The following is a 72,089-nucleotide window of genomic DNA, read 5'->3' on the forward strand; positions in this document are numbered from 1 at the left end:
GGAAAATCAAGTATGTTGAATTTACATCGAGATCGAGAGTCGCCATTTTTACATGTAAACAAAGTGGACCACATGAATTTACGGGACTAGTGATGGTGTTTAAAAGACTATCCGAGGCAAGTGAAGAAAGGATATCAGTAGTAAATTGCATGAAGAATTTAAAATTAAAAGCGGTGGGAGTCCTAAGGTACACAAGAATAGAATGTTGTAATTAGAGTGCATGTTTGCATGATGATGACTTTACCCAAATATTTAAATATAGCAGATCTTTACAATATCGCCTTCACTGAATTTATAAATTAAAAAACTCAGGCTTGTGTTTAATTAAATAAATATATTTGACAAAGTAAATATTCAATCTAATTAAAATTAGACCTTTTGTCTCGCTCTCTATATGGTTATTGCTTGTGTAACAGGCATGTAAAACAGAGTGCGAGATGAAGTCTCAAACTTCATATTATATCAAGCTCAGAATTTAGGTCAATGTTCCATGATATCTATTAAACAGTCTTCTCAAGATATAAGTATTTCACAGAATCATTGTAATTTGAGAGATTAGATTATCTTTTATACATATTGATTCATTTTAGGTAAGCTTTACATGCATATCACATCTACATAGTATGTAAATAATTTTTACTGCATGTGCCTCAGATCTCTCTTTGTCTCTCTCTCTCTCTCTCTCTCTCTCTCTCTCTCTCTCTCTCTCTCTCTCTCTCTCTCTCTCTCTCTCTTTTAATCTTGGCAAAGACTCATGAAACTGTCAGAGGGCATCTTAATTTTATGACAAAAATATCTCGATCTTGTAAAAGAAATCCAAAGTGCATTGAATTTTAAAATGAGCATGTATTATTAATCCCTCATTTTTATGCGCATTATACATAGTATTGTTTTTAAAACATGTAATTCGTAAAAAAAAAAACCCTCGCTAAATTTATTCGCAATAAACCCCAGTAGAATTGACAAAACATGGTATACACTTAGCAGAAGCTTATACTTTGACACTGTTTGGATTGGTAATATTCCTTTGTAGTTTATGAATTGAAATATTGCTGTCGCACTTCAAGTAAAACAAACTCTCTCGCTCACTCCTGCTCTCGCTCTCTCTCAATCTGATATGTCTGTACCCAAGAAATTATTTTAATGTTATGATATTATGACTTGATATGCACATTTTTGTTTTTGTACTGGCTAAATGTTAATGTCATATATTTGGATATGTCATACTTATAACACTGCATGGTCAGTGTATTTTTTCCAAAAATATTATGTATATGTTAATGTAAACACAGCTATTACAAGTACATGTATGTTAACACAGCTAATTTATTTTTTTTTATTTCAGCTTAAAGCAGACTCTTGTTACCACATGGCTTTTACCTGTTGATTCTTGTGGTTTCAGCTCTTGAGGTTAACCTGTCACCTCTACCCACATGCATATTCCTTGTGTTCTACAGACTAATTAAATCGGATAATGCATGAACAATAATGGAACTTTAAGAAAGCATCATGTCCTATAGTGGTTTGTTCATGTTTGATAAGAAATTATGAAAAACAAAATTAAGGCTGTTTAAAGAAATATAATTGTTGTGAAAATTTGTTTTTCAATAAAAGTATGCAATTATGTTTCCTTCATTTTTTATTTTATAAAGATATTTAGATGTGTTTACATAGTTGAAAAATCACCCAAACTCTTTCCAATTTTCTCCATCAGATTACATGTAGGATATGTAAATGTACATTTGACTTTTGAATAACACCAGCAATGATAATTACTTTTGAAATGAGCAAGAAACAATCTATTTTCATCCTTTTAAGGTATATATGCATAAAAAAGTAGAAAAAAACATGTCAAATTTGAACATTTTTAATGAAATTCTCCTCCGCCTCCAGCTACCCGGGTGTGTTTGAATTTAATTTTATTTAAGGCAGATGTTGAACTTGTTGATCTTACTGTTTTATCATGGTTAAAAAGAGACTAGAAACCAGAATAGATTAGATATTTAATAAATATGATTGTTAACTTACTTTTTTTCATCGAAAAAAGAAATCACATGCAGGAATACTTGTCTATTTAATTATTAAAATGCTACAAATCATTCAAGAAACATAAAAAGATCAAATTTTAGTATCATTGATGATTGTTTTCAAATATGTGTGAGAAATGACTCATAGAAATTGCCACAAGTTTCAGAAAATTAGGTAAAAGATTTCAAACCATGACTTTTTATGAAAATCAAAAGATAGGGGGTGGGTATACATGTAAGGGCATTTCTAAGTTATGTGATGCTTTATTCAAGATTATATCATGTAGATGTATGTTGTATTGAATAAGGTTTCTTATTAAAGGTGGTTGAACAACAATTGACCTCTAAAAGGTCAGGTAAAGATGTTTTACTAAGGAGAACCCTGTAAATCTGTGTTGAGTAAAAGAAATTGGAAATGGTGGGTTCACTTAAATGGCCATATGTTTATTAAACCTCAATGGAATTGTCAATATGTGGTATACTTTTTTCTCAGAATTGCATTAGCTTTCTTATTTTAAGACAAAGACATCTGTTCATAAAATGTACTAAATTAAAGGTAGCAAGGGACCATTCGGATAAAGTACCCGTTAATATTTTTGTAAAATTAAGGTACATCACTGCACCTAGACTTATACTTTTTAAGACACTACTTCACAAGATGGCGATTTAAATGTTTTGTTGAACTCTTAATATCGTTTGATTGGGTTGTATATTGTCATAGCTTAATGGTTAAAGTATTGGGTTTCTAAAGCGTTTGAGTTTTAGTCCGCCTGGAGCTTTTGTTACTGTTTATTGAATTAAATTTTTGAAAATGTAATTGTTCATCCAAATTTGCATATTTTTTGCCTATTTGACTTAAACACTTCTTATCAATTATGATATCTATCATAATCAAGTAATTTTCTGCTGATTTGAGAAAATATTTCAAGGTGTTTTGAGCCACCTTAAGAGATGCTGCACAATTGAAGGCTTATGAGTGTTGCTAAGATTCATAAAATGAATTTTAATGATCATCATTAGAGGGATCTCCCTTGTTGGAATTGGTATGCAATATGAAAACCCTTAATGTTTAATACGTACATGCGAATTGAATGGTGAAACTTGCGGCTAAGACTGTTGTGTTGACTTTACACTGTGAAATTGCAGGTTACAAATGGGAGGTTATATAACTCGAAATTTATGTGGATGGGACATTATATACCTATTCACTGGGTATGAGGATGATAGCAAGTTTATTGTCCTCCAAGACAGCCACTATTTCATGGGGCGAAGCCAAGTGAAATAGTTGCTGTTGAGGGGGACAATAAACTGTCTGTCATCCTCACACAACACAACAGTCTTAGTCTGTCTTTCTGTCAGTAAATAGCTATAGATATCTTAATTATTATCTTGAAGAAAACTTTATTTGTTGGCGATGCAGAATTTCTTGATGATAAACAAATTAGAATTATCGGACTTTGAATTTAATGCTGTGATCGGATTATACCAGAGGTGTTCCGAGTTTAAAAAAGGGAAATTGTATGCTGCTGGTGAATACTTTCGTTGACTATTCACCATGGACAGATAGCATAGAAACTATTTCACAGTTAGATGGAATAGCATGTTTATTCATTGTAATTTTACATAGGAAATATTCACAGAAATATAATAAATTTTACATTGCTAAGTTTCTGACATTTGATGGTGCAACAAGCACAGTTTGGAAGGTCAAAGGTGACATCTTTTGTATCTGACTCCTTTTCGGCTTTATAACTCAAAAAGTTTATAACCCATTGAGATGAAACTTTGAGAGATTATGTGCAACTATTATGCCTCTAAGATCCTAAAGTTTCTTTGAAAACGACTTTTCCGTTTTTACGTTACGTCATTTAAACAAAAAATTTTAGAAAGTCATTTTGTCCGCAGCGTTTCTAAAAACGCTTTAAGATAGAGGCTTGAAATTTTTAGTGGTTATGATTTTGTCGTTTTACCTCTGTAATAAGGCTCAAAATGAAAATCTGTCACTTCCGGTCAAAACCGGAAGTGAATCAAATTTTTCGAAAAATTGAATTTTTTGATCAAGTCAAAAATGAATATCTGTTTTGTAGAGCTTATTCAGCTTAATCTAACACTGAAAGCCATTTTAAAATCGGACGATGCATTAGAGATATTGAGGTTTAAAAATTGATATTTCCAGAAATTTTGATTCCGCGTCCTTGGTTTAAAAAATAGCGTAATGTTCAAAGTAGAATTAACTTGTACCAAAAATAATTGTTAAGTCGTACTTGAAATTAGTAAGGTTTTTGTTAAGTCGTACTTAAAATCATTCGGATTTTGTTAAGTCGTACCAGGAATAATTCGATTTTTTTCATCTTTTTATTTTAGTTACTCTTGTTATTGGTTTAAGAGCTCTGCTTCTTACATGAACTTCCAGCTTTACTTCCGACATTAACGGAAGACCCACTCGTTGCTTTGCAACGAGCTTTGCTCTAGTTATTATTATTATTCTTTTTCTTTATTTTTCTGACTTTTTTGAAGCTTCATATCTTAAAAAGTTTTCAACCGATTTCAATGAAACTTTCAGAGGTTACGTGACATTATCGTCCCTTTAAGATGTGTAAGTTTCCATTACAGCCTCACTTCCGTTTTTACGTTACGTCAATTTTAAAACTTTTAAAAAGTGATTTTGTCCAGGGCGTTTTTCAAAAACGCTTTAAGATAGAGACTTAAAATTTTCTGTGTTCATACATTGATCATTTTTATTGGGACATAAGGCTGGAATTCACCTTCCGTCACTTCCGGTCCAAACTGGGAGTATTTCAAAATTTTCGAAATTTTCAATTTTTTGTGTTAACTTAAAAAGTTGATGCTATTTATAGTGTTTTTCATGCTTAATACTAAACTGAAATCCGTTTTAAACTCGGATGACGCATTGCAGAGATATCAGGGTTCAAAAATTGATTTTTCCGGAAATTTTGATTCCGCGTTTTTTGGTTCAGAAAATAGTCTTAAGCTCAACGTCAAAATAACTCGTTCCAAACGAATTCGAAAATTGCCTGCTGATCATAAAACAGAAATCTGATTTGAAAAAAATTAAAGTTAATCAGCGTGGGCATTGAAATGATATCGTTAATTTGATTGATAAGTACGTTGAATATGTGATACCAGTTTAGAAAATAGCGACTTTTTTTTATCTGAATCATAATAAAAAAGAAGCAGGAGTAACACACTGTTCCCGATTTAAACAGCGAAAAGCTATTGAAAGTCATTACGGTAGTTAAGAAAGACTTTGCTGAGACTTGAAATAAGCGTAAGTGCAATATAAGCCATGCTCGTCAGACAGTTGTTGTATAATAGAACAACACGTACACATGTATAATTGAATGAAGAGTTTGTAAATATTTCAATTCACCTATTTATTATAATTTTACTCACAAAATAAATGCATAAATGCAAGTTATACAAGTTTATTTGTTCTCTGCATATCAAACACAAACATGTTTGTTTTGATCGAAATAAATATCGTACGATCACCACGTCCACGCGCCTTGTTTTGATTGCGAACAGCTGACAGTAAAGTGTCCACATTTTCATATGAAACATGGCTTGCAAAACTTCGATAGTGGAAAATGCATCTCAACTTTCCTTTGGGAGATTATAAAGGTATGTTTTAATATTGGTTATGTCCTGTTGACTTTTTCTTTTCAAAATAATTGCACTTTTTAGTCTAACCCGAGATTCCTCTGACTCCCAGTCTCGTAACCTCTGCTTTTATGTTGTGACGTGCGTCACGATGTAAAAGCGGGGATTAGAGTCAGTGAAATCTCATCTAGTTAAGTGTACTTGCACGTTTTTGTTTTACACATCGCTGATTGGAATTTTTATTTGTTATTTCACTATATATATGTATACCGGTATGTCTATGTGTATTGAATTACATACCATTACCTGTAAAACAGTGCTTTTGAAAGGGTTGGGGGCCCCAAGGTACACAAACGAAGAATGCTGTAATTAGTGTAGTTTATCTCTTATACATATTGTTTCATTCTTGAGTAATTTTTGATGCATATCACATCTACATTGTATGTAAACAATTTAAATTAAGACAGATAATAATTGATACTGTGCCCAGATCTCTCTCTCTCTCTCTCTCTCTCTCTCTCTCTCTCTCTCTCTCTCTCTCTCTTGTGCTTTGAATCTTGGCAAAGCGTCAGAGAGCAATTTAATTTTGTAACAGAAATATCTCTGTCAGGTAGAAAAAAAATGAACAGTTCATTGAATTTTGAAATAAGCGTATAATATCAATTGCACATTTTTTCCCCCTATGTTCAGCGGAATAACAAAGCTTTGTAAAAAAGTTCATGAAATTTTATGTGCATTATGCATAGAATTGATTTCTCGCTAAATTCATTCCCCCCAAAAAACAGTAGAATTGACAAAACTTGGTAGAGCAGAAGCTTATAATCTGATGCTGTTTGGATGTGTGATATTTATTTGTAGTTTTCGAATTGAAATATTGACTGTCGCAGTCGTACAATGAGTAAATCTCTCTCTCTTTGTGTCTCTGTCTGTCTCCTCACTTCTCTCTCTGTCTCTGCATATGTTAATGTAAACACAGCTTTTATTAGTATGTTAACACAGCTAATTGATTTTTTAAAATTTCAGCCCGAAACAGACTCTTGTTCCCACATGGCGACTACATGGCTTTTACTTGTTCATTCTTGTGGATTCAGCTCATGAGGTTACCCGTTCAACTTTACCCACATGCATGATTCCTTGTGTTTTACAGACTTTTTACCGGTAATTCAAATTCAATACGATAAAGCGTGAACAATAATGGAACTTTAAGATAGCATCATGCTTGTTGTGTTTGACAAGAAATTATGACAAACAAGATTAAGGCTGTTTAAAGAAATTTACAATTTTTATTTGTTAGTTGTGAAAATTGGTTTCTCAATAAAAGTATGCAATTATGTTTCCTTTATTTTGTATTTTATAATGATATTTAGATGTGTTTAATTGAAATATCATCTCTGTTTCTAATTTTCTCCTTTAAGATTACATGTAGGATATGTAAATGTACATTTGACCAGGATATAACATCTGCTATGATAATTACTTTTGAAATGAACAAGAAATAGCATATTTTTACATTTTAAATGTATATAATTATGCAAATGCAGAAAAACATGTCAAATTTGAACATTTATCATGGAGTTTTCATCCGTCTCCAGCTACCCAGGTTTGTTTAAATTTAATTTTAATGTAAGAAATTGTCAAACTTGTATACCTAAGGTCTTACTGTTCAGCATGAATGAAAGGAGACTAGAAACCAGAATTGATTAGATATTATCAAAATATGACTGTTAGCTTACTTTTTTTCATGGAAATAAGAAATGACATGCAGCACAATAATCATCCAGTAAACAAAAAAAGATCAATTCTTAGTATCATTGCAATTGATTGTTTTCAAATATGTGTGAGAAATAACTCAAAGAAATTGCCACAAGTTTTATAAAATTAGGTAAAAGATTTCAAACCATGATTTTTTATTAAAATCAAAAGATGGGGGAGGGTATACATGTAAGGGCATTTCTAAGTGATATAATGCTTTTTTCATGATAATATCTTGTAGATGTATGTAGTACTGAATAGATTACTTATTAAAATAGGTTGAACAACAATTGACCTCTAAAATGTTGGGTAAAGATTTTTTACTATGGATAACCCAATGAGTCTGTGTTAAATGAGGAAAGTGAAAATGGTGCACGGGTTCACTTAAATGGCCATATTTTTCTTAAACCTCAATGGAATTGGCAATATGTGGTATCCTTTTTCTAAGAATTGCATTAGCTTTCTTATTGTAAGCCAAAACATATTTTTATATAATGTTGTTGTACAAAATGTACTAAGTTAAAGGTAGCAAGGAACAGTTTCAGATAAACTACCTGTGAATATTTTTGTAAAATTGAGAGTTGTTGTACTTGAAGGCTTATGAGTGTTGCTAAGATTCATGAAATGAATTTTAATGATTAACATTAGTTAGTGGCATGAACGGTTCGAGGGGGGAGGGGGTCAGTAAGTCTCAGACATGTGATGCCTGTGCAACAAGCACACAGTACAGAAGGTCAACCCTTTAAAAAGCAGCTAGTGTAGAGGAAAAGTTGCTCAAAATAATATTTTAAACTAAATGCTACCTTTCTTTGTTAGTGGCCACGTTAATGAGTTTATGAGTCAGTCCCTAATACACAGTTGTTCAGATATGTCTAGAACAGTTAACAATGGTCTTGAACACTTGTAGAACAAAATGTGTTTATATTTACGAGACAGATTTCAATGAAACTTTCAAAATTGCTGCATGTACGTTAGCCACATTACAAAGAAATGTTTTTTACAGTGTACTATTATGTTATCTCGCATACAAATTGACAGTTGTCGATAATTAAAATTGATTTTATTGTTATTGTAAATATTAACATACAGAATTTTTAAATGGTATTGAAAATTAGAACTATATTTAATTGTTGAATTAAAACCCAGGCACGTAACATCGTGGGGGGGGGGGGGGGGGGGTGCCCCCTTTTTTTCTCTCAGCAAACATTTTTCTATAATTGTCTAAATTAAAAAAAAATGGAAATTAGAATTTTCACGTTTTATGAAAAGTTGTAGTTGTACCCCCCTCCCCCCTCTTTTTTTTTTTTATTAGTCTGCCCCCCCCCCCCCCCCACACACACACACAACTACACATTTTAAAAAAACAACGATGCTACATATACGTGTCTGTACAAACGTTACTTTTGAAAATCTGGGAGACTGAACATTAAATCGACATGTTTATCGTACGAGTTAACAAATGATGCAAAGGTGAAGGTCAAAAGAGAAGTTTTCTTGCTGTTGTTTACTTGTTAGATCGAATGTACTTATGTAGCTGATCCACCATTTACGAAAGAATGTAATGTGACGGGGAGAGAAGTTAAAAAACGGAAAGTAAAATTTTGCACCATAACATTTGGATGCCGCTTTGTTGTTTACCAGTGTTACAGGGCCATCCCCTTGGGCTAATTATCTTTAATAAGTGTCGGATGAAAAATGTCATATAAAAGGTTTGATAAGGTTGCAGGTGCGCGACGCAGGCGTTGTAGCCCTGTTTCCCAAGAGTATCATTTTAGCTCGTTAGGCAAGTGAGAGAGAGCGAACATGAGTCTATAATTTCTGAGTTAATATCTGTAGTTGTCATTTGTTTATTGTGCATGATAAAGTTCTGAGAGATGAAAGTGAGCAGTTGATTGAGTTATGGGTGAGTCTGAGGAGTGATAGATAATTGGTATGGCCATACCCAGGGAACACGTGGGAGACAGGAGAGAATGAGTTTGGATGTTAAAGAGTGAGGACGCATTTGTGATATAACCTGTGTTTCCTACATATTCTGTAATTCGTGTTTGTTGTAAATATGTAAATAAACTTGTAAATATAAACAATAGTTATCAATCAGTGCCGGTGACAGGGAGGACCCCCGTCACATATTATGGTGGCAGCGGTGGGATAACTAAAGGACAAAGGAACAAAATGCCAAAGAAAAAGAGGCAAGAGCCTGTCGAAGAAATAATTGTGAATGAAGTTACACCAGAGCCGAAGTCATCGACTCTAGTTAGGCCCGTTCCATTTTACGGAAAGTTAGACGAAGATGTTGATTCTTGGATTAAAGACTTTGACCGGATCGCCAGAGCAAATTTCTGGAGTGACGGCAGGAAGTGTGTCACAATACCGGCGTTCCTCCGAGACCAGGCAGCAGATTATTACGAATCGTTAGATGATGCTTTAAAAGATGATTATCGCTCTGTTTGTGACTCTCTCCGGGAAAGGTTCATCCCAAAAGAGCTACAGTCATTGTATTACTCAAACCTCTTTGGATACAGACAAGCAGAGATCCAAACTGTTGACGACTATGCCGCAAATATAACGAAGCTAGCCACACGTGCGTACATGGACATGCCAAGACGACAAAAAGAAACTCTTACCAAAGAACATTTCATTCAAGGGTTAAGACCTGAAATAAAAAGGTTTGTTCTACTTTCAAACCCAAAGACTTTTGAGGAAGCTTTTCGTCATGCGAAAAGAGAGGAATGTAACAACTCTCTTGTGGACAACTCGAGGACAAGAGTGGCAGCTATGTCACACGAACCTAAGAGAACAGAGGAGCTGGAAAAATCCATCGCAGACCTCTCAGCCCAGGTATCAGTGATGGCTACCGAGATAGGGCGCATTTCTTCCCAGCGACAATATACCTCAAATACCCGGGGACAGAACGTCCGAGGATCCTGGCGAGGAAGAGGCAGTGGACTGCAGCCCAGGTCTGACCGGAACCTTAGGACAACGGATGGAAGGCCAATCTGCAACAACTGTCAGCGGGTAGGACATATCGCAGTTCGATGTAAAGAGCAAAGAACCACCAATTCGGGAAACTAAAGTCCGCCCCTTTGTGTGGAGGTAAAGGATTAGCGGAAGTTAAACATCCTCCGAAAGAGAGCCGGTTGCGCGAAGTGAAAGAATTCGATTCCTCCGGGAATAGTGAAAATAATATAATTGTGAAATATGTATGTGAAAATATTGTATCATGTCAGTTGAATCCTAAATTTTGTACCGCCAAAATCTTAGGAGATGTGAATGATAAAAGTGCTTCAATGTTGATCGACACCGGATCCAGTGTCACAATTGTGAGTGAAGAATTCGCAGACCAGGGTACCATGGCGCCGGCTGGAGGGGTGAGCATTACATCGGCTACGGGCAACCGAGTCGATATAATTGGAAAGTGTGACTTTCGAATTAGAATTGGCGAAAAGACTGACATTGTTTACAATGCATTTGTTGCTAGGAATTTCCCATATAACTGTATTTTAGGACTAGATATTCTTAAAGATTGTGCATGTTACATTGATGTTGCAAATGATTCTTTGTATATAAATGGTGAGCGCGTCTCATTCAGCCCCGATGCGAATCTAGTCAGTGAGAGTTTGGAAGGTGCATGTCAGGGTGAAAGTTTAAACGGAATTGAAGTCAGTGAGTGTGTGAAGCCTGGCGAGAAAGATATTACAGTTAACGATCTCTATGTAACAGAAAATTTAGATCAAACGGAGCGTGAGTCAATTATGAAGGTGTTAAATAAGTTCCGAAAAGTTTTTGCATTTAATGACAACGAATTAGGCAGGACCAATTTAGTTGACCATTCGATAGATACGGGGGACAGCAAACCCATCCACTTGCGGCCGTACAGAATTCCCCACAGCCAGCGAAAATTACTGGAGTCTCAGATAGAAACAATGTGTGCTAACGGAATCGTACGACCGTCCAAGAGCCCGTATTCAGCTCCAATCGTCCTAGTGCCGAAGAAAGATGGCAAAGTTCGCATGTGCATCGACTTTCGTAAACTAAATGAGGTCACCAAAAAGGATGTATACCCTCTTCCGAGGATAGACGATATGTTAGATGCGCTTAATAATTCTAAGTACTTCAGTGTCTTAGATTTGTGTCAAGGATACCACCAAGTTCCAATTAAGGAGAGCGACAAAGAAAAGACAGCGTTTTCCTTTTTCGGAGGGCATTACGAATATAATTATATGCCATTCGGACTGTGCAACAGTGCTCCTACTTTCCAGAGACTTATGGACTCTGTGCTTTCAGGATTACTGTGGAACACGTGCCTTGTGTACATAGACGATGTAATCGTTTTCTCTGAAACCATCAGTGACCACGTCAAAAGACTCGAGGAAGTGCTAAAGAGATTTGAGGACTCGGGGTTAAAGCTTAAAGCCCAGAAATGCTCATTCGGGAAAACCGAAGTTGCGTTCCTTGGACATAAGATCTCAGCAACGGGAATATCGCCGGACACGGACAAGGTAAAATCAATTCACAACTTTCCCGAGCCTTCAAATGTTAGTGAACTCAGAAGCTTCCTTGGGCTTATTTCTTACTACCGGAAGTTTGTAAAAGACTTTGCTAGTAAGGCTGCGCCCTTACACAAACTTTTAAGAAAAGGAGTTGAATTTATATGGGATAGTAACTGTGAAAGTGCATTCAAAACATTCAAGGAGGCCTTGACCAGCTATCCTATATTAAGATACCCAGATTTCTCACTTCCGTTTGTTCTGTACACTGATGCGTGCGACACCGGTATTGGTGCAGTGCTAGCGCAAGATGGACCCGATGGCGAGAGGACTATAGCCTACGCAAGTAAGAGCTTAAAACCAAACGAGCAGAATTATGCAGTAATCGAAAAGGAGGCGCTTGCGATTGTGTGGGGTGTGAAATACTTTAGACACTATCTATTTGGCCGTAAATTCACTGTGATTACTGACCATAATCCATTACGGTGGCTTATGGACATCAAGAATCCCGCTGGTCGTCTCGCACGCTGGTCATTAACTCTTCAAGAGTATGACATAACCATTAAACACCGTCCAGGAAAAGCTCATCAAAACGCAGATGCTTTATCTCGAATTCCTGCAGAACCTTCAGTGGCGACCACCTGTGCTAAAGCTGAAACAGATATCATACCAAAGAGGTCGTATCAGGACATTCGCGACCGTCAGAAAAACGACCCTTCTCTTGCAGCTATCATCCAATACTTAGAGCTAGGGGAATTACCTGAACTGTCTTCGAAAGCTCGTGAAACAGTTATCTTATCTGGTGATTATGAACTTGGACATGATGGTCTGCTGTACCATCTTTGGCAGCCCGGATCTCACAGACGACGCCAAGCAATTAGACGCCAAATTGCCATTCCAAGGAGCCTTATTGATGAAGTGATGTATGCTTGTCATGACGATTTAACAGCAGGTCACCTTTCATTCCAGAAAACCTATGACAAAGTTCAAGAAAGATTCTATTGGAAGGGAATGTACTCGGACATAGAATTCTGGTGTAAATCATGTGTAGATTGTGCGACCAAGAAGTCACCAAAGAACAGGCCAAAGTTTCCACTGAACCCGCTACCAACCGTTAATGGACCATTTGACAGAGTAGCTGTAGATGTCCTTGGGCCATTTCCACCGACTTACAAGTCAAATAAGTATATTATCGTGTTTAGTGACTACTTAACCCGGTGGCCTGAGGTCTTCGCAGTAAACAATGCAGACGCAGAAACCACTGCGCGACTTTTTGTTGAGGAAATAGTGTGTCGTCACGGAGCACCTCGTGAGCTACTATCAGATAATGGTAAAAACTTCAGATCCAATCTGATGAAGGAAATCTGCAAGTTGACAAACACCAAGAAAACATTTACTACTGCTTATCACCCAGAAACCAACGGCTTGGTTGAACGCTTTAACGGCACCCTCACAACGATGTTGTCAATGTATGTGTCAGGTCATCAACGTGACTGGGACACGTTCATACCGTACATCCTGTTTGCATATAGGACCGCCATCCACGAGTCTACAAAAGAATCACCATTTTACCTTATGCACCTACGAGATGCTGTTTTACCTATTGAAGCTGCACTTTGCCCGCCGACATTCTCCTATGCCGTAGCAGACGACTATAAGGAAGAAGCCAAAGTCCGTCTTCAAGAGGCATATACCCTAGTAAATGAAAATTTACAAAAGAACCAACGAAAGCAAAAAGAACATTACGACGATGCCTCTAAAGAAACCCATTACACCGAAGGGGAAAAAATCTGGTTATACACTCCGGTTACCAAACCAGGACTGTCCGCGAAATTAACACATCACTGGCACGGACCATACAAAGTTCTAACGAAATTGTCCGATGTGACGTACAAGCTGCAAGACCCAGACAACAAATCAAAGACTTTAACGTCGCATGTAAACAGGATGAAAAGTTACGTCAATCCGAACGATCGCCATGACGACCACAATGATGACCCCGATCAAACGCCGTCACAGTTAGAAACCGGTGATGATCAAGAAATAGTAAAAATTCTGGATCTAATGAGACAAAGAAACGACTCCAGGCGATTAGAGAAATTTTACTTAGTCCAATTTAAAAACGGCAAAACCCAGTGGGTCAACGAAAAAGAAATTGGGAATTTTAAAATCATAGAAGACTTTATTAAATCCAAGAAATAAACGTGTGTATATATATAAGAAATAAACGCGTGTATATATGTAGCAGGAGAAAACTGACATTAAAAAAAAAAATGACGAAAAAAAAATTAAAGATATATATTTAAAAAAAAAAAAAAAAAAGGAAAGTTGTAAAGTGCACGTAAATAGTATTGTATTATTGTTTGTGCTACGTATGTGTAATGCAATTATTTTATTTAGTTATAATGAAAGTCTGTCGGCTAATTATCATAGTGTGTCGGGACGCCACACTTAGGAGGGGAGGTATGTTACAGGGCCATCCCCTTGGGCTAATTATCTTTAATAAGTGTCGGATGAAAAATGTCATATAAAAGGTTTGATAAGGTTGCAGGTGCGCGACGCAGGCGTTGTAGCCCTGTTTCCCAAGAGTATCATTTTAGCTCGTTAGGCAAGTGAGAGAGAGCGAACATGAGTCTATAATTTCTGAGTTAATATCTGTAGTTGTCATTTGTTTATTGTGCATGATAAAGTTCTGAGAGATGAAAGTGAGCAGTTGATTGAGTTATGGGTGAGTCTGAGGAGTGATAGATAATTGGTATGGCCATACCCAGGGAACACGTGGGAGACAGGAGAGAATGAGTTTGGATGTTAAAGAGTGAGGACGCATTTGTGATATAACCTGTGTTTCCTACATATTCTGTAATTCGTGTTTGTTGTAAATATGTAAATAAACTTGTAAATATAAACAATAGTTATCAATCAGTGCCGGTGACAGGGAGGACCCCCGTCACACCAGCGCAGTTTACTTGAAAGTCGTAAGTTTTGTTTTTGTTTTGTAACAGGTCACGTGTTCGTCGTACAACGGCCATTGTTTTGTAAGACCAAAATTATTGTTTCCCTAAGATTGTCGTGCTTTGTTTGTAAAACAGGAATTTTTAAGCCTACGAAATCTATAGAATCGGTCGCAATTTAGCTTTAATAATTTTTTAGTTTTAAAAACAAGAGTTATCGTTCCTGTTCATGGTAAAATGGGTAGGCAAACGCGGGCCAGGGCAAAATAAAAGCCGCGGCAGATCGAGATTTTTCAATTTCCGTCGATAATAATTAACTAATGTGAATTAAATTTTCAGGATATGTTACGGAGCGGTATATTTGTATTCGCTGCAAATATTGTTTCACAACAATGCGTATTTTGGAATTTATCGACGATTGTTGATTTTCAGTTTGCCCATTAAAAAATCCAGTATCTTACAATCAACTGATAGAAATAAAATAATTGTGAAATTATATTAAACATATTAATTATCCATAGGAGTTATTAAGAGGCTGATATATTATATATATAATGAAAGTTGAATAGGAAAATGTCACCTGAATTTGTTACACATGCACATTTCTGATGATACCATTTCATAAAACAGAAAATAAATATCCATGTGGGATAACACAGACACGCAACTATTACGGAAATTTGGATTTTGTCCCGGGTGATCGGATCTGGTTGTAATGACCTGGTTTTTCTTAAAACAAAGATTCTTTGAAAACAATTTAAAAGATAAACAACACATTACAAATATCACTTGTCTGAACTTCATTGGTCACCTGACTACATCCTGTCAGAACATTTTTTCATTTACCAACCAATTTCATGTCTTGGTGAACTTTTTAACATTGCTGTTTGTTACTTATATTTACAGCTAAGAATGGTTAAATTGTTCAAAATTATAAATATAACCATGCTTTTATGTTTACAATATTGATGCAACTTTTAATGATGAGCCTGTGGGTAATCATTTTTACTCAGAATTAAATGTTTTCACTGTATATTCTATAGGTTCATATAAGGAAACATTTGCAAATCTACCTTAGTATGCAACACATTTGAGAAGCCAATTAACCCCACTCATAGTATATATCTCCCCAAAACAGGAGCTCAAAACTGTCAAGAGTCAATTATTTATTAAAACAACATGTGTGATTATTAAATTGTTTCTTTTAACACCTGCAGTAATTATAACAGTTTATTTTGTGCTTTGAATTATTAATATGTAAATCACTAAACTAGGGGTTCAAAAAGCTGGACTAAAATTTGTACTCTAGCAACTATTGAAGTCTTTGGGAATAGGTGATCTGGTGAATTTAAGATTCATAAACTGACAGTGAAATGGCAAAGTATGCTAAATTGTGTTTTGATGCTTATTGATAGTTAATATCTTATATCTCAAACATACAATTGACATTGAGCAAATTAAAGAAATAAGGAATACAAATTTGTATTTCTCAGTATTCCCCAGTTTAGTGAAAATCAGTAGTATTTACCAGAACGGGAAATACCGGTATTTACCCAGCACTGGTATTTCCCGACCAACCCTAATACTATTTGATATGAATACACTGGAATAGCCAAACCTTTATCATTACTTGAGGTTTTAGTTGTTATTTTAAATTATTGTTTGTTAATTAAATAAATTTATGACTGGGTAGTACAGGTGCAATGATACACTTGCCTCACGTTACGATACATATCACGATACAGACAATGTGACATGATACATATTCTGATACTTTTGATGTGCTTTTAAGAATAACAAATCAACATTTGAACAATTACGCATATTGTTTAATCTCCAACTCTTTGTTACATAATTTTTTCCACATATTTTTCTTAATCAGCTATGTAAATATTAGAATGTAAACATGATTTGCATAAGGTAAAAATGTAATGTTGGCATCAATACCGTTATTTTAACACTGACAACAATTAAATTACTCATATATGCTCTTATTATAGTTGTAATGAATTTTCTGAAGGCAAAATATTTAATGACTATGGTAACCTTTAATTTTGATTACATTTTTGCACATCTAGGAATGTGGCATTAATTTCTTGCGACAACAGACAAATGCATGGATAATTGCCGTTTTATACGAGGTGCAATACACATGTCGTTTGTTTTTAGGAAAAGGTCTGCAAAATAGTACTTGCATGTAGAAACACTCAATTTGGGAACTTCGTTAACCAATTTCGTTTATTCTACAAAACCCTAAATGTAACTATATCAAAGATTTATGGGATGCACTGTAGCTGGGGGCAAAATTAAATAATGCGAAGCACGTTTTTCAACACCGAAATCATTTTAAAAATATAATTTTCAAACCGAATCGGACGGATAAATATATTCCGGATCGAATTACAGAACCGCGGTATAGCCTACTGTATCATGACATACTTTTACAGTGATATACCCTCTCACGGTTTATTGTTGCACCCTTACTGGGTAGAGAAATTAAAGAAATTCATTTTTTTCAATGCATTTGTTCTAATGTTCTACATCAGTGGCACTTGCTGTTACAGCCACCTTTAATCAGCAGCCACTGCCCATAATTGGGAAGTTTCAATGTTGTTCGTTTCGTTTTTCACTATTATGAATATTTTTAATTCAATTAAGAGGCCACCTTTCTAAGGTGGACAGCAACCAGTGTTTTTAGGTCCTGTGCACTCAACGTGCCTGTTTTCAATGACCATTTTGTCTGTTTTAAGGAGACTTCACTTTCTAACAGAAAAATAGGGACGGTCGAGTGATATTTTTTTATTTGGCTTAAGTAATTTTCTTTCTATCAAAAACAAATTCATAAATTAACAATTTGAATTACATGCAAGTTAATGCTTAAGGTATTCAATGTATAATGAAGGAATATTAAACAATTTTGAAGCATTTTAAACTAGTTAGATATGTGTTGCTTGATAACTATGAAAGTGAAATGAACCAAATTCACATGACAGACAACATATAAGGAGCCGGTCATTTTGCACTTTGAATTTTTTTAAAGAGTTATTTCCCTTTGATGAAAAAAAGAAAAATTTTGTTTCGTCAAAATATCTGCGGTAAATGATTCATTTATTTCATACTTAAATAAATAGAAAGTTTATGCATGTATTAACCAAAAGAATTTTACTAATTTTAAGTTACTTTTTACAATATCTTAATAAAACATACATTGCCTATAGACTTCAATGCAGAATTCAAGGTGTAATTTGTTGGGCCATAATAAAAATTTTGAAAATTCCTTTGGTGGAGTATTTATATTTGATAACACCTTCAAAATGATATCATGATTAAGAATATCGGACCATTCATTTATTAGGTACAAAATGTGGTCGTTATACATCGAATACCTTAAGCAGTACACTCGATGTACGATTTAATACATTCAACATTCAGGTAAATACTTGTCCCTAAGAATACAATAGTTTACATTCATTGTCATTTACATTGCTTATAGATATGATTTACATGTAATTTTTTTTTTAGATTATGGTGTATAGATTTGAATAAAACTGTGATCGAAATGTACATTATGTGTTCTATAAATTATACTATACAGCACAATGAGTCTCTTGTAACTTCAAAATAAAATTATATTCAATGAAAAGGCATGATACAATAAACACGATAGGATAAATGGAAAAATCTGATAAATAGAATGATAAACCTGATAGGATTAACACTCAATTGGATAGCTCTGAGGCAGAGATAGAACAGCGTACTCGCACAATACAAAAGGAATAATACACAAAGGGAAAGGATTGAATTGTAATAAATAAAATTGTGGGTTCTGTGGTGTTAATTAATTAAGGGTTGACTAATTGATTATAATGGATATTGATCACACAAAAGAAAGGTTTCCTGTCACATTGACACCTTTTCTTTTGTTTTATATTATTATACACCTAAATTTACCCCCCAAAAAATAATTCTTAGATAAATTTCTTAGCATTAATTCATCTGTATTAGTCTGTATATTTTCATATAATTGGCTCAGAACTTCTACACTCCTATTAGCACTTGAGCTAGAGGTTTAGCCTTCTGCTACATTGGTTTTTAAACTGAAGAATTCTGGTTTCGAGCCTTTTTTTCTATTACATTTGTAGCACTCAACAAAAAAACTGATGTAGAGTTGTTGAGAGTTTCTTGTGTGACATTTCTAAATGATAGATTTTTATTAAGAAAAGGGGGAAGAATGTTAAAGTGTTTAAAATTAAATTAGGTATATATAATAGGCTCACTACTATTATTAGCTAGTGGGTTAACCCTTTAGCTCAGTTGCTGGAATGTCGGTTTTAAAATTGAAAGGTCCTAGGTTGGAGCCAGCTCATGCCACCTGTTCTATTACACATCGTGAATAATTGAAATTTTTAATATGTGATTGAATTTACAGGTTCAGTTCAAATTTGGGTGCTTGGATGATTTTTAAACAGAGTTGTGCCTCTTTGAAAAAAAAGAGAAATTCCCAGTTTCCGCTCTCCAACTTTTGAAGGAATGCACATGTAAAGTTAATATATATATATATATGTAGATTTATGATTGGCAAAAAAACAGCTTGAGTAGATTTTGTTTTGGTCCGTTGATTTTTGATAGATTTATGCCTCTTGAACTACCCGTATATGGAATATTCTTAGTGTGTGCTCTCTAACTTTTGAAGTGATGCAACTTTTAAAGTTGATATTTATATGTTAAAGGTTAATTTTTTTTTTTTATAGAAATTACAGGTCTAGTTCTAATTTACTTTCAGTCCAATGATTTATGAAAGATTTATGCTTAGTGAACTTAAAACAGAATGAGTAATTTTAAGGGATTTTTTTAGTTTTTCTGTAATCAAACGTTATACTAAATTTGGCAGTTGAAATTTTGGTTGTTTACGGTGGCATTTGTGGAGTTTCGACACATCTAGTTTGTTTAGGCATGCCATATGGTGGGATTCAACAAATTGATTAACTTCCTGTTTTAAAAATGTCTTCTTTGCTTATTTGTATAATTACATCAAAGCACAGGTATTACTAGTGAGCATTGGCTCACAAATATTTTGTTTTGTATCATAAGAGTCTTCTAGTTTTTCAATGTATCTGGTCATGCACACTTATTATCTAAAATTATCTTTTCACTAAAGCCCTCTCCAAAATTATGAATTTCATGGCCACTGGGACAGGAGTTTTGGTGTCACACTTGTAGGTCTTACTATTTTAGCAAAGTTAAAAGCAAACTAGAAACCAAAATAGATAAGATATCCACTAAATATGATCATAAGCTTACTTTTTCATGAAAACAAGAAATCGCATGTAGGGCAGCATGTTTTTTTGTAAATAAAAATGCAACAAATTATCCATTTACCAAAAAAGATCAATTTTCAATATCAGTGATGGTTGTTTTCAAATATATATGAGACATGACTCAAGGAAATTGCAACGCTAGTTTCATTATATTAAAGTAGATCCAGTGTTCTGTGATGTCACACTTTTTTGTAAAACTTTGAATTCTTTAAATATTGTGCAAGATAGTTTTATTTATTTTATGTGAATATAATCACATGGATGTAATTAGAATTATTGGTAGGTTCAAGATATTTTCGCACTTAATTTTATACTAAATTTCCAATTTTATATATTTTATCTATGCAAAGGGGAAATAACTCTTTTTCTGACTTTTCTCTCAGTTGTATGTCTAAATGCTATAGTTTTTCTTATTCCAATGATTAATTTTAAAATATTTTTGTAATTTTTGTTTTCTGATAACGTTGACATTAAAATTAAACAAGAAAAACAAATTTCTGCCTACAAGATTTTACTTTTGACAAAAAAATTTACAGTTTTCTGATGCTAAAATATGCTTTTATTAGTTTATGTTTATGTGGCATCTCAAAAAGTGTGATGACATGTAAATTTTTTCTAACAATTGATGACATTTAAGTCTATTAAGTCGAAATCAGTTCAGTTTTTCAACTTTCCTCAGAGAATTTTACGAGTATGGAGCTACCTTAATTAGATTTAAGTGTTCAAACTAATGCTTATGAAAATCAAAAGATGGAGGTGGGTAAAATTGTAAGGTTATTTCAAAGTGATGTGATGCTTTTATCATGATAATATCATGTACATGTATGTAGTATTGAAATAAGATTTCCTATTTAAGGAGGTTGAACAACAATTGACTGCTAAAAGATTGGATAAAGATGCTTTATTTATGGAGAGTCCTATGAATCTTATCTGTGTTAAATTGAGGGAAGTGGAAATAGTGGGTTCACATAAATAACCATATTTTTCTTAAATATCAATGGAATAGGCAAAATGGGGTACACTTTTTCTCAGAATAGCATAAGCTTTTTAAATTTAAGACAAGATGACTTTTCAGAGAATGTTACTGTAATATAAAGGTAGCAAGGGGCAGTTTGAGATAAAGTACCTGTCAATATTTTTGTAAAATTGAGAGTTGCTGTACTTGAAGGTTGTTATTGTTAAAATTCATGATATAATTATACCCTCTCTCCAACAGAGAAGAGGGTATACTGTTATACCCTTCTGTTTCTGTCTGTCTGTCTGTCCATCCGTAACAAAAATTTATGTCGCATTTTTCTCAGCAATTATCGCAGATGCTTGAAATTTGAATACACTATTTGTTTAGGCATGCCATACGGTGGGATATATATTTGTTGCAATTGGACGTCAACATCCTGTTAAATAACCACTGTTAATTTTAGTCTACCGGGTAAATTTTTATCAAAGATATCTCGGCTATTATTTATTGCAGGAGTTTGAAATTTTAACACACTATTTGTTTAGGCATGCCATATTGTGAGATGTATTTTTTCATCAAAGATTTCTCAGCAACTATTTATTGTTTATGTTTAAGATAAATTTTAGCACACCATTTGTTTATATCATAGGATATATCGGTATTTAAGTACAAATCGGATGACAACCACTGTTAAATGTCAACTTTGCTTATTTTGCATATTCTTATCAGAGTGGGGTTATCACTAGTGAGCATTTGCTCACACATATCTTGTTTTTAATGATTATCAAGTGATGTCTCTTGTTGAAATTGATATTCATATGTAGGCCCTATATGTTAAGTACATGAGAAAGAAGAAAAAAGCAAAAACCTGTGGACATTATGTACAAGGCATTAAGTCGAACTTCGGTATCTCGAACACCAATATCTCCAATACAATGGATATTTCGAAGTGATGTTTTAGTCCCAAACACTTAAACTTTAAGTATTTTACCCTTAATATCTTGAATACTCAGATATCTCGAAGATATTAACCAATCCTATCTAGGTCAAGATAATGAGGTTTAACTGTATTTCAATATGAAACAAATGGCAATCCCAAATGTTGAGATCTTTTCTTATGGTAATTGCTCTAGCTTTAATTAAATTTATTCCATTTTCCAATCATCTCATAAGGGGAGACAACAATAGAAATTTTGATTTTTTTAAAATATAATTTTAGATGCCAAAGAGAGCAAGGATTGATGATAAGCGTAGTCGCCAGAAAGACAAGCTGAGAAAGAGACTGAAAAGACAACAGAATGCTTGCTCCTCTGCCGTCACACCACCAAATGAGACCACAGAGTCTGTTGTCCCTTGCGGGTCAATGGACGGAGCTGTGTCAGCTCCCCCTGGTAATCTTCCAGGGTTTGGTTTGATGGGGTTTCCACCTAAAGAGGAAAAACCCCTGGCCAGGATGCAGGCCTCGCCTCGAGTGAAAATGCATCCACCTGCCCCGAGGTTGCCATCTCCTCGGGGAAGTCGTCTGTTTGTCAAAAACGTGACAAAGGCACCGTCCACTGACTCCCCAGCGTGGGTTTGTACTCCAACGAGGGTACCTGGGCATGATGAAGGCTTTAAGCCTTGCCCAGCAGGTCAGGCGCAGCTGGACTCTTCTGTGCTAAGAGGGTCTAGCAGTATATCAAAAGATGAGGAAATAAAGACAGTGTTAAAAACGGCTTCTGAACGTAAAAATAGTACTGACTTGGTCAATGTAAACTTGTCTTGTGACATGGAAAAAAAGGAAGTAAAACATGCAGATGAAATTTTGAATGAGAATGAGATTGACATAGCTGAAAATAGTTACATGAATGAAAACGTTATGAGACATGCACATGAAACTGTATATGAGAATGTTGACAATCATCAGAGATACTTTGTTCAAAATAGTGAATGTACTCAAATGCATGAAATTGACTGTAATGTAAATGACACAAATTTTCAGACATCTGTTCAAGGTTCATTCCATCAGGCACATCCCATGTTTGGTGACAATGCAGGTACTCAATGTGTTGCAAACAGTTTAGCTGGTCTAGCTTTTGAACAATTTAAAAGCAGCAAACTTTGGACTACACAGGATATGAACAAGATACTAGCAACAGGTGATGAGTTGTACACATTTTTGCAGAGAAGTTCTTCGATGCATAGTAGATATTTATTGGTAGATGAATTACCCCAGTACTTTGAGTGTTTCAACAGGGCATTTGAATTCACAACGAATTCAACGTTGGCAAGTATTATAAATTTGTCGGGTCATGAACCATGCTATGCTGACTTCAATGCATACCATCTATATGAGGCGTTACAAATTGCTTTGCTAGAATCAAATGGGTGTTTTGTGTGCTTTGGGGGAAATACATTTCTTATTGGAAAAACAAATGGATTTTATTTTACATTTGACTCCCATTCAAGATCACCACAAGGCTTATTTAGTTGTAGTGGGAAAAGTACAAGACTTTTGTTCCAAAATGTAGAGCAATTATTAGAACATATTCAGAAGCTTGCCATTTCCATGGGGTTTTCGAGCATTGTTGAATGCAATATAACAGGGGCAATATGCCGTGCAAAAAAGTTGGAAGAAGAAAAGAAAGTTTGTTGTACTTCTACAGAGCAAAGTGGTGAAAATGAATGTGAGAATACAACAGATTGCGATGGTGATAGTGATGATGATGCAATTGTATTTATTCGTAATGAAGAAAACCGATTTCGATTTTGTCCCCTATCAAATGCTTTAAAGGAAGAGTTCTGCATTGAGCTAGGAATACAATATGCTCAGATAGAAGTTACCTCAGTTGAAACACCAAATAAAGAATTAGGAATCCCTAATTTAACCATACCTATCACTGGAGATGGAAACTGTTTTTTCAGAGCAGTCTCATATTGTCTAACGAGTACAGAAAATCACCATCATGTTGTTCGCAGCGCAATATGCAATCACATTCTAAAGAATGAAAACAAATTTCAATCATTTTTGAGATCTAATGAAGCGTCAGTCAAAAACCACGTGTCTTCAATGGAGAAAGAAGGGAATTGGGCAACGGAAATCGAAATTTTTGCATTAGCTCATATGCTATCGGTCGATATTTTCACATTTTCAAATGGCAATTGGCTCAAGTTCTCAGGACAAAATGTCTGTGCATCTCTCAGAACAAAACGAAATGGTTTATATTTAAACCACCAAAATCAAAACCATTATGAAGTTGTCCTTGATGTTGGTGAGTTAATGGTTGATGTTATAAGCGAAAGCAAACTCGACTCCATGTACGTAGATAAAAGTTGTCGAAAATCAAGAATTGAAAAAGGAAATAAAAAAAATCAATACAAAAGGGAAATGTATCGAAAAAAGTACAACGAAAATTTAGACTTCAAAAATCAAAAGCTTTGGAAAGCCTCACTGAAGTACAAAGAGAATGAAAAATTCAGAATCTCATTAAAAGAAAGCAATAAAACAAAATATCAGAATGATCAGACATTTCGGGACAAAGCTAGGCTCATGAGTAAGAACAAAAGTCGAGCACAATACAATGACCCTGATCACAGAAAAAAGGTATTGAACAAAGCAAACTCTAACTATCGAACTGATCCGACATACAGAGAGAAAATTAAGCAAAAGGCGGTTTTAAAGTACAAGAAAGATAGTGTATATAGATCTACCTGTGTGGAGAAGAGCAAGCAAAAGTACAAAATTGACAGTGTTCATAGGCAGAATGTCAAAAGAAAAAGTACATTAAAATACAAAACCAATGACGTACATCGACTGAAAGTCAAAACAAAAAGTAGGCTGAAGTACAAAACTGATGACGAACATAGACAAAACGTCAAAACTAGAAGTACTCAGAAATACAATACCGATGATAAACATAGACAACAAATGAAAATGAGAAGCTCAAAAAAGTATGAATTGAATGAAAAACACAAAGAAAATGTGAAACAAAGAAGTATCAATAAGTATCGTTTGGATGATGCTCACAAAGAGAGGGTTAAAAAAGCGAGTATTCAGAAATATAGATGCGATGAAAAATTCAGAGAAAAACTCCTTCGCAGTAGTTCATTGAAATACGAAACGGATGAAACTTTCAGATCGAAGTCCCTAGAAAACAGCAAGCGTTATTACCACTCTAGTCCAGGTATTCAGAAAAAGAAGATACAAAAGTCCAAGCAAAGTAGGTTGAACAAAAAAATCAAACTTGAAAACTTTGAAGAAGTTATAAATCTGTTCAAAAAAAATACTGCTCGGGGTCCAGATTTTGCATGCTGTTGTTGTCATCGATTGTTGTTCCAAAATCAAGTACAAATGTGCAATAGAGACGTGTATTCCAAGAGTGAAAAATCGAGAGAAGTGGCTGGTGCTTGTATCAAAGATACGTTTTTGCATCAATGTAAAACGTCGTGCTCAGAAAATTGTGCGAACTCATCAATGTGGATATGTTATACATGTCACCGAAAGATAATGAGTGGTGAAATCCCTCCAGAAGCATCAGCTAATAACATGTTCCTTGAGCCAGTCCCTGAGGAACTTTCTCGCTTAAACAATTTGGAACAGCATTTGATTTCCTTACATATACCTTTCATGAAAGTCATGGCTCTTCCAAAGGGTGGGCAGAAGAATATTCATGGTCCTGTTGTTTGTGTACCATCTAATTTGAAGAAAGCAACATTTTTACCTCTAAAAGAGGATGAAAACCTTTTGCTTCGAGTAAAATTAAAGAGGAAACTGAGCTACAAAAGTTATTATGAATATCAATTCATAAACCCAACTCATGTTCTCACTGCACTAGACTACTTAAAACAAAACAACAAATGGTATGCTGGAATCTCTATCAATAGAGACATTGAGAGTAATGAAAATGTAGAAGGTTCTGAACAAGATGAAGTTCAAACTTCAAATGAAAATTCTGAACGAGATGAAATTCAAACATCAAATGAAGATACTGAACAAGTTCAAGGAGAAACACCGAATGAAGATTCCGAACAGATACAAATAGCTGTAGACAGCTGTCTCCAACCTGTAGATATTGCACAAGAAGTTTTGGACCATTATTTTGATGATGTCTTCAATATTGCCCCTGCAGAAGGAAATAATCCAGTACGGATGCTTCAAGAACAAGGAAACGAAGCAAAGACATTCCCTTGCCATTTTCCATCAGGACAATTCTCATTTGATCAACAAAGAGATAAAAGATTGACACTTGCTCGATATTTCAATAACAGACTGATGAATGCAGATAACAGATTTGCAAAAGATACAAACTACATCTTCTTTAGTCAGTATATGTCAGAACTAAATCAAGTAATTGAAAAAACGCAGATTTCTGTTCGGAAGACGGTCACCAAAAATGAAAAGGGGAGCGTTATCAATTCAGATATGCTTAGAAATCCAGAAACTCTGTCAAAACTGTTGAGGAACGATGAAGCAATTAGATTTATGCAACCGATAAGAGGTACACCAGCATACTGGTCAGCAACTCAGAAAGATCTATTTGCTATGCTTAGACAGCTTGGAATTCCAACATGGTTTTGCTCGTTTTCTTCAGCAGAATATAGATGGAATGATGCCATAAGTTCTTTACTCAAACAACTCAATGATGAAAGAAATCCGGATTTGTTAGACTGGACAGAAAAAAATGAAATTTTGCGGAGCAATCCCGTTACAGTGGCTAGAATGTTTGAACATAGATTTCGTATCTTTCAGCGGGATGTTATTCATTCACCGTCAGAACCTATTGGGAAAATAGCCGATTTCTTTCAAAGAGTTGAATTTCAACAAAGAGGTTCGCCACACATGCATTGTTTATTTTGGGTGGAAAACGCACCAAAAATAGATGTTGATGGTAAGGAAGCTGTGGCAGAATTTATCGACAGATACGTGACATGTGCTGTGCCAACTGAAAATGAAGACTCTGAACTAAGAAAAATTGTACTGGATGTTCAACAACACAGTAAGAAGCACTCAAAGTCGTGCAAGAAAAATGGAAAAGAATGTAGATTTAACTTCCCGAGACCTCCCTCACAGCGTACATTCATAACAGAAAAGCATGATGATGACGATGAAGATGAAACTGCAGAAATTCAAGATGTGCACCAACGTAATTCTACTTCAAATCTTACCAAGTCTCAAGCAAAAGAAATTTTATTGAGTGTTTGGAATAAGATTCAAACTGATTGTGATGGGTATGAGACAACAGAAGATATTTTCGAGGATCTTTCTCTGAATCAAGACACATACCAAAATGCAATGAATGTTTTGTCAGAAAAATTGACAGTTGTCCTCAAAAGGCATCCAAATGAATTGTGGACAAATCAGTACAACCCATGTCTTCTTAAATGTTGGGATGCAAATATGGATATACAATATGTTTTGGATCCTTTTAGTTGCATCGTATACATCGTCTCGTACATCTCTAAATCTGAAAGGGAAATGGGAATGTTATTAAAACAAACAAACGTTGAAGCCCAAGAAGGAAATCTGGATGCCAAACAAACATTAAAAAAAATAGGATCTGCATATTTGACGCACAGAGAAGTTACTGCGCAAGAAGCCGTCTACAGAGTTTGCAATCTAAGAATGAAAGAAGCTTCAAGGAAAGTGATCTTCATACCAGTTGGAGAAAACCCTACTCGAATGACAAAACCCCTTTCACAAATGAAGCGAAAACAAAAGGATGCTAACGATGATTTACACGACGAAAATGACGAGGATGACGAAATTTTCATGACAAACATTGTCGAAAGGTACGAAAACCGACCAGACAACAAGATATTTAACAACATATGTCTAGCCGAGTTCTGCTCTGATTATCGCGTCCTTGCCAAATCCCAAGTTCCAAAAGGGGTTAATGAAAATGTCTTTGAACTTCAAAATTCTAAGGGATATGTTCAAAAGAGAACGAGAACAAAACAGGCAGTTGTTAGGTATCCAAGATTTAGCGCTGAAAAAACATCTGAGAAATTTTATCAATCTCGACTACAGCTGTTTCTTCCCTATCGGCATGAAACACAATTAAAACCGGAAACTTTTGATTTGTACGAAACATTTTATGAAAAAGGATTTGTGAAGTTACATGGCTCGAGATCTGTAACAGCAGTAAAAATAATTGTGGAAACAAATCATGCTCGCTTTGCTCAGAATGAAAGTGTTATAGATGAAGCTCAAGAGTTGTATGAAAACATAGGAGAACCGGAAGATGCATGGGCAAATCTATGCCCCGAGACAGAAAAAAATAGAGATGAATGTGCCATGATGAAGTCAACACAGAAAACCCCCGAAGATCTTGTAGAAAATATACCAGATATTGACAGTGATTTCAACAAAGCTGATGTGTTATATCAAGTACAACAACTTTGCGTCTCTAATGAAGAAATGTTGAATATTGTACAAAACTTGAATCAAATCCAACAAAACGTGTTCTACTTTGTGCGAGACTGGTGTGTCAGAAAAATAGTAAATGAAAACCCAGCTCCGTTCCATATATTTTTAACAGGAGGTGCAGGAACAGGAAAAAGCCAAATTGTGAAAGCTATCAATTTCGAAGCATCACGCCTTTTCTCTAAAAGATTGTCGTCACCAGAGGCTTTTTCAGTGTTGCTGACAGCTTTTACCGGCACAGCTGCATTTAACATTGGTGGCAGTACAATTCACAGTGTTTTTTCTTTGACAAAGTTCTTGCCACTGCCATATGAACCATTAAAAGAACAAACTTTAAGTGAAATCAGAATGAAGCTCTCAGACTTGCAAATTCTTGTAATAGATGAAGTATCGATGGTGTACAAAAGACTTTTATACTACATCCATGAAAGACTAGTGCAAATCAAAAAATGCAAAGACCCATTTGGAGGCGTTAGTGTGCTTGCAGTCGGTGATTTCTTCCAACTACCACCAGTAAAACAAAGAAAAGATGAGAGACTATATAAAGACAATGCATCATATCCAATTGACCATTGGCAAGATTTATTTCAAGAAGTTGAATTGACTGAAATTATGCGTCAACGCAATGATGTTCCATTTGCAAGAGCTTTGAATTTGCTGCGCACAAGAACCTTAGAAGATCCTTTAGCAAATGAAACACTTGACACAGTGAATGATTGTATCAGAGATGGTCCGGAAGATGTTCTTCACGTATACTCCACTAACGATGAGGTAAACAATTACAATTTGAATATGCTAGAAAAGAAATGCAAAGATTTCAAACAGATTGATGCAAAAGATTATCAAAAAGATAAAACCTCAGGAAAACTCTGCCTTAGAGATAAACCGTGCATAACCAAAACTGACAGTTTATCAAGCTCGTTACTCTTCGCAGTTAATGCTCGTGTCATGTTGACGAGAAATTGCGATGTCAAAGATGGTTTAGTCAATGGAGTTATGGGATACATTTCACACTTTCAATACGGAGATGCAGAAAAAACAAACGTTACAGCTATAGCTGTTATATTTGACAGTCAAAACGTCGGTATAAAAACGGGAAAGCGAACTAAAAATGGAAACATGGTATTGATTGAAAGAATTCAAGAAGAAATTCTTGTAAGGAAATCAAATGCTATTGTTAGACAGCAGTTTCCATTAAAGCTATCATGGGCCTGTACAGCTCACAAGGTTCAAGGGATGACTGTTGAAAAAGTTGTTGTCAACCTTGACAAAACATTTGCTCCTGGCCAAGCCTATGTTGCATTAACGAGAGTAACTTCAAAAGATGGATTATTCATAGAAACAAACGACAGAGCAAAGTTAGCCAAAAAGTTGTACGCTGATCCAGATGTGAAATCAGCCATGAAAGACATGAAAAAACTGGAACTTGTCAGACCATTTGAAGTTCACTCCAACAGCACCATAGTTGTACTTCATAACATTCAAAGCCTGAATAAAAACTTTTACCACATGAAATGTGACAGGAGATTCACAAATGCGGACATTGTTTGTTTAACTGAAACATGGTTAAGATCTGATCAAGAAACTGCTCATCTACATTTGAATGGGTTTCAATTTCGCCATCTTGCAAGAATAGAAGCTTATAGCAACAACGATGAACACACGAGGTCATTACGTAATTCAAAAGGAGGTGGGGTCGCTTTCTATATCAAAGAAAACAATGAGAGTCAGATAATTCATCATTCAATCGAAAACATTGAAGGCATTGCTGTCAAGTTGTTGAAAAAAAACATAGCCATAGTGAATGTGTATCGGCCACCTACATTGAACGTTACCATATTTTTGCAATCTCTGAAATCTTTAATAGACACCGTAAGATTACAATGCAAAATGTGCATTTTCGTAGGAGATTTCAACGAAGATACAAAGTTATCTGGCCCTGTACAAACTTTTATGGAGCACAACGGGTTTAAGCAGATAGTGAATTTTTTCACAACAGAGGGTGGAACAACTTTAGACCATGTTTATATCTCTGATTCAATTGAAGCGCACACAAAAAGATTTTCTACCTTTTACAGTTATCATGAGGGTGTATTTCTATTTCTTTGAAAATCCATACTGGCATGAGTTGGCATGATTACAGTAGAATACTTTATTAAAAACACGATTTTACAAACTTTTACCATATTCTTAAGATTCTTGTCAAATTTGGACAATTTTCAATTTTTGTCAAGGCAATTGTTATAGCATTAACATTATACACATTTTTCCGGATTGAGTTTGAATTTTAGAATATTCCGGATTTATGGATTCTGTTTCGTTATTAGGATTTTTCGCGGGACACGAGCAGTTTAGATTCTCCCTAGTTCCTGTGCTCAATACCATTTAGATTTACAATGTTTACTATGTTTGTTTCTACGAGATAAAACTTCTAAGTTGGTAAGTTTTACATGAATCTGCTTGTGTATAGTGTTGTGCAAAAAGTTATGTATAAACGATAGGTATAAATGTGTAAACAAAAGTGTTCAACTGTGAAGATGCATTTTAAATAACATGTTCGAATGTTGGCACAAGGGATATATCTAGAATGTGTATATAGATTTAAAGCTAAAGTATCATAGCATGTTTTTATTATATGATATATCGGAATTTAAGGTTTCATTGTTTGCATGCAATGTTTTGTGCACTCTACAATAGGCGTACATATATAGTCATTCATTTTGAATTGTGTAATTTGCTAGTAGTACGAGTTTCGTTATATTTGCTAATTTGCTAGAGCATAAGTGAAAGTATTCATTTCAAGAACACGGGGCATATATATTTACTAGAGTGATATTTGTCATATGTTGAGTGTGTTTTGTTTGTTTATTCATAGCATCAAAACTTTTCTTTGTTTTTCCAGTTAATCACATCTAGTCACATCACGTGTTGTCCCATCAAGTCACATCATCATGCCATTGTCACAAATCATCATACTAGTTTTTCAATGACTGAATAAAGATGTGCATTAGCAACAAGTTGCCTCTTCATTGATGGTAGCCAGTACAGCAATATTAAGCTCAAGTTTCGTGAATGTTTATATACTAGTAATTACCATTTCTTATTATTCAAATAAGGTACAACCAATTCAAACAAGACGCTTTGAAAAAACACAGTCTATAAATCAATATGTCCTAAAAATGCGGTTTTGATTAATGTAATATATTTTATGGACTCTGTAAAACACCGGTTTTATAACCAATATTAAAGAAAAAGTCAATGTAGATTTTCCAAAAAAATAAGAAATATTTGTACAACATATCTAGCTAAATACGAAATTAAAAACGCAGTATCTTTTAATATTTCAAAGCTGAGACTGTACAATAAGATTTAGCTAAAAAAAACTGAACAACGATTATTATTGAAAAGATTATAACCAAGGTTTTTCGCAATCGAAGAAACAAGGTATGCATAATGTTTAGCAAATTCTGTACATTTTGTATATCACAAATTTTAATGAAAACAGTTCATGTTTTTCAAACATTTTGTCATATTCTCTGTAAAATCTTTCGTCCGAATATACGTTGTATTCTGATTTTTAAAAAAAATATTCTAATAACGGAAAAGCAGGCATGTCCGGAAATTTTGATTCCGCGTCCTGGGTTTAAAAAATAGTGTAATGTTCAAAGTAAAATTAACTCGTACCAAAAATAATTGCTAAGTCGTACCTGAACACATTCGGATTTTATTTGTTCAGTCGTTCTTAAAATCGGAAAGGTTTTTGTTAAGTCGAACTTAAAATCATTCGTATTTTGTCAAGTCGTACCAGGAATAATTCGATTTTTTTCATCTTTTTATTTTTGTTACTCTTGTTATTGGTTTAAGAGCTCTGCTTCTTACAGGAACTTCAAGCTTTACTTTCGACATTAACGGAAGACCCACTCGTTGCTTTGCAACGAGCTTTGCTCTAGTTATTATTATTATACTTTTTCTTTTTTTTCTGACTCCTTTTTTGCTTCATAACTCAAAAAGTTTTCAACCGATTTCAATGAAACTTCCAGAAATTTTAGCAAGTTATCGTCCCTCAAAGATGTTAAAGTCTTAAAGACAACGTCACTTCCGTTTTGGTGTGACGTCATTTTTAAAATTTTAAAAAAGTCATTTTGTCCGGGACTTTTCTCAAAAATGCTTTAGGATAGAGGCTTGAAATTTTCAATGGTTATGATTTGGTCAATTTACCTCTGTAATGAAGCTATATAATAAAAATCTGTCACTTGCGGTCGAAACTGGAAGCGAATCAAATTTTTTGAAAAAATGAATTTTTTGATCGAACAAAAAACGAATACGTATTTTGTAGAGCTTCTCAAGCTGAGTCTAATGCTGAAAACTGTTTAAAATTCGGAGGATGCATTACAGAGATATCGGGGTTTAAAAACTGATTTTCCCGGAAATTTTGATGCTGCGTTCTTGGTTTCAAAAATAGTGGAAAATTCACACTGAAAGTAACTTCTACTGTAACAATTCGTACTGATCATAAAACTTTATAAAAAACATAAAATTATAAGCATACTGTATAGTTTGCAAAGCTAAATACAAAACTTCAATTCGTTTTAAAATCGGATACTGCATTGCGGAGATATCGGGGTTTAAATATTGGTTTTTCCGGAAATGTTGATTCCTCGTTATTGGTTTAGAAAATAGTGCAAAATTCACACTTAAAGTAACTCCTGCTGAAAAGATTTCGTACAGGTCATAAAACCGAACTCCTTTTTTATATAGTTAATCAGAGTGTTTATTGAAACAATTTCGTTAATTCGGTCGATAATTACGTTGTTAGTTTTTATTAGTCTGATTAGCTTTAATCGAAATAATTATCGTACGATTCACCATGTCAACTCGCCATGTTTTGACTGCGAACAACAGCTGATAGCGGTGTGTCAGAAGAATGGCCTGCAAGACGGCGATAGTGGAAATTTCAGCTCAACTAACGCATGACAGATTATAAAGGTATGTTTCAATACAGGATATGTCGTATTGACTTTTTCTTTTCAAAGTGTTTGTGCACTTTTCAATCTAATCCGACATTCCTCTGACTCTAACCTCCGCTTTTGACGTGCGTAACAATATAAAAAGCGGGCATTTGAGTCAGAGAAATCTCGGGATATTATCTGTCCAATGTATTTTCACGTGTATGTTTTGCACACTACTCGTTTGAATTTCTATTTATTGTTATGTATCTGTATGTCTTATTTTGTATTGAACAACACACCACACACTGTAAAACAGTGCAATTAAAAGGGTGGGGGTCCAAAGGCACACAAGAGTAGAATGTTGTAATTAGAGTGCATGTTTGCATGATGATAACTTTACCCTAAATATTTGAATATAGCAGATCTTTACCATATCACCTCCACTTAATTAATGAATTAAAGAACTCAGACAGGCTTGTGCTTAATAAAATAAATATATTTGACATGGAAAATATTCAGTCTAATTAAAATTAGAACTTTTGCCTGGCTCGCCGTTATACATGATTATCGCCTGTGAAAGAGCATGTAAATCAGAGTGCAAGATGAAAAGAACTTTAAGTTAACATTTTAGGTTAATGTTCCCTGATATCTATAAAACATTCTTCTCAAGATTTGATTATTTCACAGAACATTGTAAATTCTTTGAGATTAGGTTATCTTTTATATACCGGTATATTGAATTTTATTGATTCATTTTAGGTAAACTTTACATGCAGAACACATCTACATTGTAAACAGTTTTTACAGTAAGACAAATGTATGTAATAATTTTTACTACATGTGCCGCAGATCTCTCTCTCTCTCTCTCTCTCTCTCTCTCTCTCTCTCTCTCTCTCTCTCTCTCTCTCTCTCTCTCTCTCTCATGCTTTTAATCTTGGAAAAGCATCACAGAGCAACATCATTTTGTGCATATCTCTATCTAGGAAAAGACATCAACAATGCTTTAAATTTCAAAATGAGCATGTATTATCGTGCAATCCCTCATTTTTTCATTGTGCAACTAAAATTCAAAGCTTTGTAAAATTGTTTATGGAATTTTATACATACTAAACATAATATTGTATTTAAAACCTGTCATTAATAATAAAAGAGAAAAAAATACTCGCTAAATTTATTTGCAAAAAAAAAAAACCAGTAGAATTCATTTAAAAAAAATGGTATAGCAGAAAATTATACTTTGAGGCTGTTCGGATGAAATACTGTAAGTCGTTTTAATTCCATCGTGTTAAATTTTCATGATTTTTACTAAAGTATCAATTGCGATGGTTTTAATTTCACGCTGGTTAAAAATTCAATTGATCAGAATAGAAGCATTTAAATTTCATAATATTTGGTTAAAGTGTTCAAACTAATGCTTCTTAGGAAAATCAAAAAATAGGGGGAGGGTATACATGTAAGGGTATTTCTAAGTGATGTGATGCTTTTGTCATGATAATATCATGTATATGTATGTAGTTTTGAATAAGGTTTCTTATTTAGGGAGGTTGAACAACAGTTGACCTTTAAAAGATTAGGTAAAGATGCTTTATTTATGGAGAGCCCTATGAATCTGTGTTAAATAGAAGAAAGTGGAAATGCTGGGTTCACTTAAATGGCCATATTTTTCTTAATCCTTAATGGAATTGGCATAATGAGGTATACTTTTTCTCAGAATAGCATAAGCTTTGTAAGTTTAAGACAAGATGACTTTTCAGAGAATGTTAGTGTAAGTTTTGAACAAGACTACATGGTATTTTCAGATTTCTCATTTAACTGTAATTTTGAATGGATTTTGTACCAAAAGTAGTCTATTTTGGGAAAATGGATGATTTTGTTGGTTATACATTGTATATGTCATTACATGATTTATTAGCTATAATATACACGGGAAGTAAATGCCTTTTAAATGTGTAGAATGACCACCACTAGAGTAAATTGGCTTAGAAAGTAGGTATTTCCTATCCTGATGACAATTAATAGGCTTAAGTTAATTACCGAGATAAGAATTAATACTGCACAGTAAAAGAGTTTTGATCAATTGAATTATTTAAATTATAAATTTGCAGCAATTTTGCTGTCTGATTTCATGAAATAACATTAAGCAACCTGACTTATATAACTCAATTTTCTTAAAACAGCATATTTTTCTTTCAAATAAAATTCACATGTAGACAAATGCAGTTATCAAAGTATACAATATGTCAAAAAACTCAAGTTTTTGCTCCTTCCTATCCAAAAGTGATATTTTAGATATATTTACAGAATTCAAAAAGCCATGCCCCCCCCCCCCCCCCCCCTTTCCAATTGTCTCCATTACCATTACATGTTGGATATGTAAATGTACATTTGACCTTGAAATAACATCTGCTATAATAATTACTCTCGAAATGATCAAGAAACAACAAATATTTACCCTTTTATTGTATATATGCATCAAAAATGTAGGAAAACATGTAAAATTTGAACATTTATCATGGAATTCTCATCCGTCCCCAGGTACCCGGTTGTGTTTGAATTTCATTTTAATTAAGAGCAGACATCACACTGGTAGGTCTTACTATTTAAGCAAAGTTAAAAGGAGACTAGAAACAAGAATAAATAAGATATTCACTAAATATGATTATAAGCTTACTGTTTCATGAAAACAAGAAATCACATGTATGGCGGCATGTCTTTTTGTGAAAAAAAATGTTACATTACATCCATTTACCAAGAAAATATCAATTTTCAATATCAGTGATGGTTGTTTTTAAATATGTGTGAGAAATGACTTAAGGGAATTGCCACAAATTTCATAATATTAAGGTTAAAGTGTTCAAACTAATGCTTCTTAGGAAAATCAAAAAATAGGGGGAGGGTATACATGTAAGGGTATTTCTAAGTGATGTGATGCTTTTGTCATGATAATATCATGTATATGTATGTAGTTTTGAATAAGGTTTCTTATTTAGGGAGGTTAAAAATAGTTGACCTCTATAAGATGATGTAAAGATGCTTTATTTATGGAGAGCCCTATGAATCTGTGTTAAATAGAGGAAAGTGGAAATGCTGGGTTCACTTAAATTGCCATATTTTTCTTAATCCTTATTGGAATTGGCAAAATGAGGTATACTTTTTCTCAGAATAGCATAAGCTTTGTAAGTTTAAGACAAGATGACTTTTCAGAGAATGTTAGTGTAAGTTAAAGGTAGCAAGGGACAGTTTCGGATAAAGTACCCGTCAATATTTTTGTAAAATTGAGAGTTGCTGTACTTAAAGGCTTATGAGTGTAGCTAAAATTCATGAAATGGTTTTTAATGATTATCATTACTTAGAGGGATGTCTCTTGTTGAAATTGATATTCAATATGTAGGCCCCATATGTTAGGTACATGAGATTCAGAAATAAAATGTGAAACCTGCGGCTAATATGACTGTTGTGTTGACTTTAGACAGTGAACATGCAAGTTACAGACGGGAGGGTAAATAACACGAAAAGTAGGTGGATGGGGCATTATATATAAACTATACACCGGTAAGTTTCTGACATGTGATGGTGCAACATGCACATGGTACGGAAGGTCAACCCTTTGCAGGGAATTGGCTGGGGGAGGTCTAAAAAGCTGAAAAATCATGAAAAATTAGCAAAATATGGAAGGGTCAAAATCTCATAAAAACCAGTATGTAGAAAATTTTACAGGTTTTGACTAGTAATTTTCTTCAGAAATTGGTGTTTGGCCTTATAAAAAGTGAATTAAAGGTATTTGTGCTGAATGGGAACTGAGGAAATTCTAGTTACAGGGTTCCGAAGACACACGTCCCCAGGCTACAATGAAACGTATCACAAAAACTGTCCTGTGCCATCTAATGTCACGTATCGGGATATGTCATACTAATTACATTTCATGGTCAGTGTATTTTTTTTCAGAAATACTATGCATATGTTAATGTAAACACAGCTATTATTAGTACCGGTACATGTATTAACACAGCTTATTGATTTTTTTAATTTCAGCTATTGGTGGCCACATGGTTTTTACCTGTTGATTCTTTTCAGCTCTTGAGGTTAACCTGTCATCTCTACCCACATGCATATTCCTTAATGTGTTCTACAGACTATTTACCAGTAAAAATTAAATCGGATAATTCATGAACAGTTACTGTAATGGAACTTTAAGAAAGCATCATGCCTTGTTGTGGTTTGTGTTTGATAAGAAATTATAACAAACAAAATTATGGCTGTTTAAAGTGATTTACAATTGTTAGCTGTGAAAATTTGTTTTTCAATAAAAGTATGCAATTATGTTTCTTTTATTTTGTTTTTAGCTCACCTGAGCCAAAGGCTCAAGTGAGCTTTTCTGATCACAATTTGTCTTTGTTGTAAACTTTTCATATTTTCATCTTCTTTTCAAGAACCACTGGGCAGATTTCAACCAAATTTTGCACTAAGCACCACCACTAGGTGAAGGGGATTCAAGTTTGTTCAAATGAAGGGCCACGCCCTCTTTGAAGGGGAGATAATTGAGAATTATTGAAAAAATTTTGGTATTTTTCAAAAATCTTCTTCTCAAAAACTATTCGGCCTGAAAAGCTTTAACTTGTGTGGAGGCATCCTCAGGTAGTGTAGATTCAAGTTTGTTCAAATCATGGTCCCCGGGGGTAGGGAGGGGCCATAAGAGGGGGATCAAGTTTTACATAGTTTCAGCTTTTACATGGTAAAGACCTAGTAAGTTGTCAGAACTTGTGTCCTAACCATTTGTATATGTATCTTTTATATATGTATACAATAAAATATGTTCAAATCAAATCAAGTTTTACATAGGAATATATAGAGAAAATCTTTGAAAATCTTCTTCTCAAAAACTATTAGGCCAGAAAAGCACAAATTAAAGTGGAAGCATCCTCAGGTAGTGTAGATTCAAGTTTGTTCAAATCATAGTCCCAGGTGGTATGGTGGGGTCACAATGGGGGAATTGATTTTTACATAGGAATGTATAGAGAAAATCTTTAAAAATCTTTTTCTCAGAAACTAATCAGCCAGGAAATCTGAAACTTATGTGGAAGCATCCTCAGGTAGTGTAGATACAAAGTTGTGAAAATCATGACCCCGGGGATAGGTTTGGGCCACAATGGGTGGGGGGTCAAAGTTTAACATAGGAATATATAGAGTAAAGATTTAAAAATCTTCTTCTCCGAAACTAATCAGCCAGATGATTCTTTATAATTGTTAAGACTTTGGCCCCAGGACAGTTCTTTGGCCTCACAAGAAGGTTCAGAGTTTGATGTAGGTTTATATCCCATATATAAACTATTGTTAAGGATCTTTTTTAGAACTGCAATACTCAACATGCGATATGACTATAAAATCAATATAAAATCATCCTTTTAGAAAAGGAACTAATGATTATAAACATTAGAATATTTAGGGGGGAAAGTGAATTTTATTTATACAGGATCTACGTGTATTGTACATTGTCCAGGTAGTTTGCATTGTGACTCCATTAAGCTGATTTTATCATACCTATTGTTCCTCAGGTGAGCGATGTGGCCCATTTGCCTCTTGTTTTAGTTTTTCATTGTTTTTCAATATTGAAAATTAAAGATATGTAACCTACGGTAATTTTCATGATGAGTACAAAACTAAAATCCGTTTTTAAATCGGACGATGCATAACAGATATCGGGGTTTAAAAATTGATTTTTTAGAAATTTTGATTCTGCGTTTTTGGTTTCAAAAATAGCGTGAAGTACAAACTCGTACCAAAAATAATTCGAAGTTTGTTAAGTACTTTGACACCTTCGGAATTATTTTTTTGTTAAGTCGTTCTTAGAATCGTTAAGGTTTTTGTTAATTCGTACATAGTATCATTCGTATTTATTTTTATCGTTTACTTTAAGTTGCTCGTTATTGATTTAAACACTCTGCTTCTTGCAGGAACATCAAGCTTTACTCTTGACATTAACGGAAGACCCACTCGTTGCTTTGCAACGAGCTTTGCTCTAGTTTTCTTTTTCTTTTTTTTCTGACTCCTTTTCGGCTTCATAACTCAAAAAGTTTTTAACTTATTTAAAAGAAACTTTCAGGGATTATGTGCAATTATAATGCCTCAAAGATGTTAAAGTTTAAATCACAACGTCACTTCTGTTTTGACGTTACGTCATTTTTAAACTTTAAAAAAAAGTCATTTTGTCCGCGACATTTCTCAAAAATACTTTAAGATAGAGTCTTGAAATTTTCTGTGGTTATGAATTTTGCAATTTACATGTGCAATAAGGCTGGAAATAAAAATCCGTCACTTCCTGTCGAAACCGGAAGTGAAACAAATTTTTCGAAAAAATGAATTTTCTGATCAAGTCAAAAATGAATATGTGTTTTATAAAGCTTATCAAGCTGAATCTAACACTGAAATCCGTTTTAAATTCGGACAATACATTAAAGAGATATCGGGGTTTAAAAATTGATTTTTCCGGAAATTTTGATTCCGCGTCCTTGGTTTAAAAATTAGCGTAATGTTCAAAGTAAAGTTAACTCGTACCAAAAATAATTGTTAAGTCGTACTTGAACACATTCGGATTTTTTTTGTTATGTCGTTCTTGAAATCGGGAAGGTTTTTGTTAAGTCGTACTTAAAATCATTCGGATTTTGTTAAGTCGTACCAGGAATAATTCGATTTTTTCATCTTTTTATTTTAGTTACTCTTGTTATTGGTTCAAGAGCTCTGCTTCTTACAGGAACTTCCAGCTTTACTTCCGACATTAACGGAAGACCCACTCGTTGCTTTGCAACGAGCTTTGCTCTAGTTCTTTTTATTCTTTTTTTTCTTCTAGACGTTTTTTAAAACTCAAATATCTTGCTTGTTTGTTGTCCTATAAAGTTCAAATTTTCAGAGCTTATTGGTAATTACTATTTCTCAATATCTAAGGAAAATCGTTGAAATCGACACTTCCGGTACCGAGTTATTCCCCTTTTCCCCAAAAATATAGGCATTCTTGTGCACGCAAAGGCTCTGGAACCGCTCACAGCATGTGTTACAAAGTCACAAATCTTAAAAATAGAGTGTTTGAACGTTGTCCTCCGTGTTTTGTTTTTAAAATTTTCCTCCTTTAAAGTTTCAAAAAATTAATTTGAATTTGTGTTTCAAAAAATGCTGATTTTTGGTTGTGTTTTTGTTATGTAGCTCTTTAGTTAAAAGTTTTCTCTAAACACATATAGAACAAAATATGTGCAAAATACCAAGGGCTTTCACTTGACACCGTTGAAAAAGCAATGCTATTCTCGAACTGAAGCAGTATCAGACAAATAGATCAACTGTGGGATTAAAGGGGAAAAACTTATATTAATTAGAGTTTAGTAATCATACTGCAAACATTGTAAATCTTCCTGGGTTCTGAGCTCTCTATGTGTGTTTTACCTTTACGTAAGTCGGCCGAGGAAATCGGTCGCGGCTGCACTACCTAGAGGTCAGCGGTTATCTAATAACAAGATATATATACAAGAAATGTTTCGATTTTATGTTCTTAAAGTTTGTTCACCTTCAATTTATTTAATTAAACATTAGAATGTGAATTGAGAAGCCCCTCTAAAAATTGATAAAAGCGATATTATTCCAAATCAGAAACATCATCAGACATAAGTGAATAGTGAATTTGTAATTCTAAAATGTTCTAAAAACTATTCATGTACTAATAATGTTATAGATAAACAACGAAAAACCACAAAGATTAAACCTTGAAATGATGATCACCCCTAGAACATAGCCAACGAGATCCCGCGCGAGTGGACAAGTGATCCGCGGTAGCTTCGTGTTCTTCTACATGTACTTTATCACACGTGCATGTATATTGATATTTTGTACGATTCCAACTATTTGTTGATTCGAGATTTTGACCGGTACATGTAAGATTGACTTGTGTTTCAATTTAAGATTTTTTTATTTACCCACGAATATTTCCACTAAATACTGCTGAGAGGTTTTATAGATATCGTAGAGAGTAGTTGACGTCTTCATAAGGTTGCACATAAAATGAGATAGAGAGAGAGAGAGAGCGCTCAAAATTTGAAGCATTATTTAGTCGAATATAGAAAATGAAGCAGTTCCCAAGCGTTCAAGGCAGGATAAAAAAAATCAAATATCAAATTAACACATGCGGTAGAGGCAATTGCAACTTCTCTGGCCTTTCCGGCAAGTTTGGAAAAACACCTCGAATGTATTAACATCACCGGATGTTAGAATTTTATACAAAATGGAGTCGCTTCCCATTAAAATAAGTATCGGCAAGAAGTCTTGTATGTCGTTTCTGTGTTACATTTTAGTGTATATTGATACCTTTAATAAAGTATAGCTCACACCTCAACAGATCAAAAAATGTGTTGTAATTATATCAAGTTTTATAAGAAGGGGGGTTGTCATGGACGCCTAGGTAATACATTCGAAGTGTTTTTCCGACCTTGCCGGAAAGGCCCGAGAAGTTGCGATTGGCGGTAGAGGCTGACACGATAAAAGAATTGTCCAGAATTGAGGGATTTAGAGATTATTTTTAGAATGTTCACGTGCGTTTTTAAACAAGATTTGTTTAGATTTTATCGGTTTCAGGATCACAGTGCAAGGGCTTTATTTTTTTTCAAAATGTGGCGAAGACCTACTTTTGGCGACTACTTAGCATGTGTACATTTTTCTCCTCAATGTATGTCACTTTCCCACCCGTGTGTTTATTCGGTCAGTCTATGCTAAGTCAATCCGCTCCACGTGCGACCGAAAATCTCGTGTCGCGTCAGCGCACATAGCTCAGAATATTGCCCCCGGGCTGCAGATCAGCAATTGATAAATAATTGAGTAACATTTGGAAGGATGCTTTCACTGCAGCGGTCAATTGTTAAACAATAAGTGTCTAAAAATTCAATGTCAATCAACCTCACATTAAAGGTGCGATATCGCAATCTGAGAATGTGGCTAAAAAATTAACCTGTTGAACACGCTAACCTTCTATAGTTATGAACAGAATAAAATATATATTATCAGAGACATAAATAACTTAAAGGAAGTGAACATGAAAACATTATCAGGAGAGGAACTTGTAAGTTGCAAGAACTTGTTTTCAACTTCAATCCTTTTGTGTTATTTACACAGTAAAATATGTTCAAATCAAAAAATTATCAAGGGCTCAAATTTGTCTGTTTGATGTGTATAATGATATCTGAAAACCGTTTAGACAGAGCTTTCCTCAGTAAAAAGATATACCACTTAGAATAACTAATTCTTGCAATCCATGAGCACTGCCATATTATTAAAATCATTACCTCCCTGCTGGGTTATCTCTAAGCATCTAAGAGAGGGCAGCACTGATGCTGCCGTCAGTGAGACACATTGCATTTTTACACACGTGTAGTAACAGGGATAAAATGCCATCATCAAAATGTGATCATGAATGGAAACTTGAAAGGAATGTAAAGAGTTGTCATTTTAAACAGTGTTTATGGAGGAAGATTTTGGTTCTCAGAATGATGCATTCCCACCAGCAGTTAATGTGACATGTAACTAGAATGGAATGTCCGTGGATCAGTGTTATTAATTGTGACCTATTTTTTCTTGCACTCGGGAATTTCTTGTTTATGAGTTTGAACATTATGTGTGCTACATAAATGAGCACACAAGGTGCATTGCACAGCATCCTGACTTTTAAAAAGTGTCTTAGTCCTGTTATTCTTCTGACAGCATAAACAGAACCGGCGTACATATCATCAAGATCTTATGTAAAAAAAAAATCAGAAAAATTTCCAGGGCATTTAAATAAAAAGTAACGGTAAGAAACCCCACATGGAAAATGGAATTACAATTTTATATTAATTTAAATTGAAATCTAAAAACAGCATTTTATTTATGTAAACACTGACTGCCACATGCATCTCCGTACAAACATCTGGAAAATGATGGTCTTATAATTCACAAATTAATTTATCTATATTCATTTTTTGTACAAATCATAAATAGTTATCTGAGGTTCATTTATAGAAATGTACTAAATCCTCGTCTTCTCATGACAGTACACAAAATTTTTCTTCACATCAAGGCATTATTGTTCTCCTCAACTTTTATCAACTCTGTACATAAACACTGGCCTAACATTGACCCATGTGCAGTCACCAGCAGCAATGTGGCTTATCTACGTCAGAGAACAGATGCATGCTGGGGAATAATGGATTATCTCCATAAACCTTTCACTGAGAGTGTTAAATTGATAAAATCTCTTGATAGAAATAAACAAATAGGTAACAGACCTCATTTTTAAGTTTCAAAAGGCTTTTATAATTAATTGAGCAACAAATATTTTGTTCATGTTCACTTCCTTTAATAAGTTATTTATGTCTCTGGTTTTAAAGTTAACAGTTTTAAGTCAAAGATTAAATAAAATTTGTTCTCAGGATTAGAAGTAATGATATACGACTACATTAAGCAATAAAGTCGGTCGATCGTCATTAAATCATCAGAATACTGCAAGTGTCAACAGTTTCTTATTTCTTTGAAATAATTGTAGTAGTTCAATTGACTTGCAAACTATAATATAGCGACTTTTCTGCCTCCAAAAAATGTATGCATTTAATTGCGATAGATATTTGTTCTTGGGGATTTTACTAATTGTTATATGCACATTGATAAAAAAATCATTGAAGTTGTGTAGTATGAGGTTGTAATGCAGATTAAGTGACCTAAAACTCAGCTGAATATTTTATTTGTAATCTAGGTTGTCAAAATGGGAAATTGTTAATTTGTAGCTTGTTAACTCTGAAAAGTCTAGAACAGAAGAAATAAAGTCTTTATAGCTTTCGCTACATCTTCTTATTTATGTGTACGCGTACATAAAGCTATTTTAGATTTTTTTTACTGTATAAAAAAGTGTTGTTTTTCCTAACCTTAAATTTGAATCTATAGAAATTCAATATCTACATGTAACATCTCAAAAGCTTTGATAGCTTACCGCTTGGAAATCATTTAGTGATGCAAATTGACAAATGCCCATGAAAAGACATTTTTAGACCCCAAGGGTTTCTTATCCTTTCCCTTTCCGACGATGATGTGCATACAAATCATACATTTACATGTATATTTATATGTGATATGATAGAAATAATTGAAAAATATAGGTCTTTTTTGTGCCGCACAAAACGGGCGAAAAGGATTTTTATACCCCACGAAAATAAATTGAGGGGGGGGGGTAAATAAAAATCACATTGTCCGTCCGTACGTCGTGTCCGGTCTATATCTTTCTGATAGAGAAACATTGGAAGTGTTCTTACTTCATACAAATATTATTCATTACCTGACGAAGCGTCATGACCTAAACTCAAGGTCATTTGGACAAAGTAAAGGTCACTGGCAGGAAAAGTGCAAAATTTGTTTCCGGTCCACTTTGGAATTTCTTACTTCACACAAAGATTGCTTATGACCTGAGGGTGTGTAATGATTTGTCCCTAAGTCATTTAAGGAGAAACATTGGGAGTTTCTATTTCATATAAAGATTCCTGATGACCAATGGTGTGTCATGAACTTGACCCAGGGTCAGTTGCGCAAGTTCAAAGTCATATTAAAGATGTGTCATATCTTGTATTAATGGAAATGAGTAAAAGCTAAAGTTTGACATAAAGATTACTTGTTACCTGTAAATATACTCTGCATTGTCTGACTCACTAAAAAAAAAGAACCATCCATTATTCTCTGCTAGAGAAATACGTGAGTAATGACTTCTTTCTTAGCGGGGATATCATTTGTGAGCTTGCTATATGTAACAGTACCTTTTAGATGGTCCAGTTGGAGCAATGCCCCCCCTTTCTCTCAACCAAAATTTCCCTTAAGTTAACGCTTAGAAAATTGATTTTTGGGTCATTTCCCCCACCGCCAAATCCACACTTTTATTATAATTAAATTAATTATACATGTACGTAAATGATGTACTTTTTAAAGTTATACTTAACTTGAAGTAAGTTAAACGAAGAACTTGCCTGGTATGAAAATAATACTTTGAAATTGAGTCTCGTTTTCGATTTTTTTTAACATACTAATATCATATTGATAATCCAGTATCATTAAAAACCATTTCCCTTCTCCTTACACTCGCCAGGTTCTGATAGACCTGTATCAATAACAATAATAATCTCCACTTGACCTCCACATTTGCATACAATCTAAATAAACACCTACTTAGCAAAGATATGCCTTTATCTGTTTAATGAGTGGTGCAATACTCAATCTAGAGGTTACATAGAAAACAGGCATGAATAATTTTTTTTTTGTCTCCATTTGAAGAGTTCCAATCAATTTTCTAAAGCTCTAATTGGTAAGAAGAAATGGTCGTGTAAAGATGACCTTTTATCAATACTGGGTCTGTCAGGCTCTGACAAGTGGATGGACAATCCTTTCGCGACACGAAGTTGCGACGGAAGACCTACTCGTTGCTTTGCAACGAGCTCGGCTCTAGTTTTTTTGTTTTGTTTTTTTTTTTATAATTTTGCCAACGCAAGAAATAGGTTGTTTATCTCTTTGAAATCGGGTCGTTAACGTTATCAAGTTTTCTTTTTTAAGAAATATTTAATATCATACTTCTCTTTTCGTAAATTTCCCCGTCTGAATTTCTCAAACCACCATAAATTGGTCGTAGGATATAAACTGAACTTTCCTACGAAGAAGATAATGTAAGACCGGAATACTCAAAACATGAACAAGACCAATTATGATATCGATTTTGACGGTATCATACACAAAATGACGATATCGACATCGATATCGCGCCTGAAAAACTGCGTTACATTCATGTTTATATAAATGATTTCGTACACAAAATGTCGATATCGATCCTGAAAATGTTTGTGCTACAATTATAATTTTAAGATAATATTATAATTTAGTGAATTAAATAACGTGTACACATGTAGTGTTTATTTTTGAAGGTTAAGTGAAATATTTTTATGTATAAAGTTGTATTTTGTTTGCTTACATAGAAACAGACACAACTTTATATTTTTTGGCAGTGTTTGTTTCGGATATTTCCGTTCTATAAAAAGTGTGAAATAAAAATTGTAGAGAAAAACAGATCCGGCAAAAAAAAAAATATTGATGCAGGTATCACAGTTTTTCGACCAATCAGAAGTGCTAATACATGTACCTCGTCAAACTGATAATAATTAAATGGTATTGATATTGTTCTTCATAATAGGTATTGTATTTGATGTAGGCAACTCGATATCGATACGATATCGTCCATATCAACACGAAAGGCACAAGAATGCGACTTTTATGCAAACTAATGAATAGGAGTTTCAGGAATTTTAAAATGATATCGATACAATTTCGTCGATATCGAAACAAAGTATAGATGTGTAAAATACAGATGTGTAATGTTTTTAGAGATGCAGTTGCTGTTTTTCGCGAATCAATATTGATACTTTAGCGATATAGAATATAGATGTAAACGACATTCATGCAAAATAATGATTATGTTGAAATACTATCAATACAATATCGTCGATATCAACGAAATTGACGTAATAAAATATACCTGAAATGCATAATGTATCAATTACATCAGTTGTTGACATTTGAAAATCTTTATTAATACATCATTGAAAATGAAATGTGTGAAACAAAGTTCTTGCAAATAACGTGTAAATAAATGGGAACGGTGTTTGACGATGGTGAAATGATATCTTTGCTATATTATCGAAATCGATAATAAACAGTGTCATGGACAAATATCGTTACATTTGATACTGTGCCAATCGTTTTTACTGAGAGTTTAGCTCCTACTTAGGTGAAAGAACTTGAAGATGTTAATCTTTGAAGGCGAAAATTATTTAGAAGGGGGGGGGGGGGGGTTAATGTGTAGGTCATACCAGGTTGATAAAAAAGTATTGAAAACAGTGAGAAAAAAAACTTCCTAAATCAGATCCCAAGAGCAAAATAAGGCGATGAAGTAATTTTAATAGCAGAGAATATTTGGAATACTGAGACACCAATTTTATTGGATACCGGATCAATTGTGACAACTATTACCCCAAAATTATTAAGAGAAGCAGATTTTTAAAAGAGTTTTTACTATTTATTGATTCCTTACAAACAAGAATATGATAACACGTTATTTATGGAAATAACATATCAGCACATTGCATATGATGAAAAAAGGATTTACAATATATATATAAGGTTTTCATAAACTAAAAAATGTACATGTTTTTAACAGAAAAAAGACCAAAAATCAACATATTTAAAAAAAAGATTTACATATAGGATATATATCAAGTTTTAATGCAATAAAAATGCCACTGTACATTTGTACGTTGTACATTTATATGTTTTTATCAGAAAAAAAATGAAAAAATCAAAAATATAATTCCTGTGATTTTCTCTGGCCCACATATATCAAGGGTTTGACGAAATACAAATTCAAAGCAGAGCAACACTGACCTCTAAAAAGATAAAGGTAGGATCAGGTGTCATGGAGGAGTGAGCATCCTCTGCTGACCGATTGCACACGCTTTGTGCTATTTATCGTAATCGGGGAAAACGGAAAAGTCCGTAGACAATAAAGTGATGAAGTATGGTCTAACAATTAGTATGAAAAACGTCAGTCAGCATGCGACCCAGAGGAAGATTGTATTTGCTGACAAGGTCGTTGTATCGACCATAGAACTGTATGAATATTTATTTGGATATTTTAAACCGAAGTTGTCACATATAAGGTTAACTCGCCTTTACTTTCCGCCATGACATTAATAAGTCAAACCATGTTCTTCGGCACCCGTTTTGGAAAGTTCTTTTCATCAAAGCTAAAATTGTATCAAATTAATCCATTTTATATATAAAGTTTTTTAAAATGCCTATCCAAGGTATCTTTAGCGATGCACAACGAACTTGTTCTGTCAATTCGCGTCGCTGGTTACCCTGTTCTGAAAAGTTCTATCCCATTTTCTCACCAGAGGTCGTGCTTCGCAAGCTTCTTTGCATTAAAACTAGAACAAATTGACTCTTTTCTAGATCACCCAAGTCACTCAGGTGACCTATTGCTATATGTTTTTGTCCACTGTCGTTCGTCGTACAACGTTCGTAAACTTCTTCACTGAACCACTGAACCAATTTTAATAAAATCTAGCATCTCTGGGTTAAAAGGAAGTACAAATTGTGAAAATCATGGCCACTGCCCTTCTGAGGCCTGAAAAGTGGGGCTAAAACCATCACAATTAATGCAATCTATAAAACAATCTTGTTCCTACTCCTTGACATCAAACAGTCTAACTACTGCCATGATTGTAATAAACATTGATCTCTCTACATAAATTGTGAAATTTATGGTCCCAGGGTCAGGAGTTCTGGCGCTGGAGTGGTGCTATAATGATTGTATTGTAAAAATGCATTGATTATTTAAAAATCTTCATTTTTGCTCCTTGTTACCAAGCCAAAAAACTGAGCACAGACACAGATGTTATATTTTAACCACATGTATTTACAGCCGGGTTCGACATTCTGTTTATCATATTTCTGGCGCCACACGTTTAGTCAGTTTGGTGTTTTCTGTCAGCTAATTAAACTTCACTGCATTTATACAACGCGTTAGTTATGGTTCCATCAAGCTTAGCAGAGTACATATTTATGATTAGGAAGAATGCTTCATTTTGAAATTGTAAAATTCATGGCCCCTGGGTTCTTGTGTTAGGACGGGGTTCTAATGCTAGTAAAGTGAAAATGCATTAATTCTTTGAAAATCGTCTCCATTGATCTTAGGTGTGAAGCCACTAAACTAAGTACATTGTTATGATTAGGAAGAGTGCCCCTTCCAAAATTGTGAATTCCATGGCCCTGAGGCAGGGACTCTGGTGTTAAGACGGGGCTCTAATGATAGTATAACGAAAATGCATTAATTCTTTTATAATCTTCTTCTCTCCTCCTGGAAAATAAGCAGATGAACTAAGTACATAGCTATGATCAAGAAGAACACCTCTTCCAAAATAGTGAATTTCAAAGCCCTTGGTCAGGTGTTCTTGTGTTAATGGGGCTCTAATTTTTAAACAGTAAAATGCATTAGTTGAAGAGTGCCTCTTCCAAAATTGTGAATTTCAAGGCCCCTTGGTCAGGGGTTCTGATTTTAAGGCAGGGCTCTAATGATTATATACGTTAGGGCAATATAATTTTAACCGATTGTTTTGTACATAAGATTATGTCACTGTATGTTATGTTATATATTTTTGGAATTCAGAAAGGTTATTAGATTAACGAATCCCGGAATATTAAATATGATTTTTTTTGCCGTGTAGTTATAATGCACATGGATATATATTACAAAATCCACATTGCAGTTAATCAGGCCTATGTGCATCTTGTATTTAATCACATTTGTCAAATCTTAAATCTATGTATACCCTTAGTAAATATATTCACTCTTTACGTAATCATTCAATAGTATTTCATTGCAAGCATATCTTTTTATGCAAACTCCCACTGACTTGGATCCACAAAGGTGTGTCTATCACCTTACGCTAATTTTACTACATATATTTCGGGCTGGTTTATCGAAAATTAAAGTAGGTTTTTGATTTATATCTCAAAATTTATCCCTCAGGTAAAACTCAATTTTAGCTTACGGACATCATATCAAACGTGTTGCAATACCAAAGATATAAGCAGTTACTTTGGTGCAGGTGTTTCGTAGTTTATTGGCGAAACGCCTCAATCTAAAAGTACAGATTATTGATAAGGTCATGGGAGCGTACGTGTTGAACAGATCAACACTTCAGCAGACTTTTTGAGAAAAAAATACCAATCAAGTTTTATGGGTTCATAGATATAGGAAAGAAAGACTAATTAAACATTCAATAGATACGGGTAATTCAAGACTGATTTAGCAACCCCTCGGCGTTATCCCTTAACCAAAATGGTAGAAATGAGAAAGAAGATAAATGATATGTACAAGGGAAAGTTATTGAGAATAAAATGTAGTGAAAACAAACATTCTTCAAAATTAAAAGTCCATTGAAAAAATACAAAACAGAAGCAGAGTAAACACGAATATCTACAAAAATTAGAGGTAGGATCATTGTTCATAACCTTGCGCATCGAATCAAGACAAAAACATATGAAGCTGATGAAGGTATATTGCTACACAAGTAATGGAAGTTGGCGAAAGAAAAAATGAAGTCATCAAGATTATCAGGATTATCATAAAGTTTTGTTATTACTTTACCATAAATGTCTTTTTCTAATAAAATATCTAAATATGAAACAGACTCAAACTCTGTAGTATCTTTTATTTCAAGTTAAGTGGGATATATAATGTCGACGTAAGAATGGAAATAACAATCGTGAATTGATCATACGTCGATTTGAAGGCCAAACCGAGTGATTTCTTTTTTTCCATGTAATATATCAGACAGTCCACTAATATACCCGAGATAAGTGTCTCCGTTTAATACTTTAAGAAAATATAACAACGGAATATCTCTGATCTACCCTAGAAATCGTCCGTCATATGGAACAGCTGACGATGGATGGATCCAGTGGTTGAACTACTCTGCAAATGAAATGAAACAGTTGTGGCGTGATATATATGTGCTCTTGTCTGCCCTAATATTTGTTTGTTACTGAAAATTTTGACAACTCGTTTTATATACACACGGATATCGCATACCAAAGCAAAAGTTTTCGTTTGTTACTTCACTTACATGAAGTTTATTTTTTTTTCTTTAGATAAGCGTAACTTATTTACTATACATTTACTATAGATGTATATCTTTGCTATTGGACATTTGTCACATAAATCAAATTAATATCCATCAATGGATAAAGAAGTGAATTTTACTAGTTAAGTTTTATTATTAAAAACAAAGCAAATAACGGGGTCGAACGATGGAAAGGGGTGGCGTTTAGCGAGTTGTATGACCTTTGTTTAGATAACATCTGTAAGAAGTAATATTTAAAAAACGGGGAAATGACCTGTCATAACAATAATATTGTCCTTTATTAAACTGCAACTTACATCGAATCAAAATAAAATATTATATGAGGTAAGCATAAAATTTAGAATAATTGTTCTATTCACAAAGTAATCTGTAAGAGGCATCTAATTCAGTTTTTGTAGCATTTCTGAGGTAGATGAACCATGGCATAAAAATTAGCGAATGGCCAATTGACATGCATGTTAGATGGAGTCAATTTTTGACACATGGAATACAAATCCATCAGAGATCTGGAAGATCACATAAAAAACCATATGCACTAAAAGAATTTAGTATAAGCTATGAGAGGGGAACGATTCCTGTTCAAACACATCTTTAAAAGCTTGAGCGCATGTGCCTGACAGGGTCTAAGTTTTACACTCCTGTTGTTTGCACTGTTATCAATGAACAAGGAGGTACACTAACAATCACAACGGACTTTGAACTGTTCCAAATGTGTATAATTGGTAAGCGCTTCCAATGATACTCTCTTAATAGTTTTTAAATTTGTTTTACCGTAAAGAGAAAACTAATTATTATACATTTTTTTAGATATGATCACGTCGGCTAGCATATAAACATATTGTAAATTGAAACTGATATACATTCTGGATATATATAATGTATTTGGCTAACTATTATATTCTTGTTACTTATGATTTTAATTTTAATTTGACGGATAAAATTATATATATATATATATATAGATATATATATATATATAACACTCATTTTTTAATTTTGCATTACAGATTATGGATAAGAGAATAAGACGTGATACAATTCTGGATCTAAGTTTATGATGGGTATCTGTAATGCGGTATGGTTTTTTTTTCTTACTGCGAAAAATACAAACTCTTATTTAATGTTTTTGGAAATCATCATTTAAGTAAATTATTATTAAGCTCTTTGAAATACCTGTGTTAGGAGTGTTTAAAGAATTACATGTGTGGTTGAATCACAGCCAACAGAAGTACAAAAATGATTAAAATGAATTTAATCTAACTAATTTTTTCTCTCGATTTTAATATTTAAGACGTTATAAATAAAATCAATATATTGCCTAGAAGGGAGTTTACATAGACTCTGCCTGCTGCACAATCTGTTTAAATGTTAAATTTAATATGTTTAGATTAATTTAAGAAATTGTCTTTTAATGTAAAATAAAACAAAATTACATATAGCATGATCAACAACCTTAATATTAAAGAAAATATTCTTGGATCAGAAGTTGCGAATAATATTATTGTCATCAAAATTAAAGAATTGCAGATTTAAAGATAAAAAACTTTATCCGATATTAAGCACTTTCAATTTAAAAATAAGTGCTTATTTCATCAGAACCTACATACATATGTTTAAGAGACTATGAATTTATCTGTCAGACCATTTTGTTTATCGAAATCCTAAGTTTGCATGTTTAAAACACCAAGGAAAGAATGATCTCAACAATCATAAATTCTCTCTTTGTGCAATTGATTTTTTTATTCAGGTAGAAAATCAATATAGTCACCTTTTCACCAGTCCAAATATAGAGTTCAAATATAAAAGGTTTGATTATAAAATCCAGCTATTTACCTCTCAAGCTAAAAGGTGACACAGGTACCTGAATAGAAAATGATTTTTTCCAAAGGAAAATTTTATCTTTACATAACAATGTCCTTGATAAGAGATATTGGACGAAATGAATTTTGATTTGTATGTAAATATTTAGCTATATTAACTATATGGTTTATATAAATACTATACAGAAAGTAAATGACCCTAAAATGTGAATTGGCATAAAAAATATGACATATATATATATTACGAACAGTGTTAAAAATCAAAGGTCAAGAGGAAAAATACAAAACAGTAGCAGAGCAAACGCGGACCTCTTCAAAAATTAGAGGTAAGATCCGGTGACATGGAAGAATGAACATCCTCTGCTGACCGGTCACACCCGCCATGTGCTCTTGTCGTAATAGGGAAAACAAAAAATAAATCCGTGCACAATTTGATGATTAATAATTGGCTGACAATGAGTATGAAAAACGCCAGTCAGCATTTGACCTAGCGAAAGATTGGATTTGCTTACAAGGTCGTTGTATCGACCATAGATCTTACGAAATGTTGACTTCAATCGAGACAGTTTTATCAACTTCTTTGTCAGTTACTGTAGCTTGCCTCGTTTTAGAAATTGTTTATACGTAGAACATGCCCTTGCGTATCAAATCAACTGAGAGACAAATACATATGCAGGTGATGAATCAATTAAAGTCTTTTTCTAGAAAAATATGCAACAGATGACTCAGACTCCGTAGTAACGTTTATGTCAAGTTCATTGGGATATATCGAGTGAGAACGGAAGTAACAATTGTTAATTAATAATACTTTTTTGTCGTAACTTCCGGTACCGAGATGCCCAGGTAAATCCGGATTAATTTCCGAGTAACGAATGTTTTTTCTTCCTTTGTTTTGTTTCGCTTTTTTATTTTCTCTTTAAGCTATTCAATGTATAGCGACCACATTGTACCTTATAAATGAATGGTCCGATATTCCTAATCATGATATCATTTTGAAACTCCACCAAAGTAATTTTCAAACTTTTGATTATTACTAATTACACCTTGAATTTTGCATTGAAGTCTATGGGCAGTGTGTGTTTTATTAAGATATTGTAAAAAGTAACTTAAAATTCGTAAAACTCTTTTGGTTTATATATGCATAAACTTTTTCTTTATTTAAATATCCAATAAAATGAATTATTTACTGCAGATATTTTGACGAAATTAAAATTTTCTTTTTTTCATCAAGGGGAGATAACTCTTTAAAAAAATAAAATGCGAAATGACCGGCTCCTTATATGTTGTTTGTCACGTGAATTGGGTTCATTTCACTTTCATAGTTATCTAGCAATACATATTTAACTAGTTTAACATGATTCAAAATTTGTAAATACCCCTTTTTTATACATTGACACTGGATGAAATATCTGGTTTCAGCGCTGCGGAAACCCTTTGGAAACTCTGCGGAAACTTAAGGTTACTTTAAGTTTCCGACAGGTTTCAGCACGGAAACTTCAAGTTTCATTAAGTTTCCGCAGTGCTGAAACTTAGGCTGTCCATGAATCCAAATGGTTTCCGCAACGGAAACTTACTGAAACTTGAAGTTTCTGCATAGTTTCAATCTCCATATACGTTTGGGATACATATTGTTTACAAATGGTTTCCGCGACGGAAACTTACTGAAACTTGAAGTTTCTGCATAGTTTCAACCTCCATATACAATTGGGAAACATATTGTTTACAAAGGGTTTCCGCAACTGAAACTTTTTATATTTTTGCTTTCACAAAAGCTGAGCAAGGTTTCTACTTTATGTAAAAACAAAACAATTTCAAACAGTTCCAAATTTATTTTGTTCAAAAATCTGAAATTGTTTCCAATAATAAATAAAATACAGCCAAGATACAATAATGGAGAAACATCCATATGGCAATTCCCTTATTAGGGACTTTTATTTAAAAAATGATAAAATTGCACAAGAAAAAAAACTCCCATAGAAATCTTTACATTTGTATTTTTTTTCATCTCGATTAAATGCCTATCAAATCTCCCTTTAAAAATGCAACAAAGATCTTACTTTTTAAAAAATATGAATGCAATTTACAAAATAACTGCACGTACATGAATAAACAAAGAAAACTTCACTGTTACATGAACATCATAACTTGTCTCAATTTGTTTTGAACTACAATGAATATGTACACCATAAAATATTTTTCAAAAGTCTAAAGTATCCATCTTTAAAAAAAAAAAATACACTACAAGATAGTAGTTGACTATAGAGGTATGACCCAGATTTGATTTGAATATGTCAATAAATTCCAAAATGAGGTCAAAGTGACCCACTTACAAGTTGGGATAAACCTTTTCTTTGTTAGTAATATAATCTAATGTTTTACAATAGAACAGGATTTGATACCATTTTTTTGATAATCCATTAAGTCCAAAGTGAACTTTTCATTTCCACCCATGATGTACCAACTGATCAGATTTTAATATCATAAGCCTGTCAGTATTTAATAGATGACCCAAAGGGGGATATGAAAAGCTTGTTAGCCAATAAAAAGCTAACAATGGAGCAGTCTGTCAAATCATGTGCAAAAATATGATGTACACATTTAATTAATTATGCTGATTGCACTTCATTCCTGATGAATATTCTTCTTTACACATGGTTTACCTTCCTACATTTCACTACTTTACCTACATTAATATTTTAAAATCCAAGACATGAAGTAAAATATACATTGTTTATATATGACAAGTATTACTACATGTACATGTACTTGCTTTTTGTAGCATGAATGTATAAAATACAAAGTATCACACAGATCATTCACCTTACAATTCTCATCAATACCAGCATTTTACTTATGATATAAAAGCTAATTCCAATTATATATTAGTTACATAACACATATTAGAATAAAACCCACATGGAAACAACTTTCCATCCAAGTAATTTTGTTATATAAAAATTGTAATACATGGGGTATATGTTGTCTTTATATATTTTCATATACGACATAACTGAATATTGTTTGGTGTATTTTATCATTTCTATGACCCATGCATTCATCTCCTAATGCAGTGTTTTTACATTTAAGATTGGTTTCTTAATTTTTCATATATTGCTGCAAAGTTATCAATAAATGTTTAAACAAAGAAAATGGAAAAAAAAGTAGTTAACACTTATCAACTTGGAGGTGTGAGGATATATGTTACATGGAGTCTAATATTTTATGCAATATTTGCAAATATAACAAATTATTTAAGAAAATGAAAGTTAATATCTGCAAGGTCTAATCAATCATTTATAAGTCAAAACCATGTGATTTTCTAAGATTCTAGCTTACAGACAGACATTGTAATATACTGGTATTTGATCATATAAAAAAAGTACTTTTATAGTTTATAGGTTTTTTGAAATGAGAATACTTTACAGTTAAAAAGTCTTGTTCTGCAGAGGTTTAGTCGGGTCGTAGAGATGTGTCCATTCGAATCAATAAGGAGTGTCCTTGGCTGTTGTTGATGTAACCCGAGTCGTAGTTTATGGAAATAGGCCTTTTTTTGGGACTTTCGAGCATTGTCCAGACCGATGAAGCACTCATATGATCACATCATGGCTACAGCAGACTTAATAGTTCTGGACAGTGGTAGCATTAAAATTCTTCTTCTTGCGATGAACTTGTTCCTTTCACTGGGCTGTACTTTGTGTCCGTTTTATTTATCTTAAACATGAATAATAAAGTTTCATTTAGATTTTTAAGCAATAAACATAAGTCATTCAGCCTAACATGTAATAAAAGCATTCTGAATAAAATTCTGAATACAGAAGCTACTATGCAGTTGCCAGTTGCTGTTTAAACTATGTCATATAATGACTACAGTAGTATCTGGTCTAAAATGTTTCATTTTATGTTTGAAGCTATGTTATTTTCATTTTGATTCAATTATTGTTTGTTGAACAATGGAAAAACTTATCAACAATAAGTGTGTTTCACCCCCCCCCCCCATCAACCTCCTTTTCAAGAACTTAGACCTGGATTTCCCAAAAATTACTACAGTAAATTATAAACATCCAACACATGTATAAGTTAATGGTGAAAATAATCAATTTCAAACCAATACCTTGCGTTCACATCGTACAGCTGGTCAAAACATTCACCCGAATCACCGAACAGAGGATGCAACTAATCACCGGAAACATTGACTTTAGATGCTGTAAATGCTGAAAAAGAAAAACGTGAAAGATTTCATTTTCCGGATTTAATTAATAAAAATTTTTCGTTACATTTAGCAGCGGCGTAGCGTGACCCAAATATAAGTGTAGGCAAAAGCTTCACTGACGCGCGAAGCGCGGAAGGGGGTAGGTGCGGGGGGGGGGGGGGGGTTTAGGGGGGCCTCCCCCTAGACATTTTTTTAAAAAGGACGCAAAAATACCACTTTTGAGAATAAAAAAATTGTTAGTTTCAACAAATTAGGTTTGAATGTTTTTATGGAACATTATGTAAATTTAAAATATGTTATTTCCTATTCTCAGTCACTACATTCATTTCGAAATGAAAGCAAACCAAACTTATATGTTTCGTTATTGAAATATACACCGTATCGTTAACCATACTCTGCATGTTTTTGTAAACAAAACCAACAACCGTACTATTTCTATATCAACTTCTTTATAAGTCTTAACTGATACGCCACATGTACATATATTACTAGGAGTAATAAGTTTTTAGTGATTCAGAGAGTACGGGTCTTTTTTATGGGGTTGTAATCTTGATAGATTCGGAGGGCCCAGCACTCTGGGTAACTGGTTGACTCTGAGTTTCATTCACCAAGGATTTAGATTTTGGATGAAAAAAAATCGTAAATTTTGTGCATTTTCCCTCGAGTTTAAAAGAAATTAAATCGGAAGTATAATTCTAATGCTAATTAAAGAACCGACCCTGTGCAAGTATGACAATTACTGCTTTCGATTTGTTTTATGACTTTTTTAATCAAAGTTAATGTCAACTTTGTTTTAAATTTAAAATTGTACACAAATTTTAAATTTTGCTTTACAAAATTATGTGTAGGCAACTGCCTTTTTGCCTTATAGTACGCTACGCCACTGTTTAGAGTTTGTAAATTGTATAATGTGCGAAAGATTCATTGTTCGTCTTGTTTACCAACTTAGCATTCATATATTAGGGACGTTTATATAATTATGTATGTGTATACCCTGGATAATCTTGATTATCATGCATATAAAGTTGGTTAATGGTTAACTTGGTCAAAACGTATATTTAAAAGAGATACGGTAATAAAAATTAAAACGCCGAACCAAGTATCTTGATTTGATGGCGCGAGATCTCGTTTACAAATGAGAGATAAATTATAGCCTTGAAAATGTTATTGGGAGTATCTATATTGTGAATTAAGTTACCTTGACATGAGTTCTTCGTTCCTGCATTATCTCCTTGTTGTAGAGGCTATTAATGCTTCTCAGTTCTCCATTTTACAACAGCACCTTCTTGTCCATTGTAACCTTCGCTCGGAATCATAAAGTGCGCCAAGACTGACCAATCAGAACCCGCTAAATCTTGGAAAAGTGCATCTTGGGATAGTTTAAAATGAATAATGTTTAATCAAAATTATCATTTTTTACCGAATAGTATACTTTTTACATGTATATTTATTTTAAATAAGAATTGTCAGAGTCAGTATTTCCTGGTTAAATACGACAAAGTATTGGCGTGTGTTTGTTACACTATTGTATTTGTAACACGTGATTAACCAAAAAAAATGGCCGACCGTTTGTTTACAAATGTCTAATGAAATTAAACAAGTTTTAATGAGACATATGTATCAGATTTTGTCTTTAACTATATTGTATTTACATGTACTGATGATTTTGCCAAACTAAATATGATAGAGCCATATATCAGTGTATATAGTTTACTGACAAGTTAGTCTTGACTTGTCCAATTTTCACCGCGATTCTAAGCGCGGTCATATTCTTATTCAAATTATAGAGGTGTGAAAATATTATGTTCATCACAGAGCAGGTTCTGCATGAACACACAGAAATCACAAATATAATTAGATGCCGATCAATTAACGGGGTCCGGTTAACAGCGTTCACTCGTACGGTGAATATACAACTACGATGAATTGATGGCAATTATTTTACAGTTACACATGTGCACTGATTGGTCATGCGATGAACAGTACGTTAAGAATACTTACGAAATTAAAATACAAACGCGTTAACAAGCCGGGAAGTAAGACGTACACGTCGGACTGATATATAAACAAAAGATAATCTTAATTATTTGGTATACTTTCTACATCAAATGTATACGAATGTATAATCAAATTTTAAAAATGGGATTAAAATCACGTGCACCACATGGCTAGTGCTGGATTTTTAAACTGATTTTGTAATATAACTTATAACTTCAGTAAAATTATAAATAATGCTTATTATATCTTATAACAGAAACATGTGCTTGTTTCATAAACATGTATCAATATCTGTGTTTACAGTACATAAAGAAAATACAAAGTATAGAAATGCACGAATCACATAGGCGTCGAACCGGGGGAGGGGCTTAGTGCAAAGTTAGACTTAACCAATAGGCATATAGCCCCCCCCCCCCACTTTTTCTCGCCGGAAATGTAATTGTTCCTAAATTTACCTTGAAAGATTGAGAAGTTGGAGTAATAGGCATACTAGCCCCCCCCCCCCCCCCCCCGACCCCCCGACTCGAGTTAGGAATTTCATGATTTTGGGAAAAAAAATTTGGGTAGGGAAATATATTTTCGGAAGTATATAGTATGGGTATACCCCCCCCCCCCCTCCCCCCACGGATTAGGATTTTCATGATTTTGGGAATTAGGGTTTTTTAGGGTTTTTCCTCAATATTTCTGAGGATTAGTCTAGCCCCCCCCCCCCCCCCCACTTTCAATTTGCTTCCGACGCCAGTGAATCATGATACAGTCATACATGCAGTAAAGTCTGAAATGCATGTAAATAATTAAACAATTATTATATTAGACTCAAACTCCAAGTGGGTTTTACTTGTTATTATCAACTGTAGAATTTTTTAAAAAAAAATTCCTGTGTACATGTGTTGGCGTGGTATTAAAAAAGAAATGAATTAGCTCTAAACTTCAGGTTGTACGAATATTTGGTACGATTTGTAAAAATTTACAACGACTTTACCTTAATTCGTTTGCTTAATTAGTTAATGTACCTCAAGGTTCATTCATATGATAACTAAATGATTTAAGAAGGAGTCTTACAAAATAGGTATATTAATTTATTTTACTAAATAATTATAATTTACTTATCAGTTTTACTAACTCAGGTACACACAAATTGAAAAAAAATTCCCGCCGGGCTCCAGTTATAAACTCACGCTTCGTACTGTGTATATGTTATGTAACAGTCTTTTGTTCACTCCTGACAGAAAAAACCTTGCAATCCACACAGAATATACAGGCAAATCACAGATGAGGTCACCTGGACAAAGAATGTATACACATGTATACACGTGCCCGAGTACCTAAGATTAATGATTTCATCATATGCATTAAACAAGATCAGACATCAGTTTTTCTTTTCAAATTCAATTAATTACTTAGTAAGATTCTTAATCGCCTTATTTGCCACATTTGAAGATAGTTACATGTATACATATAGTTTCAGTCACGCTGAAACCTTACTATACATTTTAGTATGTACGGATTCATTATCATTAGTCTAGAATTAAACTTAAACCTGTTGAAAATAAATGATATCACTATTAAACTCAAATTAATTTTAGTAATAGTTTCAGCAATGCGTAAACCATTTGGAATCTTAACTTAAAGTTTCAGCATACTGAAACCTAGCGGAAATATTCTGAAACTGATTGATATTTCCATAATAATTTACACAACTTTTCACATGATTCAAATTTAGTTTCCGCATTGCGGAAACCATCAGGAATCTTAACTTAAAGTTTCAGCATACTGAAACCTAGCGGAAATGTTCTGAAACTGATTGATATTTCCATAATAACTTACACAACTATTCACATGATTCAAATTTAGTTTCCGCATTGCGGAAACCATCAGGAATCTTAGACTTAAGTTTCTGCTGACTGAAACCTAACGGATACTTGCTGAATCGATATAATGGTTTCCGCATTGCGGAAACTATACATGAAACTTCAACTTCAAGTTTCAGCAAGGTTTCCATATAGTTTCAGTTTTGCTGAAACTTGATTTTTCATCCAGTGTTGAATACCTTAAAATGATGGAGCTTACTAATTTCAGTTTGAATTTTATAGACAATAATCACAATAATTCGCCTTTTCTCAAACTATTTAACTTTCTTCAAAACTGTTTGTTTTTTAAATGTGGTGATAACAAATAGTGCTAAAAAATCAAAACTCTGAAGGAAAATTACAAAATAAAGCATAAACGGACCTGTACAAAAAAAAAAAAAGGATCCGGTGCCATGGAAGACAGAGCACCCTCTGCTGACCGGTCAAACCCGCTGCGTGTGCTCTTTGTCGTAATCGTGAGGACGGAAAAAAAGCTGTAGACACTTCGGTGATTAATAATGGACTAACAATAAATATGGAAAACATCAGCCGGCATTCTGACATGGTCGTTTTATCAACCATAGACCTTACGTACGAAATGACATATTTTCTAACCATGGGTTTACAGTCCACTCCACTCCTCATAAACCCTTGACAGATATCATTACGAAAACTCGGTGATTCGAAGATGCTATCTAGTGAGCAACTTGAGTTGTGACCCTTGCATATAAACATTTTAATAGAATGAAAACAACGGGTTATATACACGCTTCAGAATAAATACAACTGAAAAACATGTTGACTAACGAGAATCGGAACGTAATTAACGATGCTAATAAATGGGAATGAAAATATAAGGTAGAAAAATATAGGAATGGTTTTTATTACTAGTGCTTGTAGGTACTTGTGCCGGGAGTGAAAAAGTGGCTGCTATATGGGAGCCATAAAACCTGGTATAGTCGTCGTGAATATATGCATATAAAAACAAAATCAAATAAAATAAAGCTCGTTGAACTTTGAAGCAATAACCACAAACAGGGACGTACAAACTTACGGGATGAGTAACTTCTACATTCTCCACGTTTACTTCCCATACTGTCACGCGAACATTGACACGAATGTAAATCTCTATTCAATCCCAGGCTGTAAAATATATCGTGTTTTAAAGCAATCTGGTAAAGGCACGTTGGAAAGACACTGTCCTCGAACACTAGTGTCTGAACTTGTTAAAAGCACCGAATGTTTTACCAAAAATCAAAACTGTGTTTCTTTTAAAGTTTATTTACAAGTGCCTGTTTTAAATGCTGCAATTAGAATCTCAGCCATTCAGTTACATGTAACTAAATGGTCTGTCTGGAAATGTGACTTAATAGCATATATGTGCCATTCAGTTACCTTTCAGTCACATTTCAGTTTACCGCCATCTTGTAAAAAAAATCAGTATACTTTGTCGTACTCAGCACACTTTAGGTATAATAGTAGATTATGCAATCATCCCCGCCTCGACGTTTGTAACGAATTTTATTATAATACGAAATAATGAGATTACCTTTCTATGTCGTTTGTTTGTTTTTTTAAATTGTATCATTTGTCTTTGAAATATAGCTTAATTGACTAGCAACTCTACTCCAATGTCTATACAATTATACACATAATAAGCAGAACCATCGTTTAGACGAGTCCACATCTTCGCTAGCCAAGGGTTTTCGGTCCACTTTGCTCCCCATAAAAATCTTGGCAGATTTCATTACGAAAACTCGATGACGAGCTCTGTTTTATGATTGGCTGCAGCTGTGAGTAGCTTATCCAATCGCAGTGCTTGTAAATATAAACTTTAAAAGAAAACACATTGCGATCTTGGGTAAAACATTCGGTGCTGTTTAGTCAGTTGAGACACAAGTTCTGAAGTACAGTGCCTCCCCAACGATGGCCTAACCAGATCGCTTTAAAAACATATATATTTTACTGGGATTGAACATAGTTCTACAAACTTGTCAAGGCTCATGTGATAGCATGGGAAGTAAACATGGCGAATGTAGAAGTTGCCTATCCCGTTATTATATTCGTTCCTGCTTATGGTTATTGCTTTTAAGGGTTCAACGAGCTGTGTTTTATTTAATTTCTTTGGTCTGCAATATTCATGACAACGATACCTGGTTTTATGGCATAAAAGCTTTCATATAAATCGGCGACTTTTTCACTCCCGGTACACGTCCTTACAGTACACTATGAATAAAACATTTCGTGCTTTCCTTAGCTTATACTTAAATCGAATTTAATAACATCGTTAATTATGTTCCAATATTCGGTAGCCAACATGTTTTCAAGTTATATTAATGCCATGATGTGTATATAACCCGTTGCTTAATTCGATTAAAATGTAAATATGCAAGGGGGGCAACTCGAGTTGCTCGCTAGATAGCGCCACCACATCACCGAGTTTTCTTAGTGAAATCCGCCAAGGGTTTATGGGGAGCATAGTGGGCCGAAAACCTTGGCTCGCGAAGATGACGAGTCCACAAAAATTCATATAACCAAGCAATATTAAATTTTAAGAAAATTGATTATTTTCCTTTGCAGTTTAGAACTCCATTCTGAAGAGTGTTAAAAAAAGGAGTGCCGAAACAGCATGTTTACAAAGTGGTTTTTTCCAAAATCTTTAAGATTTTAACCTTATTTTTGTGATGGCTCATGGACATTGTTTCTAATGAATCACTACAGTAGTTGGCCATAAATGAGTTCGCAAAATTGCCGACGTTTACGTAGGTCTCGTCATAAGCTGAATTTTTTTTGACCAATTATTTATAACTACAAAGTAAAATTGACTTGGCAGAAATATATGTTACTGTGTATTATATCATTGGGAGTAAAATAATCATAGCATTTTCTAGGTTTAGCGATGTACAGGCCTTGTATTGAATAAAATGGGAGACTACTTGAAATGTAAACAACAGCTCTTCCTAGGTCACGAAAAATTCGGGTTTCATTTTTTGACCTCTGTACTTGTGTAATCAATATTTTTCCTATGGTTTAATGATATTAACGTCTGAACGTTATGTACGCTCAAAATTGTGTTGATATTGTGTTCCTTTACGATCTAATTGGACATAGAATTCGTGTTATTTTTTTTTGACAAACTATCGGCGATTTGTAAAGTGCCGAACAACGACTGGAGAGAAGCAGTCTGATTACGGTTTTATTCAACACCATAGACTCTGATCTTGCAGTATTTTTCAGTTCTTAAAAGCATATTTTCTGTTATTTCTTGGGACTCTAAAACGGCATTCGGTCATCTAGCGGTGCCCTTTTTCAACAACTTTTACTTCGAGTTACAATTTTAGCCTTAATCCGGTCTTTAGTATTTTAAAACTTTACCTCACAGTTTTTGCTGTATATTCCGATCATCCTTCAAGGTTAAGACATTAAAAAATCCAACATCTGTATAACGATTTGTTTCTGCCTTATCCTATTTTTTTTTCCGGTTGGGTACCATGTCGGTTTGCAGACGATATTTGTTTATCAAAGGGGGATAACTCAAAAAATAACATCGGCAGAAGCATTAAAAAAGTCGGGAGAATCACGGGACGGTTTTTTAGCCGGGCTCTGCTGAAAGCAGAGTCCTGGCTCTAGGCAGGCAAATAGCTAATGTTACTATAAATAGCAAAGTAAACAAAAAACCAAACAGCGTCAAAGTAAAAGCTTCCGCTATACTAAATAGTAACACAGAGAGCCAAGTTTTGTCAAAAGTGTTGGCATTTTGTTTTATTTTTTTTTCTATTTTCGAGAGAATTGTTTATCTTTTTTAGTTTTCTTATCAATAACGTGTTTTAAACACAAGACTATGCATTTTGGACACATACGATGCACATGAATTTCCAAGAACTACTTTACTTCGCGTTGAAGAAATGGGGATTGAAAATATAACGCTTCTTGCTAAATTCGAAATAGCAACTGTTAATTTTTTTCTACTAGAGAGAAATATTTTTGTTTATAGCCGCTTACTACATTTGGTCGCTCTTTGACGCTTTTCCGACATTAAAAGCATGAAAGAATGTGCGCCACACTAAGGGAGTTGCATCGAAATCATCTGGATCACACATTATAGATTGGCGGTGATGCAAATCTTCTCGATATCAACTGGGCATGTGATTCAGTTGAGGGACATAACTACCCAACTACCATCAGTCAACAGTTTATAGACATATTTAGTGATCCTTGGTGTCAGCAAGTCATCGACTTCCCAACACGTGGTAGTAACATCCTTGACATCTTTGCCACAAATAGACCATCCCTTCTTAATAAGGCAAGACCACTTCCAGGACTTAGCGATCATGACATTGTATTAATTGACACTACGCCACATCGACGCCGTCCAGTGAGGAGACTTGTATATCTTTGGGCCAAAGCAGACACTGAGGCTATTAGTTCTGATCTGGCGGAGAATCTGGCCAAATTTCAACAACATGCCAACAACAATGCACCAGGAGATGTGATGTGGAATGACTTCAAGAAGATCTGCACTCATTCCATTAATGCACACGTACCATCAAAGTTCACTTCATGTCGATTCAACCAACCATGGTGTGATAGAAACAGTCGGAGACTCAATAGAAGGAAACGTCGTGCACATAGGAGGGCCCGCATAACAAACACCCAGAATGATTGGAGAAAATATCGGGAGGCCCAGAGTACCAACAGAAAAGAGTGTAGAAAGTCATACCTCGAATATAATAACAACATGTTAGGCGAGGAGCGCCATTCAAACAAGAAGCTATACTCGTACATCAAGAGTAAGCGCCGTGACAGTTCAGGTGCCTCCCCCTTGCGGAATGAGGGTTTGCTTCACTCCAGTCCAAAGGAAAAGGCAGAGATTTTGAATCAACAGTTTTCATCTGTCTTCCATACGGAGTCACTTAGTAACCTGCCGGACCTTGGCCAATCAACATATCCAGGGGTAAATAACATCAAAGTCACAGAAAAAGGTGTCCTCAAACTATTGCAAAGCCTGAACCCAAACAAGGCTAGTGGACCAGACAATATATCAGCCACATTTTTGAAAGCAATGGCAACATCAGTGTCTCCTATACTAACCATCATATTTCAATCATCATTAGACCAAGGGAAAGTCCCAGATGATTGGAAGACTGCATATGTCACACCATTATTCAAGAAAGGAGACAAATCCAGAGCATCTAACTACCGTCCAGTGTCTCTCACATCTATATGCTGTAAGACCTAAGAGCATATTGTCCATAGCCATGTCATCAATCACCTGGAGAGAAATAACATCCTCTCAGACCAGCAACATGGTTTTAGGAAGAGACGATCATGTGAAAGTCAACTGATAACAACTATCCATGATCTAGCAGGTAGCCTCGACCAACGCCAACAGGTAGATGCAGTCTTACTTGACTTCAGCAAAGCCTTTGATAAAGTCCCCCACCATCGACTAGCCCTCAAACTGGAGCACTATGGTGTGAGAGGACAGACCCTGGAGTGGATCAGTAGCTTCTTATCTGACAGAAGCCAACAAGTGGTTGTTGATGGAGAGATGTCATCAGCTGCTCCTGTAACATCTGGAGTACCCCAGGGCACAGTGCTTGGTCCACTACTGTTCCTGGTATACATCAATGACCTACCATCCCGAGTCAAATCAACAACAAGGCTCTTTGCTGATGACTGCTTGCTGTACCGCAGGATAGTTAATGAGGAGGACACAATCACTCTTCAAGAAGACTTAAACCAACTACAAGTATGGGAGTCTGAGTGGCTGATGAGCTTCAACCCAGAGTCGTAACATTACCAGGAAAGCCAACAACACCACTGCTTTCCTGAGTCGTAACCTATCTGGTTGCTCACGGTCCATCAAGGCAACCAGCTATAAGACCCTAGTGAGACCTCAGGTGGAATATGCCTCTGCAGTATGGGATCATACCAACAAGACCCACATCAATAAGATAGAGGCGGTACAACGAAGAGCTGCACGATACATCATGGGCGACTATAGTAGGGAGAGCAGCGTAACATCCATGCTCAATCATCTCCATCTTGATACCCTGCAGTCCAGGCGGATAACATCACGAGCCACCATGATGTACAGGATTGTGAATGGATACATCGACATACCATCTAGTCATTTACATCCTGTAAACAGCTGTAATACTAGAGGACATACTATGAGGTTCCTACAACCATCTTGCCACTTAAAATGTTATCAGGACTCCTTCTTTCCAGCCGGAGTAGTAATATGGAACTCACTTTCACCAGCCATAGTGACAGCTGATTCACTCGAGGCCTTCAAAGCCCGAATCAGCCCCAGATCCTACCCATTTTAATAATTGAAGATTCTAACCAGATTTTAACGAGGCCTTGCTCAGCATGATTTTAACCTTTTAATCATGTGCGATAATGCCCAACCTTGGTGCCAGGCACATTACTGGAGGAAGAAGAAGAAGAAGAAGAAGAAGAGAGAGAGAGAGAGAGAGAGAGAGAGAGAGAGAGAGAGAGAGATTTTCAGTCTTTACTACACAATATGCATAATGACACCAAAAGAGCCCGGCTTTCAGTACTTCAGTACTTTGATTTATTCTGGTTATCGTAAAAAGTAGGCTTTATTTTCTCTTTTAGATCTACCTTACAGAAAAAAAAGTATGTTACGGCGGCCATTTTGCGAACTCATTTATGGCACGCGACTGTATTAGTGTTCATAAATTCCTTCAGATGCCTTTATGGTGTTTACAGTACCCGCAACGTTATTCTTTACAATCCTACCCTATCGTATCGTGTATCAATCATATCCCATCGTGCGTGTATACTGTTCAATTTTGCGTTAATGCTATCCTTTCGTGCGTGTTTACTGTTCTATCGTGCGTTAATTATATCCTATCGTGCGTTAATCCTATCAGGTTTATCGTTTAATTTTAACAGTTTTTCCGTTTATCCTATCGTGTTAATTGTTTCGTGCCTTTTGTAAGCAAGTGAATAAATTTCAAAGTTGCAAGTCGTTCAGTGCGCCATATACGAGCATTAATCGAACACGAATTAAAAAATCCTATCCAGCATTCTATCATGATGATGATACTAATTTCTTAATTTTTTAGATCAAAATTAACCAATATTACATGTAAATCATATCTGTAAGCATTGAAAATAAAACATTAATGTAAGCTATCGAGTTTCTTAGGAACAAGGTAACATATTTACCTGTATATCGAATATATTAAATCGTACGCGGATTGTGTACCTGCGTAAACATTAACTTTTATGCAATAAAATTTGTTTTGTATGCATCATGTTTTACAGAAACAAAAGTATTTATGATATAATTTATATTTTATTAAAACCAGAATTGTATTTTAGCTGAACCCGTTAATTTCCGTGTGATATTTGATTTCGGGCTGAAATGTTCTCGGCAATCGGCTAGAGTGTGTGGTAATTAATGAAAACAATGTTAACAAATCGTACGCAGAATTTGTATCTGCGTAATTATTTATTTAACTTGTATGTAATATAATTCGTTTTTAATGCATCATTTTCTTATATAGAAAGAAATGTAATTATCAATGATAGATTTTATATTTAATTTAAACAAGAGTTGGATTTCTATAATTGAACCCGCTATTTTCCATGTTATTTGATCTCGGGCTGAAATATTCGCGGTGATCGGCTACGGTGTTTGGTAATGAAAAAAAATGTTCACAGAAAATTTATTGATCATTTTAGCTCATAATTGTACATGTAATTTAAAAATTCATTTTTATACATTCTATAAATGATGCAGCGACGATTAATGACTCGGCAATTGTTTCTAAAAAAGACATTCCACGTAAATCTTTATTCGAACGTGTTCTTTCTCAAATTCTGCCATTATCAGTTTATTCGTGAAGATCGTTTAAAGCATTTATACGTTTATCATGAACATCGTTTATCCTTTCCTATCGTGTATCAATCCTATCATATCGTGCGTGTATACTGTTCTATCGTGCGTCAATCCTATCCTATAGTGCGTGTATACTGTTCTATCGTGCGTTAATCCTATCCTATCGTGCGTGAATCCTATCTTATCGTTTATCTTGTAAAAAATAACGTTGCAGGTACTGTATGTGGTGCAGTTGGACTGATGAATCTGTTTTACTTCAGAGTTTGTAGTTTAATTCAAGTAATACATATGAAATACTGAGTACATCATAACTTACAAAGTTACTAGTTATATTAAATACGTTTCATAGGACCTTAAGTTATCTTCCAAAGAGCATTGGAACTGCAATTCCCTCTTTCGGTTGCCCTAACGGATGGTTAAAAAAAAGAGGAGATTTTTGAAGAAGCAATTTGTCTGGATCTAAAGTTACCAGTCTCGAATCAAGAGACAGCCACGGCTACAAAAGTAGACTCGATTTTGTCAAGAGTATTTGATTTTACTTTGAATAACTGGTCAGCCCATGTAACTGATACAGATCTGCAGCTACATGAAGAGCACTTAGGTATGTCGCGCGCAAAGTCCTTAGCTCGTGCATATCTTTGGTGGATTTATTTAGGCCGAGACATTGACGACCTGATTGAAAGATGCTCAGCTTGTTCATCAACTAGAAGCACTCCTATGGAGACTTCTTTGCATCCGTGAATATGGGCCTCACGACCAGGTCAGCGAGTACTTATAAATTTTTCAGAATACAAGGGACAGGCCATTCTTGTTATTATATACACCAATTATAAATGGCTGGAAGACATACCTGTTAAGCCACCCACAAGTAGCAACACAATAGAAAAATTGCAAACATTGCTTGCTTAAGCTTTGATACCGGTGTAACGAAGAATATGACCCGGGTTGAATAATGACCCGGGGGTCATTTTTGTAAGATCCAGTGTTTTGCAACATTTCTTTGTCTGCATGGTTGTCCACAAGAGATGCATCTAAAAGGTCTTTGGAAAAGTATTGATGATACTTTTCAGGCAGAAAGTTTTTTAGGGCAAAGTAAGGCTGTTTCAATAAACAGGTACCATAGTTTTTACATTCCACTTCAAACACCGGCTCAAAATGAACATTAACATTCTGTAAATAAACTTGACACTCTGAACTGACCCTATATGGTTTGCCAATAGGAGAATAGCAAGACCATCCCATTTTTGGCAAATTATGGCAAGTGCCCTGTTGGCAATATACATAGATTACCTAATATACAAAGACAAAAGTGATCATCATCAAATTTCTACTTCAGTCCCCAAAGTTCCGACTTTTCCCATTTTTGAATGTTCAATGTATTGATTAACACTTCTCTTCTCGGCAACGGAAGAACATTCTGCGTTATGAGATTTCATATACTCCAAAAGGTAATCTCGAACAATGACGTGGTATGTTTGAGAGCCAAAGAGAATGTAACTTAGAGCTCGAAATAAACAATTATCATCTCCTTGCATCGAAACCACTTTCGAGTGTTTAGCATCATTTGCCATTTCATGTATTCGTGATTGGCCATGCATGTGTTTAACATTCACACCAAAATGTTTTGCATGTTGAATCTGCCATTTGCTATCAACGCATACAAAGAAATGCTTTAAGGAATCAGATTCTCTAACAGTGCATGTTACCGAGTCCTCTTAAAGTTTTCTGGGGGGGGGGGGGGGGGTCTGACCTCTTCCTCATAATTAGAAGTGGTTGCTTTGAAAAGGGTTTTTCATCGTCCGACGATACAAAATTTCAACAACCTTTGTTTTTCTTCATCTTCTGAAGAATATTTACAGGGGCCTTGGGATTCTTCTTTGTAATACAATATGGTGTCATCACTTGACTCCTCTGTGCATTTGTCATCAGAGGATCTGTATTTCGTCAACCTGCCTTCGTTGACAGCTCCATTCAAACCATTCAAACTGTAAACGCACACGCCATTTTTCTGAACTTTTACATTACTTATCTGATATGGCCCTAGCCATTTTATTTCAAGTTTCCAACCTTTGCGACTGACTTTCCTTGTATTGTGAAGAAGAACATCCCCCCTTCTTAAATCATTTTTGAGAGACACCCATGTAATGGTACTTCTTTTGCTTTGTTTGTGCATCATTTAATCTTTTTTGGGGGCAATTTTCCGTTGCTCAGAAACAGTCAGAAACGCCTCGGCGCGTCGCTTTAATGCAAGATCTTCGTCTTCTATGTTGGCACTAGAACTATCAGTGACAAGGAGATCTAGTTATACCGGCAATCTTGCCTGTCGTCCATAAACCAACGAAAACGGATCCATTTTCGTGGAATCATTTTTAGCTATTGTGTATGCAAATCGGTATTTGTTCATCCAAGTCATCACTTTTTGAATTAACAACGTTGGCTAACATAGTGCAAAGAGTGTTGTTAAACCTTTCTGTGTGACCACAAGTTTGCGGGTGGTAAGCTGTTGCAACTCTGTGCTCTATTCCCATTCGCTCACAGAAAGCAATATTTATTTCGTTACAAAAGCCTCTGCCTTTGTCGGTAATAAGGATATTTGGTACACCATGTGCGCAAACAAATTTTATGAAAACGGACATGACTGATTGCGCACTTTTTGTCAGGAATACCCTCTGTTTCAACCCACTTCGTCAGATAGTCAACATGCAACATACCGATTTCCTGAAAAACAGAAGACAAATTTGAATACCTCCATTAAAGTTAATTTCTGACAGTGCATGGTGTTGTAATACATGAACATTATATATCATTTTTTGTTGCACAATGATTAAAATTTAAATGTAGTGAAAAGGAAATAATGTTTAAATTTGGCATTGCATAGATGATATACACCCCTAAAAATGCATTGATATGCAGAAAAAGTGAAAAATATTTGTTTGCCTCTAAAGACAAGTGAAGGAGAAATAACTGATACTTTTTTCGCACCTTTCCATTTTAAGATCTATAGTACAGCTGTTTTAGTTCAATAAGTTCAATCACCTAAGGTGGCTATAAACTTGCAACAGCTTCTCAAATCATCGGAATATTACCTGATTATGATAGATGTCATGATAAAGACGAGGTAAATACGTCAAA

At 34.4% G+C, this 72,089-nt stretch overlaps 1 protein-coding gene and 2 long non-coding RNA genes across 3 annotated transcripts; 2 read left to right on the forward strand and 1 right to left on the reverse strand.

The window, feature by feature from the left end:
- The first annotated feature begins 5,489 nt into the window (after window positions 1-5,489).
- LOC136270803 (uncharacterized) lies at window positions 5,490-6,981 on the forward strand. The gene is made up of 2 exons (XR_010708663.1): window positions 5,490-5,669; window positions 6,672-6,981. It is a non-coding gene; the product is annotated as an uncharacterized lncRNA (long non-coding RNA).
- Window positions 6,982-22,333: 15,352 nt separating this feature from the next.
- LOC136270633 (uncharacterized) lies at window positions 22,334-30,882 on the forward strand. The gene is made up of 3 exons (XM_066068910.1): window positions 22,334-23,150; window positions 25,929-30,061; window positions 30,844-30,882. Exons 1-3 carry the CDS (start codon window positions 22,334-22,336, stop codon window positions 30,880-30,882), a joined length of 4,989 nt encoding a protein of 1,662 aa, XP_065924982.1.
- Window positions 30,883-55,224: 24,342 nt separating this feature from the next.
- On the reverse strand, window positions 55,225-57,202 carry LOC136270877 (uncharacterized). Its single transcript, XR_010708756.1, has 2 exons — window positions 57,132-57,202; window positions 55,225-56,731 (listed from the first exon to the last, which is right to left on the reverse strand). It is a non-coding gene; the product is annotated as an uncharacterized lncRNA (long non-coding RNA).
- Window positions 57,203-72,089: the final 14,887 nt, after the last annotated feature.

The sequence above is a fragment of the Magallana gigas genome, chromosome 8 (genome assembly GCF_963853765.1).
Source record: "Magallana gigas chromosome 8, xbMagGiga1.1, whole genome shotgun sequence".
NCBI lineage: Eukaryota > Metazoa > Mollusca > Bivalvia > Ostreida > Ostreidae > Magallana > Magallana gigas.

What these genes read in the sequence shown, in the direction of transcription:
- LOC136270633 (XM_066068910.1), top strand. Translation starts at nt 22,334, where the DNA reads ATGCCAAAGAGAGCAAGGATTGATGATAAGCGTAGTCGCCAGAAAGAC. An exon ending in CATGTTTGGTGACAATGCAG is followed by an intron (nt 23,151 to 25,928) that starts GTACTCAATGTG and finishes TCACTGCACTAG; the next exon opens with ACTACTTAAAACAAAACAAC. An exon ending in GATTCACAAATGCGGACATT is followed by an intron (nt 30,062 to 30,843) that starts GTTTGTTTAACT and finishes TTTCGTTATTAG; the next exon opens with GATTTTTCGCGGGACACGAG.